The 53228-nt window shown below is 42.4% G+C and overlaps 1 pseudogene; it reads left to right on the top strand.

The window, feature by feature from the left end:
- The first annotated feature begins 20127 nt into the window (after positions 1 to 20127).
- LOC101702979 (NGFI-A-binding protein 1 pseudogene) lies at positions 20128 to 32748 on the top strand (annotated as a pseudogene).
- Positions 32749 to 53228: the final 20480 nt, after the last annotated feature.

Here is a 53228-nt window from a genome sequence, read left to right as displayed (position 1 = left end):
CTAAAGGTCCACCTGTTAGAGGCCTGGTCCCTGGGGTGGCACTGCTGGGGGCTGGATGGCGGGGCCTACTGTCAAGTGATTGGGACACTGCCTGTTGCCCTTGAACAGAATGATTACTGGCCTCGCCATGTGAGTTGGTTCTCCCTTCCTGCATGCACTTGTTTCCTGTTCCCCTCCTCCACAGCCAAGGGGGCCCTTATAAGAGGCTGACAAGATAGGGCTGTCTAGTCTTGGACTTTCAGCCTCAGAATTGTGAGTGAAATTACCCTCTTTTCTCTGTAAGTATGCAGCCTCATGTATTTTGGTATAGCAACTGAAAATGAATATACTGAAGGTAACTTTAGACTCTGATTGAACGAAGTTTAAAGTATGGTTTTGTTCATTATTAGCTGTGAAACCTCCAACAAGAAGTTTGTCTTTTCTAAATACTAGCACTTTTGACATATGTATTATATAAATTGGTAAAATAACATGATGCATAAATTGGGAACCAAGATTACACGCAAGCAAAACACTGAAGTATCATCTGAGGTGATACAGAAACGAGAGAGGAAAGAAAGGTGAAACTTCAGGGTTGGGTTGTCAAACCTTAGATTAAGGATCATTATTGTTGCTCTGAGCTCTGTCACTAGAGATAAAAATCCATTCATTGAATTAGAACCAAAATGTATTAAGAGTAAAGTGGCAAGGATAAAAATCACATAGAATTGCATAACTCACCTAATGGTGGCCAATAACAGACACACCTTATGGGCCTCCCCTAAGTTTCTAGGTGCTTTTGCCTCATACTGTGACAAGGATTCTTCTTACGTCCTCTTGTTCAGCCAACTAGGCCTTATCAATTCCTAACTCAGACAAGTCTGACACTCCTTGGCTGTCACTGAGCAGCCTGATGGGATAGCCATATTTTCCATGTTTCTAGCTTCTTTCCCCTTCCATACTTGGATAATACTCCACAGCAGGGAGTGATTTGGGGATGATTATCTAGAAGTGTGAGGTTAAACTCTATGGTGTCTTTTTGACCAATGGGTAACAGGAGATAGGGAGAAGATGGAAGATAAAGTTCTGTCCTTCATTCTTCCCTCCTAGAGACTTCTCCAGCCAAGCTTCTCCCATATACCTTGTCATCAGAAACCCTACAGTGCTGAACTAAACTTATTTGCAAAGCAGGCTTGTATGATCCATGATCTGCATGAAAATATATCATCTTGCATTTTTTCCCATCTTTCTTTAGCTCTATTAACTTTTCTTTCACTTAATTCTTTCTTCAAATTCATCTGTCTAGAGAATCTGCATGCAAATTGCTTAGCACATAAATTTTCATTAAATATGAATTTTCTTCTCTCAATATTTTATTAGTACATGTTTGTCATACTTAATGATTGCATTTATCGTGGGGAGTTTGTACATGTGCATAACACACCATAATTCCTCTTTTTGTTCCCTTCCCTCCTCTCCCTCCCTGCTCCCACCAAGTCTTCTTCCCTTTCCCATTTGCAGAAGCTTTATTTCTGTTTTTTCTTATACTATTCTTTCTAATCCCTTTCCCTTCCTTCTCTCCACCCTCCCTCCATCTCTTCTCATGGTTCCTTATAATTTTGAAGCAATTTTTCTTTTCTTTTCCTGGTCACTAATTGCAATCTTATCTTCTATATCTGAAATTCTGTCCTCACATTGGCTCATTCTGCTGTGTAGACTTTCAATGGACTTTTTCATCTCCTGGAAATCTATTTGCATCTGTTTTACGGATTCCATTTGTTTCTTATGTTGGAATTCCACCATGTTCCTCAGCTCCTCTCTAGATTTATTAATCATGTCTTGCACTAGGGGCACAATTTCTCCTGTTATCTGAGAAATTATTTCTGATTTCATTTTTTCCAGATCCCCTTTTGTTGCCAGTTCAGTGGGTCCAGGTGGTTGAGTATCAGAATGGTCCATCTCATTTCCCTTTGGGGTTGCTGTAGGTGATCTGGAAGTCTGGTTTTGAGACTTATTTACGTGTTTTCTCATTTCGACTGGGGTGGGGGGCTGTTGGCACCTGCACGGATTACCTCCTCTGAGCTGGGAGAGGTGGGACAGGGCCCAGGAGCAGCGGTAGGGATGGTGACCCAAAAGCCCTTTCCTGTGGGCTGGGAGCAGCGGGAGGGATAGTGGCCGGGAAGCCCCTTCCTCTGGACCAGGAGCAGTGGGATGGTGGCTCAGAAGCCCCTCCCTCTGGGCCGGGAGCGGCGGGAGGGATGGTGGCCGGGAAGCTCCTTCCTCTGGGCTGGGAGCAGCGGGAGGGGTGGTGGCCGGGAAGCCCCTTCCTCTGGACCAGGAGCAGTGGGACGGCAGCTCAGAAGCCCCTGCCTCTGGGCTGGGAGCAGCGGGACTCAGTACCTTGGTCTGGTGGTCTGGTGTCCTCTGAGTCTTTGTAGTGTGGAACCAGGTGGTTCCCCTCTGCAACGGGGTGATTCGGCATCTTCCGCGCGACTCAGGACCTCGGTAGGGCGTGCACAGACCTGCCTGTCTGCAGCGGGCTGATTCGGCGTGTTCTGTGCGACTCGGGACCTCGGTAGGGTGTAGGCAGACTTGCCTGTCTGCAGCGGGGTGATTGGTGTCTTTTGCCCGACTCCCACACCGCCCTACTTAATCAGTCACTCCAAGTGACCCTGTATGGAAGACTCCTCCTAACCAACCTATAAATTCCAGAGATAAGGCCCTGACAAGGATAAGCAGGCAAGAGAAAAGTTAAAGCCCACCTAGGAATGTGCACTAGGCAATGGCACCCAGGTTACGGTCCTGTGGTCTGGAGTCCATTTATGACAGTCCATCGAGCCAATCAGGTTGTGACAAGTTCTAGGTATCAACCTGGGAGGGAGGGTCTTTATCACCTGATAAAAGAGGCTAGAGACAAAGGACCCATGGGTCCTCCATTGTAGGAACCATCCAAGAGCTTACCCATGAGGAGAGGTGGGACACAACACTAGGATTAAAGACAAAAGACACAAGGAGAATTTGGAATGAGGGGACCAGGGGGCTCTTTACCTCTAGTGGACAAATGGCCCTGAGCTCTTGGCTCACTGTAAGCATGAGGGTTTGGCTCGCCTCACTTTTATTCATAGACACGGGAGCAAGTAATTAGGTTGCGAGAAGATTCATCTGCCTCTTGTTATCTACAGCATGTACCCAGGTAAACATCCAGATCTCAGCAGTATTGACTGTTCTCTGGAACCTGCCATGTGCCAGCATGCCTGCACATTGCCAAAGGAGACACAGCTTGCTGTTTTTCTCCTTTGTGCTCACAGAGAAGCTCAATTAGGCCTTGATTCTCATTATCTGGTCTCCTACACTCCCTCTTTCCAGTGAACCCAACCCAGTTCTCATCAGGGTAGCTGTCTATCTTCTCCTTTTCCCCCCTTTCAAATAAAGTATCTTCCTTCCTAAACTCCATTCCTTTAATTCGTTACTGGTACTGAGTTTACAATCCTGGTTGGCCTAGAACTTAGGTCACAACGAGGGTGGGTCTTGAAGAGAATCAGTATAGTATTTGTGTGGCAGTTGCCTCAAGGAGGCCATTTCCATTTCCTCAACTAATGCAGGGTTAATCCCTCTAGGCAGGGTGGGGAGGCTGCTGCTGGCAAAGAAAACTCTAAGTCCCCAGATGTCCTCATCCCAACTCATAAAACCCCATTCTTTCCCAAACAGTGACCTTTAAGAGCAGTCACCCTGCCAGGCTGGAGATTCAACTTGTGTTGTAATTCAGTCACTCACATGGTGAGGTCCTGTTTGATTTTCTGCAGTTTCAGCCCTACAGCTCAATGGGAGATAAAGCCCTGCTTCAGAGCACATCTACAAGCTGGAAATCATTTATGTGGCATTTGAGCTGGGAATTCTAGTCCCTAAGTTCAAATTTTTCTTATACTACTTTGTCCAGGGGTATTAGGAGCAACCAACCAATGTTATTATATTCCTTAGTTCTCAAAAAAATATTCAAAAGTATCTCACAGAATTACTTAGCAACTTGCTCTGTATAAATGGTCAATTAAGAATATCCAAGTGCACGTATTTTGTGCATCTCTAAACGGTCCACATCATAGACTATCAGTGCCCTTCTTACTGCTAGAAAGAGGGATTGGCATCTTTAAATCTAATTATATCAGACAGCTAATTTCAGACACCACAAAACCAATTTAGAAAATTCATGGTTGTACATACCTATAATAGATGCCTGTACACCCCTATAATTCTAGCTACAAAGGACATTGAAACTGAAGGATAGCAAGTTTGAGGCCAGACTGAGGTAAGTTAACAAGATCCCTATTAAAAAAAAAAACAACAAAACTTGGGCCGGGGATTTAGCTCAGCAGTTTCACCACCTGCTGTGCAAGTGCAAGGACCTGGGTTCAATCCCCGGTACCAAAAAAAAAAAAAAACTCAACCTTAAAATTTTGTTCTTCTAAAATAGTTCTCAGTACTGAAGTACTTAGGTTCTCCAAAGAAAATACTTAGGTTCTCCAACGAGTAAGATATATATGTGGATACATAACAGACCTATTATGGAAAGTGACTTATATGACAATAGAGATTAAGAAGTCCCATAATCTGCAAGCTAGAGAATCAGGAAAAATGGTGATGTAATTCAGTCCAAGTCAAAAGAACTGAGAGCCAAGAATTCTGATGTCTGAGGGCAAGAGAAGACAGATACTTCTGTCTGAAAGAGAATTTATCCTTTTTCTGCCTTTTTGTTCTATTCATTCCACAACAGATTAGATAATGCCACTTTCCCATCACCCAGACTCAATATTCGACATCCACAACTGAAAGGAGAGGTTTAATTCACAGTTTCTAGGGATTCAGTCCATGGTTGGCTGACTCCAAGGCAGGAACATCATGGGAGAAAGGGTGTGAGAGAGCACAGGTTCTTAGCACATGGCTTCCAGGAAGCAGAGCAGAAAAACAGTGCTAGATGGGAAGGGGTAGGGAACCAGATACAGACCCCAAGACCATGTTTCTACGACTGACGCAGATACATTCAAAAGTACCAAATGCCGATTAGTGCTCCACTAAAGAGTCCCTGCATAGCTCCCAAGACAATCAAGGTGACCCGTCAAGCTTAATAATCACACACCAACAATGATGAGGGCAGGCAGACTTCATCTTTGCTCTTTGATTCTTACTCAGTCTACTCGTTCAAATGCGAATCTCTTCCAGAAATTCCCTCTCAGATACACTGAGAAGTGGTTTGCCAGTCATCTAGGCATCTCTTAGACCAGGCAAGTAGATACATTAAAATTACCATCAGAGACAAGGAGAAGATACTGGCCTGAGTTTTTATTAAGATAAGAGGCCAAGGAGAAGTTTTGCCCCAGCTAGGGTCCTTGCTTTAGTGATAATAGAAATTAAAACTAAACCATGGATTTACAGAAAAAGCTTTAATTAGAAAGTAAGAAGATAGGGAACAACTCTCGCTTGAGCAGGTACTGGGGACACACTCTGACACAGGGGTTCAGGCTGGCCCACCCACAGTCAAGAGGCCAACTTTCAAGGACTAGCTGAGGTGGCCCAGAACCTGGTCAATTATCATCTGTCTTGGTTACCTAAAAGCACAGAGATGTTGAAATTGAACTATTTGGCTCCTACTTGCAATTAAATGTTTATTAACTATCTGTACATGTGATAGAATTTGTATGAGAGTTCTATTATAATCTTGTAACAATGTTACAGAGCAGTTAATCTTATCTACCTTAAACATTTTGGTGGCTGCAATACCAGCAAAAACCACCCATGAGTTTTACATGAGCAAATTGTTTTAGGTAGGTTTGAAAAGACCTCAATGTTTCTTTGCATCATGTCTGTTCTCAGGCAGCTTCTCTGAATGCTGTGGCAAAAGTGTGGCCCACAAGCACTACCAACCCGAGCCATGGAACAGGCCTCTTTTCTGACAAATCCAACAATAGTCTAGTTTGGGTCACACGCCTGACCTAGAATGAAACCTCTAAAGAGCCAGGCCAGGCCCACCTGCTTATAAGATCTAGTTACCCCCAAAGACTACCTAGCCTCCAAGCAGGCAAGAGAGGATGGAATCACAGCAGATGTCTGCTTCACATCCTTCCCCAGTGACAGGTTAGACTGGGTCCTCTCCCACTATCATTTTGCTTTGCAGGCTAGGTAGTATAGCACACAATGGAACATCGTTCACCCCTAAAAAGCAATGAAGTACTGACACGTGCTACAACATCGATAAACCTTAAATTATGCTAAATAAAATAATTCAGACAAAAAGCCACATATTGTGTGAGTCTATGTTTATAAGTTGTCCAGAATAGGAAATCCAGCAAGAAAAAGTAGGTTCATAGTTACAATGTGACGGGATTATGGGGAATAGGAGTGACGGCTAGGAGGTATGAAGTTCCTCTTGGTAGGAGTGATGAAAATGTTCTGGAATTAGGGTAACGGTTTTTCAACACTTAGTAAACATACTAAAAATCACTGAATTGCATACTTTAATGGGTACATTTTATAGTTTATGAATTTAAAAAATACAACAAAGCTTTTTCAAGGTAGCAAATGGGACCTGACAGGTAGAATCACTTCCCTCTGGGAGCAGTTTGGGTGCATGACTTTGATCTCTTGTCCCTTGGTGACTAAGATGGTCCAAGGAGACTGCAGCCCCAAATTAAACAATATTTAAATTATCCAGTGGCATGCTATGAGTACCCTTGCTTCCCCTAGGCCTTGTTCCTTCAAACCATAAGCTAGTGTTCTGTTGCTCCCTATTCAGGATATTCAGAAGCACTGGAAGAATTAAAGTCAAAAACTTTCCTTCTGCAGAATGTCTAGGCAGGTCTCACGCTGTTAATCAGCATGGTGAGTCACGAAGAGGAAAATGGGATTCACTTCTCACATTTGACTATAGCCAGCCCTCTGTATCTGTGGGTTTCCACCAACCACAGACTAAAATCTTTGAGAAAAAATTGCATCTGTAATAAATATGTAAAGCTTTTTTCCTTGTCAGTACTTCCCCAAAAATACAATATAACAACTATTTACATTAGGAAATGTTAAATAATATAGAGACGAATTGAGATATAAGGAGAATATAGATAGTATCAATGGAAATACTATGCCATTTTACATGAGAGATTGAACATTTTTTGTATCTGTGAAGGATTCTGGAACCAGGGCCCCACAGATATTGGGGGATAATTGTATAGAACTATGTATTTGGTCCCCCTGTCCCTTTAAGGAATGTCTTCTGGAACCTCTATTTCATGGACAGTGGTTTGAAAAGCACTGGTTTGGCTTTTTTGTTTTGTTTTGTTTGGGGTTTTTTTTTTTTTGGTACCAGGGATTGATCTCTAGACTTTGTGTTTATGAGACAGGCGGCAGAACTACTGAGCTAAATCCCCGGCCCCCGAAAAGCACTGGCTCTGAATTTGTTTAGATTCTGTGATACCTCCCATCATAGACAAAACTCATTAAACTTGACAATTTTATTCTTTTATTTATTCCAAGCATTTATTGCTGGCCTTGTCCCTTGTTGGCTGTTTGATGATAGGCAAGTTCCTTAAGTCCCTCTGAGATTCAATTTCTATTCATCAATGAGTAGAATAGTAGCCTCCCCAAAATGCCAGAAGAGTCAAAGGAAAACACTTAGCACAGTACTTGGTACACAGCTGGTGCTTAATTACTGTGCACCCACTCTTTACCAAATATATTATAAACCTTTCACAAAGATGACAGCATACATCTCTCTGACTGCCACTATGCTGGTGTGGTGCTATATCCATCATGGACTTTAAATATGTGCAAAGTGCATGAATGAATCAATGCCCTGCTGGACTCACATCTGAGCCATGTAAATCTAGACCAGACAGTCTGTGACAATGTGATGATCATAAATGAGAAGAATTCCAAAGCCGATAACTCTACACAGGGAGAATTTTTATCAAATTCCCTACGAAATGTATCTCTCTTCCTGGCTCTACTTTGCCTTGCTCTTTAAAAATCTAAATGTTCCCAATCTTTGCTTAATGACATTGATGACAAGATGTTTTTAATGTAGGCAGATGGATGATCGTAACACAGAACGCATTAAGTAGAGAGAACAATCAGCCTAGAGGCTGAATATCCAGCCCTCAAGTTAAAAAAAAAAAAGCATCCTTATGAAGCACACTACTTAGGAACCTGGGCTTTAGAGCCAGATGCCCATCTGCCTGACTTGAATCAGGCTCAGCTGAATGTGACCTTGGCCAGGGATTTAACTTCCTCATGCCTTAGTTTCCAGTCTGAGAACTTAACATAACACAGTGATGACTAGAGTTAGATAAGAAGGTCTCAGAGCAATGTCTAGATGCTAATGAGTATTTGGTAAATACTGGCTGTTGTAACTGGCATTGTTATTAATTCTTCATATGACGACCCCTTTCAGCCCTGCTCAGCCTTTCCCTCAGTCCTCAAACCTGACGGGTAAAATGGGAGAAGGGGGAAACCTTATTAAAAGAGACTCAAGCAATACAGAGAAATTACTAAAGAAACTTTATTCATAGAACAAGTGTGAAATTTTCTTTTTATCAGTACTAAAAGGGAATTTTAAGGCTATAAGACCGGTTCTTTATTCCTCAAAGGGAAGTGGTTACTGTAATGATGTACTTGGAGGCACACAGCTAGTTAGCACCTTTCCTCTTCATAGAGAGCCATGAAATCTATTATGTTCCCTTGGCAGGGCAGTTTGCAATGAGAAATTGCTACATTTGTAAGGAACATATTGACCATGATGGAAAGATTTTATCCACAGCTACACAATGATGGTAGAACTGGACATGACTAAAAGGTTCAGCCAGCCCAATTCTTGGCAATGAAACCTAGAAAACGAATGTCATGATACCCATAAAAATGCTTCATGTGTCACAGGACACTGATCGAAGGCTTTAGTTCCTAAGTGGCCTTGAAGGTGTTTCCCACTAGTAGCTTAAACATTTAGCAGAACAATCCTTTTCTCAAAATCTTACCTGGAACCTAAATACATAAAAAAAACAAAAATATTGCTGAGCCACAGTGGCTTGGAAAAAGGAAAAAAAAAAAAGGATAGAAATTCTTTCCACCCAGCAGTGATCCTTGAGCTCTCCAAAGAGTTTTCTAGGTTGTATAAGGTCATATGCGGTTCATAAGCACCCGCGGCCTATAAACTAAGATTTTTAACTTAAAGGCCAGGGAAAGTCTGGTGCTGCAATAGACCGGCCTGTGCAAGTATCCTCAAAAGACTGATCACTCTCTAAAGGAGCTTTTTTACACTCATTGGATCACACTAAGTTCCAAACTGCACGAAACTAAATATGATTACATTTCTTTTCTTCTAATCAATAAATGGGGGCTCTTAAGGAACATTACATCAGCTCTAGGCAAATTGAAGAAACTACATTTTCTCTGTACATTTCAGTTGTAATTTAAGTAAATTTGCAACCTTGTGTGCTTTCTAATGTCTTTCTAATTCTAATAATTCTTTGATGGGGAGGAAGGGCTACAAAAATAGTGTTAAAAGCCATTCGAGAGACAATAGCACAGAAACATAATCCACAAAAAAAATCTTCAACAGGAAAAAAGAACACAGAAGTGCATTTTTTCTAATACGTTGTAACAACAGCAAAACAACAGACATTGGGTTGGAGAAATGAGTAATCAACTAATTTCAGTCTACTGGTGTGAGGATTGCTGGAGAGAAATAACCCTGGCTGCAGCTCATTTTGAGACTTCTCTTCAAAAACTTTGTTCCTGCCAAAAGCTATGTATTAGGCTAAATCTCTGCTGGCTTCTCTAGATTTGTGTCCAGACAAATTGCAAACATCACACCATCCGGTGGTCACTGTGAGTCTGCTCTGAACAGGCTGATTGATTTTTATAATGTTTCAGGCAATTTCAAGTTGTCAGGAAGAACTAATTCAGTCTCGTTACTGCCTTCACTCTTGGCAGCTCTGTGACCGCTTATTGGTTTTTGTCTTCATGTTCATTTTCTTCAGCTAATCTGAAAGCCTTTTTCCCCCTCTCCAGCCCCATTCAGAGGTCTGAGCTATAATCACAGGAAGCCCCCAGCACAATTACAGGTGAAAACATCAGCTGTGCTCATGGGTTCCAAAGTTGAACCCTAAACCCCCACACCCTGTGAAACCTCTTGCCAACCAAAACCCATTAGAGCCTGTGATGCTGTATTGCTTAATCAATCCAGCAACTCTATAGTTGAAATCCTCTCTTGAGTTGATATTAAACCAACTTGTCAATCGGTAATTGCTTGGGAAGAGAAGCTGACTGGTGCTGACTCAGCCTCTCCATATGTGTTTCCATAATATCTAAAGTACAAATAGTTAGGAACTGCTTTATTCAGAAGCCATAAGGCAGGTGAGGCCTCACAGTCATGTAGATCTCAACAAGTACATTACACAGTGGCAGAATTAAGTATATTCCTAGTAGGACTTATGCACTCAGAAAGGAATCCTTGTCATTAAGCAGAAACTGAAGCAGTCACTCCCATTTACACCATATTTGCTTCTCGGGCAGGAGAAAGTGCTCTAAGACCCAAGTTCAATGTAAACAGTAACACATAGCCTGCCATATATTATAAATAAAATACTGTACTCCTTTTCCCTAGCTGATGAGATCTATGCTTTAGGAGGGAAGATCCACAGCTCCTCTAACGAAGGCTATATACATGATACCATATCACGCGCTATTACTGAGGGCCAAACATTTTTCTTCAGGCTGAACCACTAAGATGAATAAGATGTGCTTCTTTCCGTTAGGAACTCAACGATCGACTAAGGTCCTAAAATCTGTGACAGTGCCATAAAAGAGGTTTAGACGCTAGGAGCCTGCAGAGCCCACAGAGGAGGTAATCATTGATTCTGCTGGAGGTGGCTGTCAGGGTAAGTCCCAGAGATGAGATGAGAAGGAAGATGTGCCAGGATGGGGGAAGCCTCAGAGGTGGCCAAAGAGGCCGGAACAGGTCAGAAGGTGTTCTGGTCAGCTCTCCCATCCTGGAGCACAATGCTCAACACCTACAACTTGAAGGAGTGGTCTAGTTTAACTCACTATTTCAGGGGATTTGGTCTATGGTCAGGTCACTCAAAGCCCTAAACATGATGGCAAAAGGGAGTCGGGGAACAAAGCTGCTTAGTTCATGGCAGTTAGGATGCAGAGCAGGGAAAGAGCACCAGAGAGGAAAGGGCAAGGACCCAGATGCAGACCCCAAGGCCATACCTCTAAGACTCACCTAGACACACCCAGAAGTGTGCTCCACCAATCCCCAGGTGGATTCCAAGCAGCTCAAGCTGACACTCCACCCTAATCACCACAAAAGGAAAGCTGCATGACACTTGAAGAAGGTCAGGTCACAACCAAAAGGAGGAAGAACATGAAGTGCTAGAAGAGTGTCTATCTTGATTCATTTCTAAAACAGATGCACCATCTTTCTACTTAAATGTCCACAGGATAATCAGACTCTTTCCCAGCCCCTGTTTTCTGCAAAAGTGTCCAAATCATCCCCTCCTCCATTCCACACTTCCCTAAGGTAACCCATCTCAGGGCAACAGCCACATCCTGGCTGTGGCTGCTGAAGCACTGAATGACTGGCCCCAACAACCCTGATGACCATGGCTCTCAGAATTCTCTAATCCCCTGGCTCTTCCTCCAACACACCAGACCCTGTCCCAACCCAAATCTTTGCACATGCTGTTCTCTCTCTCCCCAAAACACTCTTCCCTGCAAACTTTCACTTCCCATCAGGCCTCCAGTGTCACCTTCTCACTAAGGTCCACCTGAACTCTTTTCAAAAGGATACCTCCTCTCATTTCCCTGACTTATTTTTTCCCAAACCTCTTATTTTCAAATATACCACGTTTTTCTTATATTTCTTTACTTCATCACTGTCGGGGAATGTGAGCTCCTTGAGAACAATGATGTTTTTTACATTGCCATGTTCCCAGAAACTGGACCACGTGTAACCCTTGGTGTGCTCAGCTACAGTGAAGGGGCCAGACATGAAAGCGGAATCCAACGGGACAGGGAGTAATGGGATGCAGTGATGCAAAAGCAAGGATGCCCCACAGGTTCAAGTAAACTAGAAAACAGTCCTGAACACAGGCTGTGGAGACAGAACTGTAGATACAGAACTAATTCCTCACTGACAGGGCCAGGTGACAGGAGGTGTTCTCAAACCTACTTGGTCATGGAACCTTTCTAAGTACAAGTACTTGACTGAGCTCTTCAAGAGAACCTACTTTGGGAAACCCAAGCTTAGATGTCCTCTAATATTTTTCACCCTTGCACTAAAGTTTGATGAGCCTGAGTCAAATCAGAGTGATTCAAGACATGTAGGCCACATCATCTCCTGGTTATGTAACAATCATGATGTTGGAAACCCATATGCAATGTGACATCCAACCTCAAAGACAAGGATCTAACCAGCTTCATCACTTAGTCTTTCTAGCTTCCAGTAACAGCAAACCAGAGTAATGTGAAAAGGACACCTAGATGTCTCATATGACAGGAAATCTGAGACCAAGCAGCCCTGTTTTGATGACAACACATCAAAATCAAAGATGCACGTGGCTCCCCCCCCTTTTCCTTAATTCAGGGTTATACTTTGGTTGTTCTTGCTCCAGACATTGTATCACCTCCAGAGTGTTCCATATTGGAAGGAAAGGGTAGGCACAAGAGCCTTTTCCTCATAAGGCTCCATCTTGTTATCTGGGAAATAAAATCTTTCCTAGAACTGCTAACAGACTTGTCTGTCAATGTCACGTGGCCACTTAGAGCTGTAAGAGAGACTGGCAAAAAAAAGAGAGAGAGAGAGAGAGGCTGGCAACATGGAATGGGATTAGTACAACTGGACTCAATCTTCATAATCCATCCCCTGGGTCTGAGGAAAGACTTCCATTCCCTAGGGTCAAGCGATCTCTATGCCAACCTGAACAAAACAGAGATCTGATAGCAGGAATAAAGTGGGAACAAGGACACCTGTGGCAGTTACTGACTGTTTAGTGGCTCTAATAGCCACCAGCAGGCTTTGTTTGTTTGGGTTTAGTTTTCTAAGGCAAGGTCCCACTGACTCAAGATCCTCCTGCCTCGATCTCCTGAGTGCTGGGATTACAGGTATGAGCCGCCACACTGGTCTCATACAAGCAGGCCTTAACGGTATAGGGCAGTGATGGTGAACCTCTGACGTGTGTGCCGTAGCAGGTTATTCATATCATTGAAAGTTCTGTTAATGGGTTTTTCTTTTAATGTAGGAGTTGTTTTTCCTAAACTAAAACCTCAGTATTCCAGCATAATCAAAGTGTTGGCACCTGGCAATGAATAAGTGGGTTTTTAGGTTGCAGCTGGGCATTGGGTCTCTAAAAGGTACAGGGGAGGCACGTCACCTGCCGACCTTGACTGACTGGGCAATGCCTGTGATGCTGTGCTTGGAGGACCCAACAGAACAAGTTTTCTACTTGACAGCAATGACTGCAGGGCACATAGTGTAGAGGAGGAGCAAATGGCACAAATGTCCAGTATTATGATCCTTTTTTTCCTTTCTTAACAGTCTCTAACTTCTAACAGGTGAGCTTCAATATCTCCTAGTCCAATGGCAGCTCCTATTTTCTTCCCCAACAAAACTAGTCCCCAGACTACAGCCTATGCTTGCTTGGCATCTGACTGTCATCTGCTCATAATGAGGAGGAAAGGAGGAAGCCCTGGGGAGGCACAGGCAGCTGGGATTCCACTTCCTCTTGACATCTGGTTGAACCGAAAGTCAAATAAACCTGATGCTGTCCTGACCAAGTTCTGAGTATGATGAACTGCACTATGGGCACACCCTTGAATAAGAACTTGAGGTAAATCAATTTGGAAACTTCATACCTGAAAAATTATCTCAACCTGAGAGCACCAGCATTTCTACATCATTTTTAGTAGCTATTTTTACAAACCATTTTTCAAAGGCACTACTAGCAATAAGTCTAGAGCATCCCATTTCCAAACCTGAGCACTTTTATGCAAACTTTTCATCTTTCTGAGCTATGAGTCCAATAAAAACATTTCACTTATTAAAAGGATGGCAATGCAAAGGTTGGCCCTGCTTGAACACAAGCTCTGTGACCGCAGAGACTTCTGCCTGTTTTGTCCTTCACTATCACAGCCCTCCTTATCAAATCATACAATAAATGTTTGTTGAGTTAATGTCATAGATGACTATCCCTGTTGTACTACATAATATGTCCTGCATTGATTTCCCCTTAGGATTAAGGTCTCCACGGGGGCATCCTTCAAGATCAATGGTGTACCCCAGGTAAAACAGACAGGTGTGCTGGAGGATGGCAGGTTGAGTCAAAGCCATCACCTCATTCATACACGGGAAACTCTCAAGAGAAGGATGGTGAGGAGACCAGAAGTGGACCTCCAGGGACAGTTATCCTTGTAAGGTCCTGCAGCCCACTAGAAAGTCACTTGATAACAATAACAGCAAACAGTTAGGAAGTGTTAGACCCTATTCTGGCACTTTACATCACCTCACTTAACCCTCACAGCAGGCTATAAGGCACATACTATTGCTGCCACGTCCCATTAGCAGATGGGACAAGAGAGGCACTGAGTTAAAGCAACTGCTCAATGTCTCACACACAGCTACACAAACACCTTGCACCTGGCAGGTGGCGTGTGTTGTGTGTGTGTGACGTCCCCACTGTGTGAGCACTTTGCTTTCACTGCAAGGGTGGAGTGGGGGTGGATCAGTGGTTTTTCAAACCTTCTTGTTTCCCTCCCCAAACAAACCTTACTTGTCTAGTCTAATTCATAGAAACAGAGCAGAAAAGTGGTTACCAAGGCCTGAGCATTAGGGGAGAATGGGGAATTGTTATTCAAAGGGTAGAGAGTTTGTTTGAGAGATGAAAATGTTCTGGAGATCTGTTTCACAACAACATGAATATGCTTTACTGAACCACACAATTAAAATGGCTAAGATAATAAATTTTATGTGGTGTGATTTTTACAAGAAAAATAAAAAAGAAATTGTACCTAGCAGCTCAATGAGCATTATAGACATGGAGCTGCCTGATTTAGCAGGCACAGTGGCTCAAAATCCCAATTCCTTTTCTTTTTGTCCCAGACACTCCCTCTGTTCCCATCAGAGCAGCCCCAAGGGACCCCAGAGTACACATGCTGTGACACTAGATGTGACAGCTTCCCAATTCTCTTTAGCATGATTCAAGTCTCAGGTCAGGTCATCGTCTCCAAAGCCTCAATCCCAGAAATCCTTGTGGGCCCTCCGTGTATAATCAGTTCACGTTCCCCACCAGGGTCCTGAGACCTTCCATCATGTGGCCCCCATTTAAGTAGCCCCACACCCTCCACTGGGCCACAGCTGGCTCCGCCCTTCTCCTCTGGTCAGACCCTGGCACACTGGCTGTCATGATGACACTTTGCCTGCTCCCTCTTCTTGGTCAATTTCCTCGCGCTGTGCTCAGAACTAATCACAGCAGTCCGTTGATCCTCTCTGTATTGTTCATTTACTCCTTGTTTATGAAACAAGGTCAGTGGGTTTAACTAGTGAGCCAGCTCAGAAGGCTGCTTCTGTTTCCACCTTTAGCTAGGGCTGAGGTTCTGTCTTCATACCAGTCACTCCTCCAAGCTGCACAACACCCTCTCGCCTTCTGTCTATTCTGAGAGTTCTGCAAATACCAGGACACTCCGATGGCAGATCTGGAAAGAGGCATTGGGAAGAGACTCTGCCTCCTGCCATGGATCCTAAGGAAGAAGGAGGAAGCAGATGCCAGAGAAAGGAGTACCTGCTATGATCAGCCAGTAGCTGGAACACCAAAGAACTACAAAGACAAAGTAAACAGGGGCTTTACATTTTTAATTTTTTAAAAATCCTGGTGAAGGACAGAGTAATTTTTATCGTTGCTTATGAAATGCTGCCTCTTCCTTGGGTCCCAAAGCAACAATTTCCTTCACGCGTAGGTTCTACCAGCACCTACAACATCTACCACTCACTCAGAACCATCTTACACCTGGCCCATTTGACATGGAGGTGACAGAAGGAGAGACAGAATAGGAAAACAAGGCATTTAAAAGGGAAATCCACACTGCCTGGTTCAGATCTACATCAATTCCTTGGCCCACCACAGGAAATTATTTGGCTACCCAAACAGAAAAACCCATTTCTCTTTGTTGGGGACATGGTGATTATACACACGAGAGGGAGTAAATAAGATAAAGAACACACTGCACACTAGATTTTTCACTGTGTGAGCAGAATGAAAATTATTTGAACGTATCCCTGTGGAAAAAATAATCAATTTTTCATAGACTTGTTATAGGTTTCATAAAATATATTGCACACATATTTTTAAAAGTAAGAAAATGGCTTTTTAATGATACTTAAAATATATGGCATGGCAAGAATTATTTAAAATGTGTATCTGAGCCCTGAAGTTTGGTACTGCCTGCTAAAATATAGATGATGTGGATAAGCCTGTCTTCTTGAGATAAATGTGAGAACTAGTTCATCTTATTATAAACTTAACATGAAGGAACTTGGTATTCAGGCAGTTAAGTAATTGGTATAAATTCTCCCAAGATAGTAGATCCCTAAACTTCTACCACTTAGCAGCTGCCCATTGGGCTGTGTATACATTAAATAACTACTCTTAACAGAGGCCACCAAAACATTTTCACACAGGAAAAGTTAGCCAGAAACAAGGCAAGCCCAGGTGTCACCAGCAGAAGTGTGAGCACCACTCATTCAAGGGCACCAGAAGGGTAGGGATGAATGATCAGTGGAGTTTGGGGATCTCAATCCCTTAACCAGGCAGCCAGGCTCCATTTCTATGAGCAACTGGCTGGATTTTCCAGGCTGGTCGGCAAGCTTCTCAAAGAAGCACCTCTCCCATCTGACTGCACTGCCCCAGGTCTTTGCCCAGCCTCCTATCAGTATATAATGTAGATCTGCAGGGCCCAGGCAAGAATATAACAAACACAACTGAGGACACAGGTGTTGGGAGCAATGCTACGTAATTCTAGGGAAAAATCATTTGGTTATCCTAGTTCTCTTGCCTACAGCCCAGCTACAGAATAACTCCAGTTTGGCCTCCGGTCACAACTGAGACTTCAGTGTACCAGTGATGCTGTGATTCTCCAGGACAAGAAACATCCTGGGAGAACAAACATCTGCTCAGTTCCTCCTTGCTCTTGGACTGTTAACATCTTGTTTACCCGAGATGTACTGAACTCTGCAAGCCTTCTGTTACACCTTGTTTATCCCAATGTGAACTACTGAACTCTCTGCAAGTCATTTGTTACATTTGTTTCTCCCGATGTACTGAATTCTCTGCAAGTCATTTGTTACGAGGTACTGACTAAAAGGTGCAGTAAGCTGGGGGCTTTTGTCTTTGCTGCCCAGAGCAGCACTGATCAGACCCAAAGCTCAGCTTCTTCTCAGTCTCATTTTTCTACCTTTCCTGTAATTCGCCGTGTGCTGCCATGGCTCGAAGGAGACCAGGACTCACTGCAGAGGTTCTGGTAACGTCCCCTTCCCCTGTTCCCTACACACAGGCATCTTCAAACCCATTGCTGGCAGATCAGGAGGGTCCTGTCCCCAGGGCAGGGGCTGCCCATTTGTCATCCTTCCAGAAAACTGAAGTTTTTCTTCACTTGCTCAAATGGGAAAGTGCCTGGCAGGTAACTGATGGTTCATACAGAGTCATCCCTCAGCATCCTTGGGGGATGGGTTCCAGGACCCCCTGAGGACACCGAAATCTGCAGGTGTGTTTGTCCCTTATATAAAATGGTGTGATTGCATATAGCTATCCATGTTCCCCTATATACTTTAACTTGCCTTTAGATGGCTTGTAATTCCCCAATATAAAGTAAATTCTGTGTAAATAATTTCATACTGTATTGTTCAAGAAATAACGACTTGAAAAATCTGGGCATGTTTAAAATAGATGCAATTCTTTTCAAATATTTTCAATCCACAGTCAGTTGAATTCATGGATGAGGAACCCCACTGTACAGAATGACTGGATGGACTGGTAGATAAGAGAGAGGCAATAAATATTTTTAAAATTTTCTTGAATCTCAGCACTCTATGAGGTTCTGGCAGGAGGACTGAAAGTTCAAGCCTAGCAATTCAGCAACTTAGCAGGACTGTGTCTCAAAATTAAAAAAAAAAAAATTAAAGATCTAGGGATCTAGCTCAGTGTGAAGGCTTCTAGGTTCCACCTCCAGTACTGAAAAAAAAAAAAAAATCACAAACTATTGGAAGCAGATTCAATATATGAAGATCCCACCCTGCCTGTCCTCAGCATTGGGCTTTCTATTTTTTATGCAGTGAGTCAAATACTATGGTACCATGTTGTGTCCAGCACCTTGCTTTAACAGGATATGAAGACAGCAAACATGACTGAGATGGAAGAACTCATGGGCTAGCTAAGAGGACCATAAGGAGCCCAGAACAGAGCACGCATACCAGAGGGCATCAGGGGTGAAAACAGAGGGCATCCATTTGCAGAAGGCAAGTTCACTCCTGCCCCAGGTGCTGACAGAACTTCTGGAAGCTCTAAGAAGGGCACTGAAATATGGTAGGCTCCAGTTTATTAACGGGACAGAGGCTGCCTGTCAGCGTAGGAAAATGAGAACTAAGATTCAGAAGCAGAAACAAGCACTGTGTTTGCTGATAGTGAAGAGCACAGAGCTGCAGGAAAATGGAGTTCATTACGAGGTGGGGCCTGGGAAGAAAGGGTAACAAGCTCCCTGAGAAGTTGATTTGTTATAAAGGGGAGTCATGTAGGATCCTGAGTAGGAGTGACAGTGATCCTTCAGTATGGCAAGAATTCACCCCAGGATTTCTTTAAAGAGCATGCACCCCCTGACATTGAGTTAATGATTTCATTTACACTCAGCTTTTCAATATCCCATCTCAGTGGTTCCCAACTTATGAACCACAGAGCTATGGCAGAGGTCCCTGAAGTCATATAAACACTGCCTAGGGAGCAACCAATGACTTGCTCCCAGTATATTGCCATTATTTTGTTCTAATATATGTAGATACACTGTGTGACATAAAATGCAAATTCATTCAAAAACAACAGTAACCTGAATTGCCCCAGGCACTAGCCTATGGCAAATGGAGTCACTTTAACAATAACCCAAATGTCACTGGCTCCAGTCTGCCCTGCAGGGCTTCAGCCTGGAGTAAAATGTACCCTCAAGCATTTGTAGGAGCTCCCTGGGAATTTGCGTGCCCCAAACAAACCCATCCTTTCCAGAGACCCACGGGGGGGTGCTGTGCCCTCAGAGCTCTGTGAAGCTTTCCCACCCCTGAGACCCTGCAGAAGGAAGCTTGGCATGCTGTAGGAGGCATGGTAGAGGCTTTGTTCTTCTTTCTGACCGACCAGTATCCCTAAGCAGTGGTAGTTGTGGCACAATATTTTACTGAGGATCTTTTAAGGAAAAATAGCACTTCCAGTTTTTACTTACAGCCTCTAAACTAGAAATGAAAACTGTGGCATTTGTACATGAGAAGAGTTTGTGGCATTTGTACAGTGGAAGTCAGAAGGAAAAGCACAGGGACAGATCCTGTACTATACAGTACTCACAACTGTCCCTCTCCTAATTGGCAGTCCAATCACAACCCTCTCTGATCCAGCAAATTGAACTTCCAAGTATGCAAGGAAACAAAAGCAATGGGAAGATTTTCACAGCAGATTGTTTGCAAGCATTAGAAAGAATCAACACAAACATCTATAATATAGGAATTGTTGCATTAATTATGATACTTATATAGGCAGCCCTTGACCACGCAAAAACTAAAACTTCTACAATGTGAACCAAAATAAACTTCTCCTCCTTTAAGTTGCAGGTGTTGACTACTCTTTCCCGGTGATGAGGAAAGGGACCACCTGTGGTCTCATTTTTTAAAATGGTGGAGGACATGTCCACGTGGATATGTATACATCCAGAAAGAGACTTACTGAAGTACTGACAGTCTTTCTTCCACATCCCCAGTGAGGAGTGCCTTCTTAGTACTCAAATTCTGCATGGAACGGATCTGGGAGACAGTACAACAGGTTTAAAACCCTCAATTCGCCAAATTGCCATCCATGTGAAGTAGTCATGGATGCAGAGGCACCTAGGGAGGAAATGGAAGGCAAGAAGTACTTGGAGCTTTTAGGAACAGAACAGAGAGATTCTGCAGCAATTGCCATAAGATGTGGCCCATGTAAGAGAAATCTGGGTTTAAATGTGTTTTGCTGTTGTGTGCCATGTGACCCACTCAGAGTGCCATGATGAAGATCTAGAATACCCTGTGCGGTTTGGGGATCAGATTTGTGTTTCTTTTGCATGTCTCTGTGCTGCCCACAAGGTGAGAGCAAAAAGACTAGCTTAAGTTTACAAATGCATGAAAAATGCAAAGAAGGAGGCCCAAGAAACTCTTTTAGTTGTTACCTCTGCAAAATTAAGTAGGAGATAGTAGCATGGCTAGGATACAAAATGTAAGGAGGCACTGACTTTCAGGGTCTTGTTCACTGATAGGTAGCACCTAACACCCCTGTGAGGGAGTGCCCCCTTACATTCTGCACCCCAGCCACCCTGCTTGCTGCACCCTAGTCCTGCCTACGCTTTTTCTGTGACCAATCACAGTTCTGAATCTCATTTAAATTCAAGCTGAGATCCGATCTGCACACACACTATATACAGTTCTTTGTCATTTCAAAAGCACATTTCACCTGCTCTTCATAACAGCTTCTGAAATAGACAATACATGTATTATAATACCTATTCTATAAGAGAAAAAGCAGGAAGGTTAGGAGATGTGTCCAAGGTCAGTCACACAGCCGGCCAAGCAGCCGTGAGCTCCACCCAGTTTAGTCCTCCAATGACTCCCATCCAAGAGTGTTTCCAAGACACCACACACACACACACACACACACACACACACACACACACACAAATGTATTCTATCTCTCAATGAATCTCTAAAATGAAATTAATCCAAATGTTCATATCTCCCCTCCAATAAGGCCCTGTGAAGGACTTTCTGTCCTTCAAAGCTACAGAACACAGAAACTCACAGATAACAGATTCTAGCCAAGATGGCCACCTCTGTAGGAAGAGTGCCTCTGAACTCTTAGCTGCAGTCTTCCATAGGGGTTAGCAAGGAAGGGTGGCACCAGGTATGGACCACAGATATTCATCAGGTGTCAGGGTGTGGCATCTGCCCTAGAAACCCTTATCTAGGGCAGTGATGGCAAACCTTTCAGAGTTTTTGATGATAACAAACAGCCCAATGCAGCACCTATGACATAGGTTCACCACCACTGGTCCAGGAGAATCTCTGAGTCAATAATTTCATGAGGCGTCCACATAATCCCAGCACTCAGGAGGCTGAGGTGTAAGCATCACTAGTTCAAGGCCAGCCTGGGCTACATAGCAAATTCAAGGCCAGCCTGGAGTACATAGTGCTTCTCTGTGTCTAAAACAACAACAACAAAATAGAATGGACAACGCCAGGAGGAACTCATGAAGCTTCTAGTGGTCCTCAACTCTGGCTTTTCCCCTGAGGTGAGAGGGAGAAGATATTATTAGCTCAAGTGGCCAGTAGCCCTGAGCTAAACCCATTGGCCTGAAATTTTGCTTAGGGAGTTACTTCTGTCAGGCACTGAACCATCTGTTCACCCAACCATGTTTCAAGGTATTAGCAAGGTCCTGACCCTGCATTTCATCCAAATGAATATCCCTTGCCCTGGCCACTACAGATTTATTTTTCTTGGTTCCCCATTGGTACATTTTTAAGAACTGAAAGCTAAAATTTAAATTGGCAAAACATACTCATTTTCCAACTCTGTATTTTTTTTCCAAAGCTAAATCATACCTGGCAGATTCATTCTGTTCTTGTTTCCCTGGTCTCTCAAAGGAACATGGATCCCTTTCCTTCCAGGCTGGCACTCAGATACACTGTTTAGACAGGGCTTTGCTTCCCTCTGCTGTTGAAAAGAAGAATAGCATTCGGCAAACACCAAAAAAAAAAAATGCTAAAAGGAAACTCTATCCTGAGATGTTTACATAAGCTGTGTAAAGTGACTGTAAAGAGAGTCTGGTGTTACAGTACTGCCCATATAACACTCGAATTAATACTTCCCAGAAAAAGTAAACTTTAAATCGGATAATATCAGATCAGGATAAATTGCACACCCACCTGAGTAGCTGAGCAAAATCAATGGAGTGATTCTTTGGTCACTGGACTAAGAGATTCAAGATTGATTTTTCCCCCTTTTAGTAAAATATGAAACTCCCTGGTAACTTGAAGTATTATTGGAGTCCTGTATCTTATAAAGATTTATGTGGCAAAGGCATACCAATTTATCTAAAAATTTTCTTTCAACAGCTATACAGATGGCTGAATTTGCATGATCTCATCAGGCAATGATTTTTAAAAGCATTAACCTCAGAAGTAAGGGGGAAAGGTTTCCTGCTAAGTACCAGGGTTCTCAATCATAAAATTAAATATTCCTTCGCAAACTCAGTTATATCCTAATCATTTATGACCTCTTGCAATATTCAATGATCTGTAGGGAATTTTGAATTTCTAAAGAGTTTTATGTTGTCCTGAATGTACTCTGTAATGGAAAATTGCATTGCAGGAAGTTTTTCCTTCTGAGGAAGACTCCTACACACCATGGACTGTTGTTGTAAAGCTCTGTCCTCTTCGCAGGCTGCAGCAATGCTGTTCCTCTTGAGAGGGGCTAGCATTACGAACCCTCAAGTTGTGTCCGGCACTTGACACAGGGACACAGGATAATAATGAGTTACTATATCCTCACGTGTCAGGCCAGGAAAATGAAAGTTAAAAGTAACTTACCTGAAATGGCGAGGTTTCCAGAGACAGCTCAGGGAGATACACAGGGGAATCTCAGTCTCCCTCTAGACAGCTGTACTCTCACCTCACTTTGCAGGAAGGCTAGTCCTTCTGTTGAGATGAGAATCACCCAGAAAAGCTTGCTCAACACAGCTTCTCACACCTCCTATGCTGGAGATTCTGACTCAGTGGGTCGAGGCTAGACCCAGAAATTGGTTTTTTAACAAGTGATCCAGGTGATTCTTATCATCAGGGAACTATGGACATGGTTTTAGGCCAGGAGTCAGCAGGCCAAGGGACCAGGTGGTGTTTTGGTTTTTGTGGGCCAGAAGGTCTCCACCACATCACAGCTACTCAACCCTGCTACTGTAGCGCAAAAGCAGCTAGAATTCATTTGCAAATGAATGGGTGTAGCTTGGGTCCCATAATTTATTTCCAAAATTAGGTGGTTGGCCATAGCTCACTGACCCCTCTCAGACAATTCATACTACTATTCTCAAAAAAATAAATAAATAAACATTAAGGCTTGCTATCTCCACTTCACTAAGATTGTATCTCAAAAGGCAGCTGATCCATATGAGCGTCTTCCAACACTATCATGAAACAACTCACAGAGATAGGCAAGTCAGAAGGAGTCCAAAAGTCAGAAAGAAGGGGAGTCCAGGGCTTAGGATGAAGGGGGTCACATGGCAAGCAACGTGGACAGCCTCTAGGAGCTGAGCATACGCCAGCTGAGGGCAAATTTTAAAAAGGTCTTAGTCCTACAACCTTAAGGAAATGTCATATCAATGCCTCTGCCAGTACCTAGTGAGCTTGGAGGAGGACCTCCAGTTCATACAACAGCCAGAACTGTGGCCAATGGCTTTGACATCAGCCGGAGCACTACAGAGAATCCAGTCCTGGACTTTCACCTGCAGATGTTCCCAGATGAATTTATGTTACGATAAACTACTCTTTGTGCTAATTTGGTATACAGCAATAGAAAACTAATCAGACAGACCTAGGGCTTTGATGTCTGAATACTGCTGCAGTTGATCAAGTTCAGCAGTTTCTGGGGTTTGGTTTGGTTTGGTTTGGTTTGGTTTGGTTTTTGCATCACTGGGATTTGAACCAGGCCCTCAAGTCTTTTTTTTTCTTAATTTTTAATTTTAAGCAGGGTCTCACTAAGTTGCCAAATTATCCGGGCTGGACTCAAACTTGTGACCCTCGACCTCCCAAAGTTATGGGAATTTCTGGTTTTAAATGCAATGTCATTTGCATCATTTGACCTGGATTCTCACATAACTCCACCAGAATATACAGCCCTCCCATTTGGAATGTAATTATCAAGATGACAACTCCAGTGAGGTTTATCCAAAACCAACTTTCAGGTTTATTTTAACACATCTGTCATGCATGAAGTCTCAAACCAGATATTGGAGATAGATGGACGAGAGAAGATGAAAAGATCAATAAGGAGTTAACGTCTCACCTTGGATGAGAGACTGGTAGTAGAAAAATTAGTTATAAGGCAAGTGTTACAATTGAAGTGTAAGAATACCATACTAGAGCTCAAAAAACAGGATAATTCTGAATGAGAAAAGATGGACTTTACATGAGAAGATACAGTCTAAGTAGGAAATAGAAGCCCACAGTATCTTAGAGGTGTAGAAGAGGTTTCAAGTGGAAAATGTTGTTGGAGGGTATATCAGTCAGCTTTCTCACTGCTGAGACACAACACCTGACACCCACACCTTACAGGAGGAGAGGTTCAATTTAGCTCATGGTTTCAGGGCATTCAGTACATGGACAGATAGCTAAAAGGCAGAAACCTCATGGCAGAAAGTCATGGTGGAGCAAGCTGCTTAGTTCTTGGCTTCTGGGAAGCAGACCAGGAGAACAGGGCCAGAGGACAATGACCCAGGGACAATAACTAGTTTGTAGGCTAGGCCTCCATGACCCACCCTTACACACCCAGGAGCATGCTTTATTAATCTGCTAGGTGTTTCTTAATCCAATGAAGTTGACATGTCAGGATTAACACTCACAAAGCATATAGAGGACTTTGGACTATGCTGTACAGTAAGTCCCTGACTTAGGAGCATTCAAGTTATGAACTTTCACAGATAATGAACGAACTTCATATTACAAACATTCTAGATGCATGGGAACAAATCGCAGAAGTAGCTCACATGTCTGCCAAACATTGTCACAGTTGTGCTGCTGTGTGCTGACTGTACAGTGTGGTAGTGCACAGCAGTACAGTGCTCAGTCACAGCCCAGGATGTCCAGAAGCAAAAGGAAAAGCAGTGGTGATAGGGAGAGGACTGCTGGGAAGCACAGAGCAATACACATTGTATATTTGTGTCAAAGGTGCGTAAGACTCACTTTGTCAGACTTAGGGATGAATCCAACTCACAAACATTCTCCCGGAATAGAACTCATTTGTAAATCGGGGACTTACCGTATAGTCAGCGAACCACCAAGAGCCACCAAGCCTTCCTGCATACTACGAGTTCCTAGTTCTGAGTGCTGCGTACTCTTCTGGGGTGCCAGAGAAGCATTTGATTTGCATGCTGTCCTCTGGAAATGGCCCTGCTGAGGGCATGGAATGTCACTCAGCATCACAGACATTCAGCCATAGGTGTGAGAGCCTCTGTCCCATTATAGCACTTACAATTGCCAGTGCCCTCTTAAAACCTTGCCCAGGGCAAGGGGGCCGGGGGCTGGAGGGAGAGCTCATGGGTTTAACACAGTCAAATTTCTATTGGCAGTGACTCCCAGGCAGCCTTTTAACAGAGATGTTTAATTGATCTTTATTGAGCAGAACCTTCCCTTCTGCTTATAAAAGAAATGATCGCTCCCTCCCCACCCTGCCCTGGCTGTATCTGAAGAAGTTAATAGCTTCAGTTTTCTTACAGCAGAGATACTTAATGACCAAGAGACTATCATAAATAGAGTTTATTGTCCAAAATACAAGCCACATTCTAATCAGCCTTCACCATTGAGATGCCTCATTTACAGCTGTTGATTTTTCCCAAGTCTTCTCCCAGCTGAGCAGGGCATTGTTCTTCCCACTCGGGGTTTGCTGCCCAATTCATGGATGCCTTTCGCAGAGTGGTCTGTAGGCTTTTGCCAAAGACCCTTGAGGATTCCATATTAGTATCATTTGATCCTCTCGGACAGTAGCTCCCAGACAGGGCCCAAGATGTGGGCTGTGACTGTGTGTACATGAATATTTTGCATTTTATGGGGGATCATCTAATACTTGCAGGACTCAAGTCCTGGACTCCAGACACTCCAGGACTTGATACAGAGCTGGTGCTTGCCAGCTGTGGACAGTACTTGAAAGGAGAGCTAATTCCTTCCAAGTTATGTTAGCTCATTAGTAAAGGGCTTCATTGATATTACCATTGCTTCTTGCAATAACCTTCAAACACTATCAGCAGGAATTTTTGGATCAAATGTTCCTAGTAGTAGGCTATTAGCAGAATGGCTTTAGTAAACTAGAGGACAGTCCTTGCAGCAAACCGCTCTGATTTGGACACTTGTGTTACATAGAGAGACTTTCTGCCTCTCCTCCAACTACGGATTTACCTACCTACACCTGCCACTCCCTGCCTACTCCTCAATTTGCCATCCTAAGCTTGGTAAGTACCATGGCTAGAATTTCTAGACCAAATTTGTGGAAACTGTTATATGAAAAAAAAAGTGTTTTAGGTGGACAATCAGACAAGACTTTTTAAACTGTGACTGTCCGGGAAAATGTAAGATATGTGATCCATCACTCCAACAGTCTGACTCTAACACATCCCCAATGGCTAGCAAGGAAAGGGAACTGGAGAGAAGTTCCTACTGTTTGTTTGTTTATTTATTTATTTATTTATTTTTGGTTCTGGGGATCGAACTCGGGTCCTTATGCTTGAGAGGCAGGCAGCAGAACCACTGAGCTAAATCCCTGGCCCTCCTACTGTTTATTGACATCAGAAATAGAATTAAGACAGGTGTGAGATCTGGGGCAAAGGCAGTGGTGGTGACCCTATGGCACATGTGCCACAGTGGGCTGTTTGTATCACTGAAAGTTCTAAAAGTTTCGCCATCACTGGTCTAAGGTCTTACCTTGAATCTGAGAGGGAACGATGAGGACAATTTATACCTGAGATGTTGGCTTTCACTTTTTTTAATATATAAAGAGTCTTGCTATGTAGCCCAGGTTGGCCTCAAAATTGTAGTCCTCCTGCCTCAGCCTCCTGAGTACTGGGGTTATAGGTATGTGCACCATTTCTGGCTCATTTCATGTGGTATCACACATCAGCACTTAGGACTATAGTAGCGATGTCACCAGCTCTTTGTCAGGTGCTATGGACAGAATAGTGTCTGTCCCCCATGGTGCTTGCTACCTGCCAAAGCTGCTCTGAACACATTACATGCATTGCCTCACTCCTCACCATGCCCTGTGAAGTGGGGTTATTGTTTCCATCCTCATCCCCATGTTATAAATGAGGAAACTGAGGCATGAGGACATCCAGTGACTTGCCCAAGACTGTATACGTCAGCATGCGAAAAAGCTGGGATTGGAATTCAGTCACCAGTCTGATCATTCTCTGTTCTGTCTCAAAATTACTACCTATGTTCCCCAACTGATCATCCATAGACCCAAAGCCAGGCATGAAGGCAGTGTGGAAGACCCAGCAGAGTGTGCTAAGCCCTGCCCCATAGCACCAGGCTGGAAAGCTTCACAGAGATCAGGAAACTCAGTTCACCTTGGGCCCAGGACAGGCAGAAGAGACCATGGCCTGGGAAGCCCAGGGCCCCCACCCTGATTCCTAGCCTACCAGGAACACAGGTCTGCTGGCAGGTGGCTTGTGTCCCTCTGGGCATGTCAGACAGGCAGCGAGGCTTGGGGACACTCATCTTCATCCTCCAGACCGTGCTCTCAATTTCAGCACTGGGGTCACTTTGAGCTGGATAATTCTGTCTTGGCTTGCTCTGGGGGGTACCATGTGCATACTAGATGCTAATGGCACCCTGCCTATTGGAATAATAAAAATTGCCGGCATGGTGGTGCACACCTATAATCCTCAGCTCAGGAGGCTAAGGCAGGAAGATCATAACTTCAAGCCAAGCGTGGTCTGTATAGTGAGACACTTTCTCAAAATAAAATAAAGGTAGCTGGGGATTTAGCTCAGTGGTTCTGGAGCCTGCCCCACAAGCGGAAGGACCCAAGTTCAACCCCCGGTACCATTAATAAATAAATAAAATAAAATAAAGGTCTGGAGATGTCGCTCAGCCCTCCCTGTTGTTCAATTCTCAGTACTGTACTTCAAAAAAAAAAAAATCAGTCTACAGATATTGCTACATACCCCTTAGGGGACAAAACCATTTCAGTTGAGAAGACTTCTCCACCCTATAAAAGCAAAAGAAAAGGGATAACCTCAAGACACTTATTTCTATATGTTAAAAAGTTGTCATAATATGTGCAGATGTTCTACACCTATGATGTGAATTAGGCTGGCTTAGAGAAGCCCCGTCTTGTGCAGTGCACAATCTGCCCAACCACACATGGCAGTCCTCCTCTTTCTCTTTTCCTCCTCAGTTTGAAAGAAGAATGAAGCTAGTCTGTCCCATCTTTTGATCATTCCTTTCCGCTTCTCGAACCTCTAAGATGCTAAAAGGAGCCTTAGAGCTGAAAACACCATCAGAACTCAAGCTCCCTGACTTAAACCTGGGTTGGGTCAGGAACTGACCTTTTTCTATCCTGGGGTGAGATTTACAAAAGCAAATCCCACGCTGAGCCTCTGAATTCCTAGTCCAGCCATTAACATGTGACAGGCATGAGCTGCTAATAATATTTTTTCCCTCATTGCTGAAGCAATGGATAAAACAATTTTATAGCTTTGTCCCCCATCCCTAAAGCAGGCTGTATTAATTAGGAAATAAAGTAGTGACAGGGTGGCGTTAATGGGCTATTAATGCCTGCCTATGGCCTGAAGCCAAAGGACAAGCAATTGCCGCCACCAGTAAGTACTCTAACAGCCAATTAAAGCCCATCCTAAGTTGGCTCCTTTTTCTTGGTCAGGAGTTTTTCAATTTAAAAAGTCATGAAGTTTCCAAGTAGGCACAGGTCTGTTTCAAAGCATGCTGTTCCTTCTCTCTTCTTGCAATAAAAGGAAAACCCACCCACAGAGGATCAGGGGGAGAAATCAAAGGAAAGCCATGGGAGTACATGGGCTGCGACACCACCCTTAAAGCCATCCTCTGCGGCCATTTGCTGGAGGCAGGAGGCCTCTGTCCATCTGAGCTGGAAGAGGAAGCTGACATTTCTGGAGGAGGCCCTGCTTTAGAGGATATGTAGTCCTGTTTATGTTTTATCTTCTAATAATCTGTTTCTGGTAACTGAACATATACAAGTGCTTACTCTGCTCTGGTGCTGCTATGGCCATGCTGAGGAGAAAATGGCACTGAGGAGTTAAATGGCTAACCCGAGAGCACACAGTGAGGGCACATGAAAGCCAGTTTTTAAACCCAGACTACCCGCCTCCAATTCCAGCAGCATGGAACCGGACTCAAAGTCCACGGATCTCTGATTCACCGTGACTTGAAAGTCAGGCCTCTGCCTGTGATGAAAACGGTTAAAATATTCTCAGAACTTTTCTCTTGCTGGAGGCAGAGGTCTTGCTCTACCAAGAAGCAAAGGGAAGGCAGGGGCCAAAGCCTACTGTCCCAAGTATGACCCACAGGGCTGAGGATTTACCTCAGTGGTTCTGCCGCCTGTCTCACAAGTGCAAGGTCCCAAGTTCGATCCCCAGTACTAAAAAAAAACAAAAAAAGAATAACAATGTATGACCCACAATCCAACAGCATCACCATCGCTTGGGATCTTGTTAGAGATGCACAACCTGGGACCTCACTGAGAACTACAGCATCGGAGCCTGCAGTTGAACAAGGTCTGCATATTAAAATTTCATATGAATATTAAGATTTGAGAAGTACTAAGCTGGAATCCAGAATCCCTCCCCCAGGGTCATAGTCTTCTCTCCAATTAATTAACAGGAAGCAGAGATTCACTGAGCACATACTCGGCCTCACCACTTTGATACCACACTAGCTCAGAACCTGCAAAGAATACTGAGACTCAGAGTGTCTGTCCAAGCACCAAAATTTACATAAAAGAACATGACCAAGGCTGCATTCAAATCCAAAGCACTGTCCCGAAGGCCCTTTAGCATGCACACAGCAGCTCAGATTGTCAGCCCAGAGAGCATCTAGAGTCCCCAGAGTCCGCATCTCCCTGAAGATACATGCAGTGCCAAAAAGTACCTTAATCGGAAGCTTTTCTTTTAAGGTCAGGAACAAGACAAGGATGCTCATTCTCTGCATTTCTGTTTAACATAGAACTGGACCAAAGCATCCAAACTAGGAAAGAAGAAAATACTCCGTTTGCAGATGACATGATCTTTATAAGTAGATAACCTAAAAGTGCCCCCAAAATATTCTTAGGATAAAGAAATTCAGCAAAATTGCAAGATAAAAATATACAAAAAACAGTTGCACTTTTATACAATAACAATATAAAAAGGGAAATCAAGAAAACAACTTATTTACAATTACATCAAAAAGAACAAAATTCTAGGATTAACCAAGGAAGCAAACAACTTGAGGGCTGAAAAGAAAAAATTTAAATGCAGATAAATGGAAAACCAACCCATGTTCATGGATTAGAATGTCCGTACTTCCCAAAGCAATCTATAAATCCAATGCATTACCTATCAAAATCTCACTTGCATTTTTGCACAAATAAAAGGCAAAAATTTTAAATTTATATAGAATCGCAAAGGATTTAGAATAACTAAAACAATCTGGAGTAAAAAAAGCAAAGGTAAGAGCCTCAAACAGAAGTGTGAACATGTTACAAAGCTACATTGATCAAAGCAGTATGGTTGTAGCATAAAAACAGACATAGATCATGGGAAGGAATTAAAAACTCAGGAACAAACCCTCACATATATTCAAATGATCTTCAACAAGGGTGCCAAACCACACAGTGAGAAGATAGATTCAGCAGGTCATGTTAGGAAAACTGGATATCCACATACAAAAGAATGAAATTGAGCCTTATACCACATACAAAAATCAACTCAAGCTGGATGTTCAGCACACATCTGTAACCCAGCACTCTGGAAGGCTGAGGAAGAAGGATTGCAAATTCAAGCCCAGCCTGGGCAACTTAGCAACTTAGAGAGACCCTGTCTCAAAATATTTTTTTAAAGTCTGGGCATGTGGTTCAGTGCAAAGATCCTGGGTTCAATCCCTATTACCACACATACACACACACACACACACACACACACACACACACACACTTAACTCAAAATGAATTAACTATCTAAACATAAGAACTGAAACTACAAAGTTCCTAGAAGACAATGTAGGGGAAAGCTTCATGACTTTGAATTTGACATGGTTTCTTGAATATAACATTATAAGCAGAGGAAACAAAAGCAAAATCAGATAATGGAATTACATCAAACTTAAAATTTTCTGCCCATTAAAGGAAACAATCAACAGAACAAAACAGCAATCTACACAATGGAAGAAAATGTTTCCAACAAAGGGCTAATATGCAGAGTATATAAAGTGTCCTCAATTCAACAACAGAAATCCAGGTAAAACTAGGCAAAACACTAGGCATGGTGGGACACGCCTGTAATCCTAGTGCTCTCTCGGAAGGCTGAGGCAGGAGGATTGCCTCTGGTTCGAGGCCAGCCTGAGCTACACAGTGAGTTCAAGGCCAGCCTGAACTGCATAGTGAGACCCTGTCTCAAAATACAAGACAGACAAAACGAGGCAAAAAGCTGGGCATGGTGGCAAATGCCTGTAATCCCAGCACTTGAGAGGTTAAGGCAAGATCATAGGATTGAGGCCAACTTGGGCCACAACCCGGGCTGCAAGTTCAAAGCTGGGCTGGCTCTCATAGCAAGAATTTCTTTCAAGAATAAAAGGTTGGGGAGTGGGCGCAGTCTCTCTCCAGCAGCGCTTGGCTCCCCAGGTCTCCGAAGGAGAGCCGCGAGGCCCCGATGCTGCTGCTGCCACGCTCTCTGTGGCTGTGTGGAGCAAATGGCACCCACCCTGCCGAAAGGTGATTTGAATGAAGTGAAAGAGCTGCTAAAAACCAACAAAAGTTAGCCAAAATGATTGGTCACATCTTTGAGATGAGCCATGATGATCCACACAAAGAGGATCACTGTGTTTTAAAAACACAGTGCAGTATATGGCAGATTTGACTCCAAGAGAAAGGATGGAAAACATCTCACACTTCGTGAGCTCACTGTTAATGAAGCAGCTGCTCTACTCTGTGTGAAGGATAAGCCCTACTGATAAGAAGAGATGAGCTTTTTTGCCTTGGCTAGGCAGATTTCTCAAGAAGTCACCTGTAAGTATACTCACAGAACCAAGACAAAATGCAGTGAAAGAGATGAATTATCCTCAAAGAGAGTGAAAATGGAGGATGGGTCTCCAGACTTCCAGGATTCTGTGCAAACACTGTTGCAACAGGCTAGAACTAAGAGTGAAGAACTCGAAGGCATTAGTTCACAGCAGCTGGAAAAGGGGATGGCAAAGCAGATGCAGTTCCTGTGTACCCACGCTGGCTATGAGAGGCTGCAGTATGCGGGGAGAAGGCTGTCTGGAGGGAGCTCCGACCCACAGGGGGATCTCCAAATGCATAATTTAGCAGACAACCTCATCGTTTTGTGGTGGACGGAGAAGTGAGCAGATCTTACTCTGGCGAGGCAAATTCCCACTCGTCTGAGAGCTTTGGGGTTTTCAAAGACCACCTTCACTCAGTTTTTACCTTGGAAAGGAAAGTCATCAAAACAGAGCCTCAAGATTCAAGATAGCAGCGATTCTCTCACTGTTCTCTGGAAATGGCATCAGATTTAAGGCTAATGCTCCATCATAGAAATAAGCCTTAATAACCAATGTTGCCTCATTCAGTGCAGATTTCATACCCAAAGCATAAAGACTTACTCAGTAGTCTGTGGAAACCAGGAAGACAAAACAACAGCAGGAAAGAGAAAACTGAGTGTTGCAATCTGTAACAAATACTGATCCAGTCACATTCCTGTAAGTTGCTTTATGTGGAAAGGCTTACAATGACTAGAAAAAGAGAAAACAAATACTCTAGAAATTTAAGCTAAGGAAAATATTGTGTATTTAATATTTGATAAAACTGATTTTATTTAATAGGATTTTATTTAATAATGTCATTTTCACTGGTTTAATCAGTACACGATAAATATTGAAGGAATGCTAAAATGAAAAGAGTAGGAAATATGTCTTACTAATTAACCCAGATTGGATTATATAATAGCTATTTAAGGTGCAACCAAAAGAGGAAGCTACTACTTGGACAGAGAACTTGAAACAAACGGACAACTGCGTAAAAGCCTTGATTTAACACTGATATTTCAGAAGTTGCTAAATAAATTAAGACATAGTAAGTTAACCTTAAATGTGACACAGATGGTGACTTAACAAAGCTATGAGAGATTCTGTGTTTTATATCCAGAAATTCTTCTCCCAGTGAAGGAGTCAAAGAGACACAGTGGCTCTCATGGGAATGTCTGCCCACCAAGTGGTCACAAGAGTGTACAGTTTCTGCATCCACATTTGCAGACACAGTTCTATGGAAGTTTAGGTAACAGCTGTAACTCAATTTATCTTACACTTTCATTTTTTATACCTTTCAAGTTTTTAAATGCAGGTTTTTTTGTAAAATTTATTCAACTTGAAAGTATGTTTTCAATTTCTCTGTTCAATTAATGGGCTATGAATATATATATATATTATATATATATTATATATATGGGGATATACTTAAATGTTAATAATGTCCTGGCATAATTATGAGAATTACACATTTGAATCCATAGCAGTACAAAAAAATACAAATCTAACATCTGCAAATATACATTTTTTTTCCTGCTGCTTTAAGAAAAGATATTTGACAGTTTATCTGTTTCCTACAGATTTATCTAACCCAGTTATTGCCCAGAAGGGTATAGTGGCATAAGCATGTGTCTGGTTTTAGTTCTGCTTTAGATTATAACTGTGTAATAAATATTGTCATAATCTCTTACACTAAAAAAAAAAAGAATAAAAGGTTGGAGGGCACAAATAACTTAAAATTTAAATAAGCATTTCTACAAAGGAAGTACATAAGTAATCAAAAAGATTTCCAATATTATTAATCATTGGAGAAATACAAATCAAAGCCACAAAATATCACTTCATAGCCACTACCAAAAAAGAAAAAGGGTTGGAGAGTTTGAGTAAAAATTGGAATTTTGCACACTGTGAGCAGGAGTGTAAAATGGTACCGCTGTCACAGAAAACTGTACAGTGGTTTCCTCAAAAAGTTAAAAATATTTTTTAAAAAAATTTTTTAAGTTAAAAATAGGGGCCAGGGATTTAGCTCAGTGGTTCCACCGCCTGCCTCTTAAGCACAAGGACCCAAGTACCAAAAAAAAAAAGTTAAAAATAAACTTAGCATTTGATCCATAAATCTCATTATTGGACATGTATCTGAAAGAATTAAATGCAGAGTCTCAAAGATATATTGTACATCTGTGTTCATAGCAGCATTATTCACAATAGCCAAGAAGTGGAAATAACCCTAGCATCCATAGATGAATGAATATGTAAACAAAATGAATGTAGTCTATGCACACAGCAGATTGTTATTCAGCCTTGAAAGGGAAGGAAATCCTGTCCCATGCTACTGCATGGATGAACCTTGAAGGCATTATGCTAAGTGAAATAAGCCAGTCTACAAAGACTGCATGATTTCACTAAGGCAGTTAAAGCCTTTTTTATTAGTATATGTGATGCATAATAAATGCATTCATTGTGGGGATTGGTATATACATAACACATAGCAAGTGGGATGGTGACTGATGGGCTGAGGGGGAGGAGGAGGAGTGTGGTAGTTCTTAAATGGATACAGAGTTCAGCAAGAGTCAGTCTGGCCAGATGAAAAAGTCCTAGCGATCATGTACACAGCAAAGCGCGTGTCGTTAATGCTTCTGTACCATCCACTTGCAAATGGTTAATATGATAAACTGTATGTTATGTATTTTTACCATAATAGAAAATAATGGCATGTAAAAACAGCATAAGGCAAAAGTGAGAAGTGAATGCACACTGTGGGGTCTCTGAATTTGGAAATTTCAAGAAAAAAACTCTGACTTTCCGGGCTGGTTAAAACAGCACTTTCAGGAGTAGAAGGAAGTGATCAGAGGGCGGCCCAAGGTCCCTCCTGGACTTAGGGTTTAATGCCTGTTTATTGAGAGCCTCTTGGAGCATTTGCTCAGTACTACATCAAGATGGAGTTGTTCTCTGCACCCTAAAAGCTTATGATCTAAGAAGCCCAGAGAAATGGATGAGACATAAAAAAAATACCAGAACAATGCAACATCCTTAATCAGACTCTCTTTGCTTTTCTTTGCTTGTAAGTCACTGGCTTTAAATTTAATATAGTGTCATGTCTTTATTTTTCTTGAAGTTTTCTTAAAAGATCATATAAAGATTTTCTTCCATGGTAAGACTTTTATATTGTATTTTTCTTAAAAAGGAGTACAGTACATTTACCCTTCACCAGACGATTGCTTATAACTCACCTTGCTTTATTAAGAACACTGCTAGAGGCTTCTGTGCCCCTAGCAATAAAAATGTATTTTCAGGCCCATTCAAACCAATGAAAATCTGAGTCTTCAGAGCACAAGATAATGAAAATTCTCTAGATCAGTGTCTTTTACTACTTTTAATCTGTTAACAGACCCTGAATGTCTCAGATGGAAAGTACTCTAGTGTGAATTGCTGTTGTTAATAGCATTCCATCCAGGTAACTCTCGATTATTCCAATTTCTCACAAATTTGGACACTTTTACTACCTCTATAATATCTCTAAGGGGTGAGCAAGGAAAGAGACCTGTGCAATTTGTTTCTCAAAATACACTGAAAGATAATTGCACATATGTACAAGAAAACCTCATAAATAATGGATGAGGAGAAATGAAATGCCAATTATAGAACCACTCATTTAGAAACACATTTGTCCCAAAATGCCCCTCCCCGAGATGCACTGAGAGATTTCAGGGACCAGCACACCAAAGATGGACACGTATTGAAACCTGGGCTGTCTGGACATTGAAAGTTTTGGAAACCGCCGTAAGGCAGCCACTGCCGTCCCAGCTCGCCTCCTCCTCGTAGCTTCATCCTTTACACTGTGACTTTACAACTGCCCTTCAACACATGGGATCTGTTTCACCAGCCCTGAGTCGGGGTCAAGACTCTGACTTGTTTTAGTCATGAATAGCGCAGAAACGACAAGGAGCCACCCGAGAGCTGAGGCTCCAACTGCTCCTGCTCTCCCACTTGTGGGAGCCTTTCCCTGCTCCCTGCTGGGAATCTTAGGGACACGTGGCTCAGTCAGCCCCATTACCTGTGCCAGCAGCCACCCCCCAGCAGACTCCTCAGCAGCAAGAAAAATTCCAGCAGGATACACCGAGTTTTAGCAAAGAATTAAGAGCATACAAATATGCTGTATAAACTGCTCTGCAGACACATTTCTCAAAAGCATTTATGATCTTGTGAATTCCTTCAAGGACATATTAAAAACAATGATGAAAACTGAAACTGAGGGTAACAGATATTAGTATGTCTCAGTTTATATATTAGATACAGTCCCTGGCCTACAATGTCTCTATTCATAATTTTTTAACTTAATGATGATGGAAAAGCCATTCAAACTCAGGAGAAACTGAATTTTCATCTTTTTTTATCACAAGGGTAAGCAACCAATACCCTACAGTGTACTGCATTGCTAAGCTACAATGTTTGGTAGGTTAGGCATGTAAATTTCCAACTTGTGATATTTTCAACTGACGGTGGGTTTTTTCAATACATAATCCCATTATAAGTTGAGAAGCATCTGTATTAGAAGACAATCACCTGAAGACAAACCAGGTTTGAATAACAAAACAATTCAAAGAAGAAGAACAGTTAAGAAGGTGCCAATTTAACCCTAACTAGAGCTTTTAGAGTATAATGGAAAGTACAATTTATGTTTGGCTCTTTGTATAATTTTGTTAATAATTGCATTACATGATTTGTGTACATGTGGAAGAAAATGAAACATTAAGATTACCAAGAAAGAAGGAAGCCAGAAAAAGTGGTCACAGGCAAATGTCATGAAGACATCATGAAGCCCTGTAACATGGATTTAATTTACATATCTTATATGAGTTCAATTAAATTTTCTCTGAGTAAAAAAATTTAAAAGTTATTTAAACCACATTGGTGATTTTTACATACCATTCCTCTCAGCAAGCTCAGAGCCCTGGAGTGGGGGAAATGGAAGATGTAAATCTGCCACTGTCACAAGAAGTCTCGGACCTCACGCAAGAGGCATCTTGCTTCTGCATTTTTCCAGTGAAGGGTAACAGAGTATGAACCCCAAAATACGAAATTTTGATACAAGAATTATTTTGAGGCTGGGGATTTAGCTCAGTGGTTCGGGCACCTGCCTCTTAAGTGCAAGGTCCTGAGTTTGATCCCCGGTGCCCAAAAAAAAAAAATTATGTAAGAATTATTTTGAGCTAAAGGCAATTAAAATTTTCAGAGCAAAATGTTAACTTAAAATGGTCCTCAGTGATTGAACATTATGAGAAGAAATCCTACATTAAAAATACTCCTTGTCAGAGCCGGGGATTTAGCTCAGTGGTTTCGCCACCTGCTACACAAGCACAAGGAGCCAAGTTCCATCCCCCGTACAAAAAAAAAAAAAAAAAAAAATACTCCTTGTTAAAAGTATAGTTTTTTCTTTTAAAAAAATGTAAAGTGGGTGCAAGAAGACTATCCTGATTTTCCCTCTTCTTCCTGAAAATGGTAAATTAAAACTCCCATGTGAAAGATGTCTGCCCTGTATCAGGAGAAATATTCATCCATAGGAAACAAACAGACCTTGTTAAAAGAGTTTTGATCTTCATTTAGGCTCCCCCTATAATTTACTTACTTTTCAAAAACTGTCTCTCATTATTCAACCTAACAGAAAAGTGTTGCACCCAGTGAGAGAGAACCAACGAGAGACCGACATTAAATCCACACAGGAGTTTATTACTGGCTGGGACCCAAGCCAAGCATCGGACTCGAGCATTGACTGGGGGGAGACAAACATGTTTTATACACCTTTGAGCCCAACAGTTCCTAGACCGCCCTATGGGATAGAACTAGTAAAGCAAGCAAAAGGTACAGAAGCGGAACATACTGCTCTTACAACATCTGTAAAACAATAGTTGATTAATTGTTATTTCTAAAGAGACTTTCTAAGGGGAGGAGGTTTTTAAGCTGCCTCCTTCTGAGTTCATCTAAAGGGCAGGCAGGTGGGTCAAGCAGCAATATGGAGAGTCTGTCTTGCTAACTAGGGTCCTTCAAAAAGCTTATGGGCTCTGCCACTTCTTTGGGATTTCATCTCCTTGTGAGCATGCAGATACTTTTCTCCTGTTAATCTATCCTGGGTCAATTTGATTCTCAGGCCCAGCCAAGCAGCTCAGAGGGGAAGTTTGTCCTTCCCTATGCAAGCACCATGTGATTGTTAATTGTGCTATGTCAACTGGACCTGAGTAGGAATTGCCTGCAGATCGAGAAAGCTCTGGGTGTGTCTGAGGGTGTGGACATGAAAGCTGCAAATACAGGAGGGAAGACTCACCCTGATGTAGGTGGCACCAACCAACAGAACACAGAATTAAAAAATAAAGAAGAAAATCTCCTCTTTCCTTCTTCACAGAAGCTCCTTTCTTTGCCACTGCTTCTAGCTCCTTCAGGCTTCCATCACAGATTCTTCAGCATTCCAATGCAGTCCTTTCAGCTTTCCAACACACACACACGGGACTCAGAGATCCAGGCCTTTGATCTTTGACTGGATTAACAAATAACCTAATGATGCACCTCAAAAAACTGAAAGAACTGAGCCCGCTGCAGATAGGCAGGAATGCAGACAACCTACCGAGGTCTTGAGTCCCGCAGAACACACCGAATCAGCCCCCTGCAGACAGGCAGGTCTGCACACCCCCTACCAAGGTGCGGAGTTGCACGGAACATGCCTAATCAGCCTGGGCCCCGGCAACAATACACTGAACCCCCGCCCCCCACTCCTCTGTACAGCCACCTGGTTCCACACTACAAAGACGCAGGGGACACCAGACCACCAGACCATGGTACTGAGTCCCACTGCTCCTGGCCCAGAGGTATGGGCTTCTGAGCCGCCATCCCACTGCTCCTGAATGAGAAGAAGGGGCTTCCCGGCCACCATCCCTCCCGCTGCTCCCAGCCCACAGGACAGGGCTTTTGGGCCACCATGCCTACCGCTGCTCCCAGCCCCTGTCTCACCTCTCCCAGCTCAAAGGAGATAATCCGTGCAGGCACTAACTGCCGCCCCCCAGTCGAAATGAGAAAACACATAAATAAGTCTCAAAACCAGACTTCCGGATCACCTACAGCAACGCCAAAGGGAAATGAGATGGAACACTCTGATACTCAACCACCTGGACCCACTGAACTGGCAACAAAGGGGGATCTGGAAAAAATGAAATCAGAAATAATTTCTCAGATAAGAACAGAGATTGTGCCCCTAGTGCAAGACATGATTAATAAATCTAGAGAGGAGCTCAGGAACATGATGGGATCCCAACATAGGAAACAAATGGAATCCATAAAACAGATGCAAATAGATTTCCAGGACATGAAAAACTCCACTGAAAGTCTACAAAGCAGAATGAGCCAATGTGAGGACAGAATTTCAGATATAGAAGATAAGATTGCAATTAGTGACCAGGAAAACAAAAATTGCTTTACGTCATGCAGAAGATGCCGAATCCACCCACACCCCGGCAACAATCCACTGGACCCCCCACCCCCCACTCCTCTGTACAGCCACCTGGTTCCACACTACAAAGACACAGAGGACACCAGACCACCAGACCAAGGTACTCAGTCCCGCTGCTCCCAGCCCAGAGGTAGGGGCTTCTGAGCCACCGTCCCACTGCTCCTGGTCCAGAGGAAGGGGCTTCCGGGCCACCATCCCTCCCACTGCTCCAAGCCCAGAGGGAGGGGCTTCTGAGCCACCATCCCACTGCTCCTGGAGCAGAGGAAGGGGCTTCCTGGCCACCATTCCTCCTGCTGCTCCCGACCCCTGTCCCACCTCTCCCAGCTCAGAGGAGGTAATCCATGCAGGCATCAATAGCTTCCCCCCCCCCCAGTCAAAATGAGAAAACACGTAAATAAGTCTCAAAACCAGACTCCCAGATCACCTACAGCAACCCCAAAGGGAAATGAGATGGAACACTCTGACACTCAAACACCTGGACCCACTGAACTGGCAACAAAAGGAGATCTGGAAAAAATGAAATCAGAAATAATTTCTCAGATAACAGGAGAAATTGTGCCCCTAGTGCAAGACATGATTAAAAAATCTAGAGAGGAGCTCAGGAACATGATGGAATCCCAACATAGGAAACAAATAGAATCCATAAAACAGATGCAAATAGATTTCCAGGGCATGAAAAACTCGATTGAGGGCCGGGGATTTAGCTCAGTGGTTTTGGCCCCTGCTGCGCAAGCGCAAGGACCCGAGTTTGATCCCCGGTATCAAAAAAAAAAAAAGAAAAAACCCCATTGAAAGTCTACACAGCAGAATGAGCCAATGTGAGGACAGAATTTCAGATATAGAAGATAAAATTGCAATTAGTGACGAGGGAAAGAAAAACTGCTTCAAAATTATAAAGGAACATGAGAAATCAATCCAGCAACTGCTAGGTGATGCAAAGAAGAATAACATAAGACTGATTGGGCTCAATGAAGAAACAAGAGAGAGTGGAGATGACATAAAAAATCTCTTCACAGAAATAATGGCAGAAAACTTCCCAAGCAGGGGAAAAGAGCTTGACATACAGATAAGTGAGGCATATAGGACTCCAAATAGCCTTGATCAAAAAAAATCTACACATAGGCATATCATTGTTAAGATTCCAGAAACTCAACAGAAGACCAAAGTTCTCCAAGCAGTCAGAGAAGAGAAACAAATCACATACAAAGGAAAGCCCATCAGAATCACAGCAGACTTCTCAACACAAACCATCAAGGCAAGAAGAGCTTGGAGTGACATATTCCAAGCCCTAAAAGAACACAGCCTCCAACCCAGATTGATGTACCCTGCAAAACTATCTTTCAAAATGGATGGAGAAATAAGATACTTTCATGACAAAGAGCACCTTAGGAACTTCGTGAATACCAAACCAGCACTCCAAAGAATTTTACACAATATCCTAGGAGCAGACATTGAGGAACACAACCCCAGGAAGCAAAGCAGAATGAACTCATCTGGCATGACAAGATATTAAATGGAAAGGGGGAGAACCCAACAAAAAGAAAAAGTCATGGCAATGACAAGTCAATACGTTTCAGTTATAACCATCAAGGTTAATGGTCTCAATTCACCAATCAAAAGAAATAGACTGGCAGAATGGGTCAAGAAGCAAAATCCAACAATATGCTGCATACAAGAAACACACTTCATTCAAAAGGAAACTCAGACTGAAAGTTAAAGGGTGGAAAACAATACTCCATGTGACAGGAACCAAAAAAAAACCCGGAGTAGCTATCCTCTTGGCAGATCAAGTAGATTTCAAACCAACACTGATGAAGAGAGACAAAGAAGGACACTACATCCTTGTAAAGGGAACAATCCAAGAGGAAGAGATGACAATCATGAATATCTATGCACCAAACACTAGTGCACCCAACTATATAAAACAAATATAAACGGACATGAAAAGTCATATATGCACTAATACAATTGTAGTGGGGGACCTCAACATCCCACTGTCACAAATAGATAGATCAACTAGACAAAAAATAAGTAATGAAATACTAGAACTCAATCAAACTCTTGAACAAATGAACTTAACAGATGTTTACAGAGTCTTCCAACCCACAAAATCAGAATGCACATTCTTCTCAGCTGCACATGGGTCATTCTCAAAAGTAGACCACATACTCACACGTAGAACATGTTTAAGTAAGTGCAAAGGAATTGAATTTATCCCCTGTGTATTATCAGACAATAGTGCAATGAAATTGGAGATCCATAGGAAAAGAAACTGGAAAAATTTCATAAACACGTAGAAATTGAACAACACACTTCTGAATAACCAATGGGTCACAGAGGAAATTAAAGAAGAAATCAGACAATTCCTTCAATTAAATGACAATGCCAGTACAACACATCGGAATCTATGGGGCACAATGAAAGCAGTCTTACGAGGGAAATTCATAGCAGTGAATACGAATGTTAGGAAAACCGAACGAGCCCAATTAAACAACCTGATGCTGCACCTCAAGCTTCCAGAAATAGAAGAACAGGACAACCCCAGAGCTCATACAAGGGAGGAAATTATAAAGATCAGAGGAGAAATCAATGCAATGGAGAATAAGAGAACAATACAAAAAATCAATGAAGCCAAGAGTTGGTTCTTCGAAAGAATCAACAAAATTGACAAACCCTTAGCCAACCTTGTCAGAAAAAGGAAAGAAAAGGCCCAAATCCATGCAATTAGGAATGAAAAGGGTGAAATTACAACAGACCCAGAAGAAATCCAGAGGATCATCAATACCTACTTCCAGAACCTATACGCCAATAAGATGGACAACACAGAAGAAATGGACAGATTCCTAGATGCATATGAATTACCAAAGTTGAACAAAGAACACCTAAAAATTCTGAACAACCCAATATCAACCAATGAAATTGAAAAGGTAATTAAAAACTTATCAACTAAGAAAAGCCCGGGCCCTGATGGCTTCACTGCTGAATTCTACAAGACATTTAGAGAGGAACTGCTGCCACTACTCTTTAAACTCTTCAATGAAATTGAAAGGGAAGCAATACTCCCTAATTCATTCTTGGAAGCAAGCATCACCTTGATCCCCAAAGCAGAGAAAGACCCAACCAAAAAGGAGAACTATAGGCCAATCTCACTAATGAACATAGATGCAAAAATGCTTAATAAGGTAATGGCAGACATAATGCAGAAGATCATCAAGAAGATCATACACCCTGATCAAGTGGGATTCATCCCAGGGATGCAGGGATGGTTCAATATATGCAAATCAATCAATGTAATACACTATATCAATAGAGCCAAGGACAAAAAACATATGATTGTCTCTATAGACACAGAAAAAGCATTTGACAAAATCCAACATGCATTTATGATAAAAACCCTACAAAAAATTGCAATAGATGGTCTCTACCTCAAACTGATAGAAGCCATCTATGAAGAACCAACAGCCAATATCATACTAAATGGTCAAAAACTGAAATCCTTCACTCTAAAATCAGCAACAAGACAAGGATGTCCACTATCACTACTCTTGTTCAATATAGTTCTGGAAACATTAGCCACAGCAATTAGACAAGAGAAAGAAATAAAAGGAATAAAGATAGGAAATGAAGAAATCAAACTGTCATTATTTGCAGATGACATGATACTCTATATAGAAGACCTCAAGAACTCCACCAAAAGTCTTCTAGACTTAATAACCAAATTCAGTCAAGTAGCTGGTTACAAGGTCAACACACAAAAATCAATAGCTTTCCTCTACACGAATGACAGACTCACTGAGAGAGAAATAGGGCAAAGAATTCCTTTCACAATAGCATCCAAAAAACTGAAATACCTAGGAATCAACGTAATGAAAGAAATCAAAGACTTCTTCTCTGAAAACTATGGGACTCTGAAAAGAGAGATTGAAGATGATATCTAAATCTCCATCTAAATGTCTCATAGACACCTCAAACTCAGCTCATTCACATTAGCCAATATCCAGTAGAAAAGTAGCCAATGGCAGGTAATTCAATACAGCAAACTTTATACAGTTATAGAAGATCTAAAAGGCCAAAGGGGTAGTGAGGCAGCCCTGGGAGACACAAGAGCCACCCCTGGCTAAAAGTGCCAACAAGAAGGTGGCATCACCACAACCTGAGCACAGAGGGAGCAACTGCCTGGTGAAGACAGGGCCTCTAGAGGACAAGCATCCATTAGCCCTGTTGCCTTAACAGCCTAAGCAGAAGAAGGAGAAAGAGCCTGGTTTCTTTCTCCCTGCAATGCCTCCCACTGGCAAAACCTACTGGACGAAAAGCTGCTGCAGAACTCTGGGAGGTGGGTTTCACAGTGGCACCTGGTGACATCCAGCAGAGCAGCAGAAAGGCAGGGAGCACATCTGAAGCACAGACTGTGACAGCACACTACTCACTTTCTCCCATGCCGCCTCGCTCATGGCGCTGGCCATTCAGGCCTTACTATGCAGGTTAGACTTGACTTTTGTCTTTCTCTCATTTTCAACATCTCGTCCCCCACCTGCTAAGCCACTTACCTACTTCTCTCTCCTGCTCAGTCACCATCACTCACCATTAAACTGAAAAGATCCCATTCAGTTCTCCTGTCACCCCTCTAGACTCTTCTCCCACTCTTCTAGCTTTGCATCCACTACACTCCAGCCCAGCTAGGATTTCCTCACTTGTCCTGTTTGCAATCCCACAACGGCTCCCCAGCACATGAGGGTCAAGTTTAGATTCCACAGCAGGATTCCACTGCCCCGCCGGCTTCCCTCTCATGACACACTCCTTTGCTTCCTATGCTTCAACCTGCCTCCATGCCACGCCCTTGAATTTCCTGCAGCAGCTCCAGAGGCCGGCCCTTGCGCAGTGCTATTGTCTTTTGCATGGAACACTTCCCCAGCCTCTTGCCTCTTCTGACTTATTGCCCCTCCTCTTGTTGCTTTCCGTGTGAGTTCTAGGAAGTTTCTCAGCACTCATGTGTCCCCTTGTGCCTGCCCCTTGTCCCAGTGGGACAGTTACCTGATTTAACACTAAACCACGTGAATTTAACTGGGCATTGTATTTTATGTAGCAATACTATTGGGTGAGCATTTGCCCCAGAGTATTGCAATTGCAGATTTATATATTTATTTCCCATGAGGTTCCAAGTCGCCTGAGAATAATTTTCATACCAACGTTGTCTCCCATTCTGTTAAGTAAATATGTGAGCTACATGGGTGGGCAGATGCATGATTGCTGAAATCCTGGGCCTAAACAAGAGATGCATCAGAAGCTGATGACCACTACACATCCAAGCTAGAGGTTAGTTCTAGGTCAGGCCCTCAGGCTTTGAGAGAAACTTAGTGGAAGAAACCATAGACTGGAGGCAATGACCAGCGAGTGTAACTGGAAATGATTACTGAATGCTTTAAGCCTGCACAAAGCTAACAGAGCAATGTGAATTCATTTGCGGGATCACTCCTGGCTTAGTTCGGAGCATCCTTCACCCAGCTGTAAAATTTGTCTCCTGCTGTGGAAGGTAAGATGGTGGGAAAGGTCAGAAGGGATGCTGAGAATGATCAACTGTCTTACTCTTTTTACACTGGAGTGGTTCTCTAATGGAAAGCTTAAATCTTGTTATTTTCAGACCCAGTATGCAAGGGTAGGTAACAAATTTGAAAGAAGTTGACAAGGTGGAAGAAAGGCGAATTAGAGCACGCTCTGTCTAAAGGGGCAGCCTCTACTGCTTCTGAGCAATCATCACCGCTCTGGAATGCAGGCCAAATGTCCTCCCTCTTCCAGGAAAGACACAAATCAAGATGAAGATGTTTTGTGTCACGAACTTTTTCTAACTTTTTTTTCAGTACTAAATATTGAACCCAGGGAGTTATGAGGTACATCCCCAACCTCAGCGCAGCCCTTCTCTGGTACTAGGAATGAAACCCAGGGCCTTCACACTATACCTCATCCTCAGCCTTTTTTAAAAAATAAGGTCTCACTGAGTTTCCCAGGATGGTCTCAAGTTTGAAATACTCCTGCCTCTGCCTCCCAAGTAGTAGGGATTACTGTTATGAACTACTATGCCCGACCTCTCATGACTTTTAATGTAGCCATTAATTTAGTATCAAATGGTCCAACACAACACAGCCATGACTTCATACTACTATGGCATTAAACAGTAGCTCCAGGAGGATTTCCCCTTACTCTAGAAACCACAAGGATGTGTTGGTTCAATTTCTAAAAGTCTCTAGGAAAGAATTGATACCTAAGATGTTCAGGAGGATCTAGGGAAGCACTTGCTAATTTTGAGAGCAAATGAGAGCAAATCTTACCAATATCCACCAGGCTTAAATGTAGAACATTTTTCTATGGCTATCAATATTGTCTTCTATATGTTTAGCCAACATTTGCTGAGTATCGTTCACAGAACATTGGTGGTTGGTAGGCAGTAGAAAATGCTAAGGACATGATGCACTCAGGGCTGAAATCCAGCAGGTACATACCTTTGCTATGCACCAGTGGTTTACACACTTACCTACTTCCATCCTCCTTGGTTGCAGTCGCTGTCCAAACCTCAGCTATGCTGGCCTCATACACCAGGCAGTGTCCTGGGCACTACAGTGAGCTACTGGTTGAGGGCACTTGCTGACTGCAGGCGCTTTTCCATAGGCGCCCTCCTATGACCGATTGCAAAAACTGCAGTTTCTACAGGATACCATACTGGTGACTCAATTTTTTGAGTATCAACTGTTCTAAGAAAAAGTCAAATGATAAATGCCCCCTCCAATAAAATGATGCCCACATTTCCCATCTCTCTCCTTAAACTCCTCTTTTTGATTTACTTCTGTCCTACCATTCAGACCTCAACTCTAATGTCATTTCCTACCTCCCAGTCTGGACTTTAAGACACACTGTCAGGGCTCTGTGTTTATTTGATATACTGCAACCATCTGTTTAGTGTCTCCCTCCTCCACTAGGCTTTAAGCTACTTGAGGGCGAGAAAGAATTTTTTGGCAAACTACCCAGGTTTCTATCTTGCATAGATGGTGTGGGTCCCTGATCCCAGCTCCAAGACTGGACCTGCATTCTAGCCAATTAACCTATTCCTCTCACATTGGTTCACGGTTGAGCACTTGAGCTGAGATGGTCCCATCAGAGCGTGCCTGAGAACTCTGGCTGGGAAGGCTGAGACACAGACCTTTCTGTCACCTGGTACCATGTATGATCAGTACTGCTGTTGCTGCCTGTGTCATAATCACCAAGGAGAATGAGGAGTACAAAATTCTGGAGTCCACTAGGTGGACCCTTGTCTTTATTACTTTTCTCTCATTGCTGAGACAAAATACCTGGCACCCAAAGTTAAAGGGAAAAAGATTTATTTAGCTCATAGTTTGTAGAGGTTTCAGTCCATAGTTGGCTGGCTCCAACGTAGGATGACACATGGCAGATGAGAAACAGTTCATGGCGCCCCCAAGGTATCAAAAGGGACTTTTATCTTTGTTTCTATGATGTTTGTTTGGATTTTTTGTTTTTTATTAAATTCTTTTATTGGTACATTGTAGGTATACAACACAATTACATTTCTCATTGGGAACTTGTACCTTTACATAGTGCATCTTGGGTCTTATTTTTTCCCTATTTCTAGCCCTCCCTTCACCCCCTCCACCCTTACCTATTAACAAAGACTTTATTTCCATTTTTTCCATTTCTCATCATTTTTCCTTTCCCTTCTTTCCTTTCCCCTGCCCCTCCCACTACCCCTACCCCTTTGGACCTTTTCTTCCTATTTTACATTTTCGATTATTCATTCTAATCATTAGTACATTTTAGGTATACAATATAATGACATTCATCATTGGAAATTTGCACCTTTACAGTCTCTCTTGGTCCTTATTTTTCACCCTTGTCCAGCCCTCCCTTCAACCCCTCCAGTCCTATTTACAAAGATTTTGTTCCTATTTTTCCATTTTCTCATATAAATCCCATTCCCTTCTATCCTTTCCTCTAGCCCTCCCACTTCCTTCCCCTTTGCCTTTTCTTCCTATTTCACATTGCCTATTATACATTTAGTCCTTATTTACACTTTCAGTTTCTCACACTAGAGAAATTATTCAGAATTTATTCATGTGTGTCCTATTTATTTCACTTAAGAGTATCGCTTCAATGTGCATCCACTTAGCTATGTCTCTAATTTCTCATTTTTCATGGCTGAGTAGTACTCCATTTTATAAAAAAAAAACTCATTTTCTTTATCCAGTCTCCAGTTGATGGGCATTTGGGCTGTTTCCAAGTTTTAGCTATTACAAACTGTGCTGCTATGAACATGGGTGCACATATATCACTGTGGTATGATTCTTTTAATTCTTTGGGAAAGATCCCCAGCAGTGGAATAGCGGGGTCAAATGGGACTTCCAGTCCTAGTTCTTTAAGGTATCTCCATACTGATTTCCACAGTGGTTGCATCAGTCTACACTCCCACCAGCAGTGGAGCAGGGTTCCTCTTTCCCCACAGCCCCACCAGCATTTGTTATTGGTTGATTTCATGACAGCAGCCATTCTTTCTGGAGTGAAGTGGAATCTCAGCATTGTTTTCATTTGCATCTCTTGAATGACCAGTGGTGTTGAACATTTTTTCATGTATTTATTTGCTATTTCTACTTCTTTGTCTGAGAAATGTCTGTTCATTTCAGATGCCCATTTTTGGATTGGGTCTTTAAATTTGGGAGGTCTGATCTTTTTAAGTTCTTTATAGATTCGAGATAGTAGACTTTTGTCTGAGGAAGAGCAGGTGAAGATTTTTTCCCACATTGTGGGTTGTCTCTTCACACTGCTGGTGGTTTCTCTTGCTGTGCAGAAGCCTTTTAATAAGAAGAGATCCCACTTGTTGATTGTTTGTACTAGTTCATGGGCAACTGAGGTTTTGTTCATAAAATCTTTTCCTACACCAATGTCTTCAAGGGTTCTACCTAACCTCTGTTTCAACTGGTTCAGAGTTTCTATTTTAATATTTAGATCTTTAATCCATTTTGATTTTATTTTAGTGCACAGTGAGAGATATAGGTCTAGTTTTCATCTTTGGCCAGTTGAAGCCCAATTTTTCCAGTACCATTTACTAAAGAGGCTATCTTTCCTCCAGTGAGGGTGTTTGGCTCCTTTGTCAAAGATGAGATGGCTGAGTGTGTCTGGCATTGTTTCTGCATCTTCTAATGTGTTCCACTGGTCCTCAGGTCTGTTTCTTTGCCAGTACCATGCTGTTTTTATCACAGTAGCTTTGTAGCATAGTTGCAAGTTGGGGATTGTGATACCCCCTGCCATGTCTCTGTTACCTAGAATTGCTTTTGCTCTTCTGGGTCTCTTCTTGTTCCAAATGAACTTTTGGATTGTTTTCTCAAGGTCTATGAAGTATGCTGCTGGGATCTCAATTGGAATTGCATTAAATCTATATAGCAGTTTTGGAAGTATGGCCATTTTCACTATGTTGATCCTTCCTACCCAGGAGCAGGGGATGTCTGTCCATTTTCTGATATCATCTTCAATCTCTCTTTTCAGAGTGCCATAGTTTTCAGAGAAGAAGTCTTTGATTTCATTCGTTAGGATGATTTCTAGGTACTTCAGTTTTTTGGATGCTGTTGTGAAAGGAATTATTGGCCCTATTTCTCTCTCAGTGAGTCTCTCACTGGTGTAGAGGAAAGCTATTGATTTTTGTGTGTTAGCCTTGTAACCAGTTACTTGACTGAATTTGGTTATTAAGTCTAGAAGACTTTTGGTGGAGTTCTTGGGGTCTTCTATATAGAGTATCATGTCATCTGCAAATAATGACAATTTGACTTCTTCATTTCCTATCTTTATTCCTTTTATTTCTTTCTCTTGTCTAACTGCCGTGGCTAATGTTTCCAGAACAATATTGAACAAGAGTGGTGATAGTGGACATCCTTGTCTTATTCCTGATTTTAGTGTGAAGGATTTCAGGTTTTGACCATTTAGTATGATATTGGCTGTTGGTTTTTCATAGATGGCTTCTATCAGTTTGAGGTAGAGACCATCTATTCCAATTTTTTGTAGGGTTTTTATCATAAATGCATGTTGGATTTTGTCAAATGCTTTTTCTGCGTCTATACAGGTAATCATATGGTTTTTGTCCTTGGCTCTATTGATATAGTGTATTACATTGATTGATTTGCATATATTGAACCATCCCTGCATCCCTGGGATGAATCCCACTTGATCAGGGTGTATGATCTTCTTGATGATCTTCTGCATTCTGTTTGCCAGTATCTTATTAAGGATTTTTGCATCTGTGTTCATTAGTGAGATTGGCCTATAGTTCTCTTTTTCGGTTGGGTCTTTCTCTGCTTTGATGATCAAGGTGATGCTTCCTTCCAGGAATGAATTTGGGAGTATTGCTTCCCTTTCAAATTCATTGAAGAGTTTAAAGAGTAGTGGCAGCAGTTCCTCTCTAAATGTCTTGTAGAATTCAGCAGTGAAGCCATCAGGGCCCAGGCTTTTCTTAGTTGATAAGTTTTTAATTACATTTTCAATTTCACTGGTTGATATTGGGTTGTTCAGAATTTTTAGGTGTTCTTCGTTCAACTTTGGTAATTCATATGTATCTAGGAATCTGTCCATTTCTTCTGTGTTGTCCATCTTATTGGCGTATAGGTTCTGGAAGTAGGTATTGATGATTCTCTGGATTTCTGCTGGGTCTGTTGTAATTTCACCCTTTTCATCCCTATTTGCATGGATTTGGGCCTTTTCTTTCCTTTTTCTGACAAGGTTGGCTAAAGGTTTGTCAATTTTGTTGTTTCTTCCGAGGAACCAACTCTTGGCTTCATTGATTTTTTTGTATCATTCTCTTAGTCTCCATTGCATTGATTTCTCCTCTGATCTTTATAATTTCCTCCCTTGTATGAGCTTTGGGGTTGTCCTGTTCTTCTTTTTCTAGAAGCTTGAGGTACAGCATCAGGTTGTTTAATTGGGCTCGTTCTGTTTTCCTAATATGCGTATTCACTGCTGTGAATTTCCCTCCTAAGACTGCTTTCATTGTGCCCCATAGATTCCGACATGTTGTATTGTCATTGTCATTTAATTGAAGGAACTGTCTGATTTCTTCTTTAATTTCCTCTGTGACCCACTGGTTATTCAAAAGTGTGTTGTTTAATTTCCACGTGTTTATGAAATTTTTCCAGTTTCTTTTGCTATGGATCTCCAATTTCATCGCCCTATGGTCTGATAATATACAGGGAATAATTTCAATTGCTTTGCACTTACTTAAACATGTTCTATGCGTGAGTATGTGGTCTGTTTTGGAGAATGACCCATATGCAGCTGAGAAGAATGTGTATTCTGATTTTGTGGGGTGGAAGACTCTGGAAACATCTGTTAAGTTCATTTGTTCAAGAGTTTGATTGAGTTCTAGTATTTCATTACTTATTTTTTGTCTAGTTGATCTATCTATTTGTGACAGTGGGGTGTTGAGGTCCCCCACTACAATTGTATTAGTGCATATATGACTTTTCATGTCCGTTTATATTTGTTTTATATAGTTGGGTGCACTAGTGTTTGGTGCATAGATATTCATGATTGTCATCTCTTCCTCTTGGATTGTTCCCTTTACAAGGATGTAGTGTCCTTCTTTGTCTCTCTTCATCAGTGTTGGTTTGAAATCTACTTGATCTGCCAAGAGGATAGCTACTCCGGGTTTTTTTTGGGTTCCTGTCACATGGAGTATTGTTTTCCACCCTTTAACTTTCAGTCTGAGTTTCCTTTTGAATGAAGTGTGTTTCTTGTATGCAGCATATTGTTGGATTTTGCTTCTTGACCCATTCTGCCAGTCTATTTCTTTTGATTGGTGAATTGAGACCATTAACCTTGATGGTTATAACTGAAACGTATTGACTTGTCATTGCCATGACTTTTTCTTTTTGTTGGGTTCTCCCCCTTTCCATTTAATATCTTGTCATGCCAGATGAGTTCATTCTGCTTTGCTTCCTGGGGTTGTGTTCCTCAATGTCTGCTCCTAGGATATTGTGTAAAATTCTTTGGAGTGCTGGTTTGGTATTCACGAAGTTCCTAAGGTGCTCTTTGTCATGAAAGTATCTTATTTCTCCACCCATTTTGAAAGATAGTTTTGCAGGGTACATCAATCTGGGTTGGAGGCTGTTTTCTTTTAGGGCTTGGAATATGTCATTCCAGGCTCTTCTTGCCTTGATGGTTTGTGTTGAGAAGTCTGCTGTGATTCTGATGGGCTTTCCTTTGTATGTGATTTGTTTCTCTTCTCTGACTGCTTGGAGAACTTTGGTCTTCTGTTGAGTTTCTGGAATCTTAACAATTATATGCCTATGTGTAGATTTTTTTTGATCAAGGCTATTTGGAGTCCTATATGCCTCACTTATCTGTATGTCAAGCTCTTTTCCCCTGCTTGGGAAGTTTTCTGCCATTTCTGTGAAAAGATTTTTTATGTCATCTCCACTCTCTCCTGTTTCTTCATTGAGCCCAATCAGTTTTATGTTATTCTTCTTTGCATCATCTAGCAGCTGCTGGATTGATTTCTCATGTTCTCTTATAACTTTGAAGCAATTTTTCTTTGCCTGGTCACTAACTGGAATCTTATCTTCTATATCTGAAATTCTGTCCTCACATTGGCTCATTCTGCTGTGTAGACTTTCAACGGAGTTTTTCATGTCCTGGAAATCTATTTGCAACTGTTTTATGGATTCCATTTGTTTCTTATGTTGCAATTCCATCATGTTCCTGAGCTCCTCTCTAGATTTTTTAATCATGTCTTGCACTAAGGGGCACAATTTCTCCTGTTATCTGAGAAATTATTTCTGATTTCATTTTTTCCAGATCCTCTTTGGTTGCCAGTTCAGTGGGTCCAGGTGGTTGAGTATCAGAGGGTTCCATCTCATTTCCCTTTGGGGTTGCTGTAGGTGATCTGAAAGTCTGGTTTTGAGACTTATTTTCGTGTTTTCTCATTTCGACTGGGGCGGGGGGCTGTTAGCACCTACACGGATTACGTCCTCTGAGCTGGGAGAGGTGGGACAGGGGTTGGGAGCAGCAGTAGGGATGGTGTCCCAAAACCCCTTTCCTGTGGGCTGGGAGCAGCGGGAGGGATAGTGGCCGGGAAGCCCCTTCCTCTGGACCAGGAGTGGTGGGAGGGATGGTGGCCCAGAAGCCCCTTCCTCTGGGCCAGGAGCAGTGGGACAGAAGGTGACCCAAAAGCCCTTTCCTCTGTGCTGGGAGCAGCAGGAGGGTTGGTGACCGGGAAGCCCCTTCCTCTGGACCAGGAGCAGTGGGACGGTGGCTCAGAAGTCCCTACCTCTGGGCCTGGAGCAGCGGGACTCAGTACTGTGGTCTGGCGGTCTGGTGTCCTCTGCATCTTTGTAGCGTGGAACCAGGTGGCTTCCAGTCTGCAGCGGGGTGATTTGGTGTCTTCTGTGTAAC

This window comes from Heterocephalus glaber, unplaced genomic scaffold (genome assembly GCF_053883595.1).
Source record: "Heterocephalus glaber isolate CG9 unplaced genomic scaffold, H.glaber_assembly_v1.0 deba00001481, whole genome shotgun sequence".
Taxonomy (NCBI): domain Eukaryota; kingdom Metazoa; phylum Chordata; class Mammalia; order Rodentia; family Bathyergidae; genus Heterocephalus; species Heterocephalus glaber.
The sequence above is the reverse complement of the archived record's forward strand: the minus strand, read 5'-3'. Positions and strand labels throughout refer to the sequence as shown.